This window comes from Wyeomyia smithii, chromosome 1 (genome assembly GCF_029784165.1).
Source record: "Wyeomyia smithii strain HCP4-BCI-WySm-NY-G18 chromosome 1, ASM2978416v1, whole genome shotgun sequence".
NCBI classification, from domain to species: Eukaryota; Metazoa; Arthropoda; class Insecta; order Diptera; family Culicidae; genus Wyeomyia; species Wyeomyia smithii.
Window position 1 is genome coordinate 188,635,658 of NC_073694.1, and position 72,089 is coordinate 188,707,746.

The 72,089-nt window shown below is 38.1% G+C and overlaps 1 protein-coding gene across 1 annotated transcript; it reads left to right on the forward strand.

Annotated features, from left to right (window-relative positions):
- Positions 1–22,949: 22,949 nt before the first annotated feature.
- LOC129719039 (uncharacterized) lies at positions 22,950–41,790 on the forward strand. The gene is made up of 2 exons (XM_055670390.1): positions 22,950–24,021; positions 39,777–41,790. Exons 1-2 carry the CDS (start codon positions 23,176–23,178, stop codon positions 39,999–40,001), a joined length of 1,071 nt encoding a protein of 356 aa, XP_055526365.1. The 5' UTR covers positions 22,950–23,175; the 3' UTR covers positions 40,002–41,790.
- The last annotated feature ends 30,299 nt before the right edge of the window (positions 41,791–72,089 follow it).

Consider the following 72,089-nt stretch of genomic DNA (forward strand, 5'->3'; position numbering starts at 1 on the left):
CGTAAACTGAGGCAAATGTCTTGTGTTTTCCAATAAGCGTAAATAACTCGTTAGTGGAACAAGTTAAACGATTACTGTTCTCAGCAAAGATGCACATAATAGTAAAACGCTTCTTATGACTTTGAGCGTTAGTTCGCGATTTGTCCACAGAGATGGCGCACGAATTTAACTTTTGATAGAAACATCCAAGAGATATGGTTTTTTCAGCAAAGCTATTCAATTCAAACAAAACTACTGAGACGAAACGATTAAGCAAATCTCTATTGTAGAGCTACCAAATGTTGATACAGTTTCCTATGGTCTTGTTTGTAAAAAACTTTTTTTTAACGATGCTTGATCAATTCAATGCAATCATTTATAACATTTTCTGTTCTAGGTTGTATGAACAAACTCACTAAATCGATCTTATTACCTTCCTCGTAAGACATTGCTCGCTTCTTCGTAAAACACTTGAATAAAACTTCATAACTGTAAAACACACATTAAACTTTGTTTCCTCCACATACACAAGCAATCAGACAAACTCACAGGTATGAACCAGAATCAGTCAGCCATAAAAGACATATGAGCCGCATGATTCAAGAGAATAACAATATGTGTGAGATTGCGAGTTTATGCGTAGGAGTAGTTGTGAGATTTACGGTTAACTCAATGGAATTTTGTGTATGAAAAACCTGACTGCAATGTTGGAAAGTTCGACCATGAGAACCTTCATTTGTTTATGATCTTTGCCGACATATCCGGTACACAGCTTCTGCTTCGGCTGTAACTGACGAGTAAATGCCCAAATGCAAGCTCGAATCAATTTTCTAACTCTGGCAGTGATATTTGTGTTTGGTGAGAGAAGTTTGCGTGTGGTGTTTCATGGCCGTGTTTTTATCAAACAAACACTGGGAATTATTTTTGGGATAATCATTCTTTTTTTTATTCGGTTAAGTATGATTTCACATGAGAGACTTAGCGATTAGTCTCTTAGCGATGGTGTAATGGGTTAACAAAATAAATTTCGGAACAAAACTTTGGGTTGATAAAAAAACATAGTTTGAAAATAATAAAGATACACCCGAAAATCAATTTATTGCTAATATTAACCATTTTTTTCCAAACAAAATGAAAAAATTACTTTTTTTACTAATGTGTGTACAACTCAATAATCATACTAATTTTAAGTTTTTCCAGTATATTTCTGGACCTAATTGCTATGACATACGTTGATAAGTCTCCATAAAACTCCAAAAATTACATAAAAAATTAAAAATTTTAAATTATCTTTTTTTACAAAAACGCAAATTTTACTCAAACTTTTAACATATGTTTTAAGCAACGTATATTCTAATAAACCAATTAATCGAATCATTTTACGTTTTTTTAGTGTGTTTTGAGCCAAATTGCTATAATATACGAAAAACTTTGTTGATAGATCACCCAAAAATTCAAAAATTGCAAACAAATGGAAAATTTTCAATCATCTTTTTCTACTAAAACGCAACTTTTCCGCAAACTTTTAACACATATTCTTGAAGGGCACAAGTAGGGCTCTCAGACACACTATCAGGTGCTGTGCTTACACGTGCTTACATTTAATGTTTTTGTTGGTCAAAATGAGGAAAATTAGGCATATTTTCAATGTGGCCTGCGACTGACTCTGTAGGGTTGAAATCCATTACCCATTTTGTTTTAGGAAACTAATTTAATAAGCTTTCAATCATATGTGAACATACCATGATAGTTTTAGTAGTTTTTTATATATTCTAAAATATTCAGAAAAATTATTTTTCTCCGTTTCTGAAATAGGTAACTTTGAAGGCATTTTTCAACATAAACCATTTTTTTAAAATACTACAAAATCATGTGTTCAAAACATCCTGAATATGAAATTCGCATTTTGGTAATTTTGGCCACTCTTTTATATAGGGACCGTCTTATGTGCACTGTGCATTGACGGGTAGTGTAATCAACTACATTACAGAACGTATTTATTTTTATGCGATATTCTCTTTTTATTGCTTAATAATGAATCAGGAATGCTTCAAAATGGTGATCAACTCAACAACAACAGTGATATACTCGTTTTTAGAATTTAGTTTTCCTTCCAGTTAAATTTTTAGCATTTTTCCAGGTTATTTGGAAATATGAGTGGCAACCCTGCATATGGCAGTGAAATATATAACATCCAACTCAGTCAAACACTGAGTGTATTCATCTATGGTTCGACAGGTTACTTGCAGCGGTATCATCTCCCGCGCCTCATTTTTCTCGTCGACACTTTTCGTCTAACCAAAAGTAGCCTAGTAGAATAGCAGTTCGGATAATCTCTCTTTTTCGGAGAGAGACTTGCAGAATTTACAATATTGTTTTATTAATAAATAGACAAATATACTGAAAGCTACCATTTCTTTGGAAGAACAGTCATCACCAATCATCATCATATCAATTTAATTTTCAATCGATAAAACCGTTCGTTTTTCGAATTCCTCCTAGCAGGGCCTCTCACCGCATTTGGTTGCTACATTACGAACATAATTAATAATTTACTACTTGAAAAGTGAAAGTTATTTAAGCACCTATTCTACTCCACCGGTTTCCACACCCGATCCTACCCATCAGCATCAGAATTTGCTGGGTTCGAACGAATCGAACTGATCATACAAATAGATTGAAAGGCTGTCTTTTTGGTACAAATATTGAGACCTTTAGCCGTTCTCCGGCGGCTACAATCGCCTCGTTATCGAATCAGCTCCATTAAAGCACAAGTTTACTTTCAGACTTGCAAAGTAACACAGAGTTTTCCATTCGTTCGCTTTGTCGGTGGCACTCATTCTCTTTCTCTTTCTATACGTGCAGCTAACAGGCCACGGAACATTGACTGTAATTGATGGATTAAATAACTGCCGCCCGGGTCGGCATCACTCGCGTCGTCGGAATACACCAATCGACAGTACGTGCGCCTGTTTCTGGCAACTGGAGCCAAGATAAGCATCTGATGGTTCCAACTCGGAAGGTAAATCATGGAATCCCAACCCGATACCTCGAGTAGCATTTTCCGCATGATATCACGTTCCATCACTAACTTTCGCTGTCCGTGGATGGCAACTCACGGCTGGTCTGTTGGGTTGGCTTTCGGATGATTATTTTTTAGAAATGCTTCCGGATGCAGCTCTTTATGATGAGATTCCCTTTCATCGGCTGGGTATGGTATGCACTGCTTGGCGAAAATGTTACTCCGTCAGAGATGATGTTAGCCGAGGGGAGAGTCGTAATCCGTGACAACCCCTCTGTTCAATTGGTTCCAGCACTTTTATGCTACGATGATTTAACGCGAAGCATGGTATGTTTACATATGTTAATGAAATGAGCATAAATCACGCTGACTGAACGCGGGGTGGAAATGCGAAAAAATTTATGAGCATCACCACTAGGAAATTATTTTTTTCGTGAATGGCAACTAGTTCCCCTTCGCAGAAATCGCGTGGATGTGATCACTAGGTTCAACAAGTTCAACAGATTAATTAAAGTCAGAAAACACAATAAACCAATGAATGAAACAAATAGGTTTTACTTTCAGTTACAGTTAAAAATTTGTGGTTCAAATTTATTCCCTTTTCATAAGATAAAATCGAAACAAAAATGAAGTAACGTGAATTTTGCGAAAAAACACGCAATTAATTACACAATTTAGGTAATCAATTTAAGAGATCTAAATGTTTAGCAAAACATCTACGACAACTTAGGCCGGACGGGAAATTATTTTACAACACATTTCAATCAAGTGTTGAAATAACAATAATATGGAGTACAACGAAAACTATGTCCACCACCTCCGTCGAACCCCATCCCCAAGCCCCAGCCAGGCCAAAAAGATTTTCATTTCCTGTGTATCTAACGTCCTAGAGATAACCCAATTGCTGCGAGACAACTGTGTTCACGCTATCACAAAGATCCTCAACGATGGTTCGTATATCATCATTCCGCTCGTACCGGGTCCAGACCTGCCCCGCACCGGTCTAATCTACAACCCAAGCACTCAGTTCTTACGCGTAGATCCTCGCCGTAAGATAACAGATGACGGGTCGACAAACCATCCTTTCGAAGCCGCCCAGTTACGCTGGAAAGAGAAAGATTGCGGTTTCCGGGTGCGCAAAGGTTGTTAGATGACATCTTAAAATTCATTTCTTTTATATTCGTATCGTTTCGGACCTACAGCGGGAAAAGAGAAGTGCTGCTGATTGGAGCCAAAATGAAGCTGACGAGGAGTACAAGAGGGATATAATACTGGCGGACAGCCGAAAGAAAGAGATGGATGATGATGATGATGATAGTGCAGGGTGTTGGGTCCGTCTGTCCGTCCGTCCGTCCGACTCGCACTTGTTTTCCAGGCGCTGGCGATGATAAAGGACGGAATTTATCGGTATCATAATGATGTTAGAACGAACGTGAATGGCGTGCGGAAGTTGATCGTGACGTTTATTCTATCCAAGTGGAAGACTGGCGAAGAAAAATGGACCATTTAGATGTTTTTTTTTCTCCTATACGGATCTGAACACCTGGTCAAAGTGAAAAATTCACTTCTTATTAAAGGAATAGATTTTTTCCGCTAGGATTTTTCTTCACAGTGTTGCCCTTTCTTGTAGAGCGCTCATTCGTCTAGACATGATGGATTGACTGGAAAAAATTTAAAAACTTTCTATGCTAAAGCTAGAACGATTTAATATCTGGAAGCACTGTTTGGTTTATGTTTCCTTCTTGTTTAGCGCTAAAAGTTTGTCACGATTGTTATGCTTGAGGGAAGTCGCGAACCGAAAATTGATTTCGGGCAAAATTAATTTGCCACTGCGGACAAGAAATCTAGATTTTCGCTACAAACAAGTCTATAGATTTCAAAATGTACAAGGAAGAGTGCCTGAAAACACACAGAATAATCCAGCTAGTTGTTTGAACTGTCTTTTTTCATTTGAGCATTACTGGTCAAAATAGATTAGCAGAAAAAATGCATCCTGACGATTTCTGTAGCATTTGGTTTTTGCTTCAAATAAAGTTTTGGTATATAACCATGTCTTTACAATGTTCTATAGGGGACTACAGAAGACCAAAATGGCATAGTTATATTTTTTGTGTAATTAAGTTTTTCTTTTTAATTTTCTCAACTTAAATTCAAGAGAACTTGAAAAGAGATTCATTCATGTCACGAAAGATAATAATAAGCATTTCGATTCAAAATGACTATTTGAATTATTTAAAATCATTTGAATACAAATAGTTTTAAAAAAGTTGCAATTAAGTTTTTTTTGAACTTAACCTTTCATAAAATATTGTTTTTTATCTCTCCATCCTGGACTTTCTATCGGAATTTCATTATAAATTAAAGTTTCATTGAAAAAAATTGTTTGATTTTCACCTCTTTTGTAAAATTAAAATCATGCGTCAATTTTAAATTTTTTTGTCAAAAAAAAAAAAAAATTCGGTGTACATTATTCTTCAAGGCATTAGTGATTTCTTACAATTCATTTTCATCCAGTTTTCTATCAAATAAAATATGTTCATTAGGAGAGATTTTGCTCATACGGAGAAACTTCATGTTTTCCCGTCGTCGTTGTGTACGTTGCTGTTAATTTTTTAGTTTGCTTGTAAGGTTGTTATATCGTCAGTTGAATTCAATACTGGCACAACTCAAAATTTTGCAGTTTTGAGTTATTGATGGCAAACGATGCCAAATAATATAAAGTTTCATCTTAAAAAGACCCGTTTCAAAATTCACAATATTTCCAGAAAATATAAATAGATGTGCCTTTATTGCACAAATCTAAAATATCTCTAAAAAGACAGAAAAATGAGGTTACAATTATTATAACTTGCTCATTACATGCACATGATAGACCCAAACAAGTTCAATAAAAATGGGAAGTCCTAAAATTAGAATTTTTCACGAAAATGAAAAAAGAAATTTTTGACGCAAATTTTCGAACGCGTTTTTCTCGAAACTATGAATTTTGAGTTGTGCCAGTATTGAATTCAACTGACGATATGTATTTGAGAAACCCTAAAGCTCCTAGATTTTTAGTTTTTTTTTCTATTTTTCCACTAAGTCCCGGTACATTCGTAAGCGAGACATACTTTCTGTATAGTTGTGAATATTATGTATAACTATTTTATTTTTTTTTAAATTCTATTTTCTAATAAAGTTTCTAAAGTTGGCCGAAAGTAAAAAAGTAGGACGAAACGTAAAGAAATAAATTGAAATATTTTCTGCAATCACCGAAAAAATTAATTGAAACCTGCCAAACAAAATCAGTAACAAATATCTACTATTCGATCCTTTTCGGTTCTTCTTTGCAAATATTAATCAATAGAAATGACTTAGATACGCAGGCTACGTAGTATTTAATTTTATTTGTGACAATTGTAGCCGGGAATCTGGCCGGACTCGCACATGTATATGATTAAAAATGGTAGGAGAATAAGCTGTACTTTATCAGACAAAAATTTTAAATCCATTTTTATCTGACACCAAAATTCCTCCAGCGAGTTTTTCTCCTTCACGTTCGTATCTGATGTCAAATCTCTCAGGCATTCATATTCGTCTGATGTCAATGAGGCTGGCTTTGCTGATATGGAGAAAGGCTGCTTCACCCGTGTCGTTTTCCTGTGGAACTCATCGAGGAAGTATTGTTCAAAACCCTTCAAAAAACCCTGTACATTTCGAAATAATTTAATGGGAAGGGTTTTATTTGCTTTGATACCTACTTGCAAGTGCTCGTTCATTTCCTGGAAGTTCTTGGATGATATTTTTTAGTTTGATAAAGTGTTCCGCCGAGCGTTTGATAAAGTGAAGAGCTTGATATCCTACCTAGCTAAAAATGCTATTACTTCTCTAAGTTAAGCATGTCGTATTATAAACTGAAAATCAATTTATCTACCAACACTACTAGTGTACCAGCGTTAGTAAGATCACAGAGAACAGACGTTCATCTCATTTTCAAAGGATGTGTAAAAACTTGCAACCGTAATTTAACAGTAAGTGGTAATGCTCCCGCTACGTGGTGCTCGCGGCACTGGCATTATTGGCACTGATATCGATGAAATATCGATACGGCAATATTTATGCAGTGCGACTGGGGTACCACAAGTCAAGATTTTGATTGGAATTTTTACACACAATTTTCGAATCTTTTCACATGAACATGAATGTTTGTTCTCTGTGGTAAGTTTTCGATCAGAAGTAACGTCTGTAATATGTTGTAGATCCCAACTGCACCTGGAATATTTCCCTTCATTTGTTTGCTTAATCCTGCTGAGTGTATAAATTCGATACGACAGGTTACTAATGGTATAAATCTCACAGATGCATTGCATTGCTACTGTTGACAGAAAAAATTCAGCGTTTAATTCAACATACTCAACTTTGAACAGCTATAACTATTTAGAGGAACATCCTAACTCTTCTGTGTCTCCGGTAAGGTTATCAAGGATCTAAAGTTCTTTACTCTATTGTAATGTAGTGCATTGATAAAGCTTTGCTAAGCCCTCTGGAAAGGAAAATGTAATAAAGAAGGATTTCCCAAACACATTTCAGCAAAATCCCGCTGAGACCGGCCCCCTATTCACATGATGGTATTGAAAACTATTCAAGTTATGTTTTTTTTTGATTTAAGGAGTAAATGTTGTAATGAAGATAGAAAATTAAACTAACTGAAAATATGATTGTAGAAACTACGAAAAATATAGTTCAGCAGGTGGGACTCGAACCCACAACTTCACAACTTTATGTTTTTTAGAAGTCCATGTTAAATAAGTAGAGAAACTGCATTTGGTTGATCAAATTGATGAACCCCTCGGTAACTGGAAATCAATACACTAAAGTCGCTTTTTACGCGGGGGATACGTGCCGCGTAAAAAAACCGCGTAAATTCCGGAATCCGCGTAAAAAAAACCGCGTAAATTCCGAAATCCGCGTAAAAAAACCATCGTTAATTTTGCATTCCGAGTGAAGGGAAACCGACATCCGGGCAAAAAAAATACCGCGTAAATTCCGGAATCCGCGTAAAAAAAACCGCGTAAATTCCGGAATCCACGTAAAAAAAACTGCGTAAATTCCGGAATCCGCGTAAAAAAATCCGCGTACAAAACCCGCGTAAAAAAACCCGCGTAAAAAAAACCGCGCAAAAAGCGATCTAGTGTACTATCAATACAATTCTCAATACTATTTGACCCTTCGTTTTTCGCCAAAAAATGGCTCATCAAAATTGCTCTAGCTCTTGAATCTCTCTATAGCATTAGGGGCCATCCACATACCACGTGGACAGATTTTTAACGATTTTGAAGGTTTTGGTGTTTGGTTTTTCGCTCACTAAAATTGCTGTAACACATATTTTTCATATAGTATTTCTAACCAATCCATCATTAAAAAGGGAATAAAAAGGACACTCTTGTGCATATATACACTAGGGTGGGGATAAGTGATCGGTTTTCCAGAACCAATTTTTTTGGTTCCTTTTGGGGCCCCATACAACCCTAGACTAACCGAGGGTCGATTGGTTTTGTCTCCGCTTGGCGCATTGCATTTCAAATTTGTATGAAAATTTATATGGGAAAACCCACTTCTTTGCATTTACCTTTCTAGAAAGCTCAATAATGCTCTAATATATAACTATTCTATTTTTTTATTTTTTTTTATTCTCGCTTATTTTCCGTCGGTCTAGTTCCGCCACTGTTGTGGCCAATCACCGACGCCCAGAGAGGCGACTCCACACCCAGGACCCTAACTCACGACCCGTTTATTAACGGACCGGCGCCAACGGCTTTACTTCCTCATGCGATGGAAGGCGTGATCCCAGAGATTTTTCGCCTCAGAAAATCTCCCGGTGTCGGCTAGGATTGAATCTAGACCAGTTTGGTTGGTTGTGAGTGGATCACGCCACCTCACAACCATCGACACCTATGTCGGCGGTGGGATTCGAACCCAGGCGTCGAGCGTGGTTGGCGGAGACGTTACCAACCACACTAGGCCCCCGCTCTTAACTATACTATACTTTCATTCCGAGTTGTGCTCTCGTCGTGTTCGGTCGCATTTTCATTTCGATCTCGATAGTGCCGACCAGTTAATCGCCTTCAAGGTCACCGTGCATTGTATTGCGTGTGCACTGCTGCTCGTCGCTGTCGTCTATTGAAGACAAAGGAACGCATCATCGCCTATTGCTACCGTACGCCACAGCAGGACGTTGTGTCGCTACTGCGAGAGATCCAGTACCCGGCGTACTGCTGTTTGGCTGTACTGGTGCTGCTGTGTGGCTGGAGCGGCTGCAGTTTTTGCTACCGGACTCTTGTGTGAAGGACTGGAGATTGGCATCGCCCGTGCGCTAATTGCGGTGGAGAGCGGCTGCAGAAGATAAGTAGTTTTTTTTTCTTGGTTTTTTTCTACAATATTAGTTGTTGATTGGCATTTTGCGTGTGTGGCTTACGCGTCCAACATGGACGACGAACGCGGGGATGAAAACCCGCTCGTTCTACCGCCTAGCCCTCCCGGATACAAAGTTCCAAGGGTTAAGAATGGAACCCCGCAGGAAGCTACCCATCGGCTTAAGCAGTATCCGGAGGGCAAAGCTGGTATTGGGGCTGTATTTTTCCGGCCGAAAGTAAAAGCATTGAACACAATGCAAATATGTAAAGATCTGGCACGGTTTACAGCCGTGACTGAAATTAACAAAGTGCGCCCGAATAAGCTGCGTGTTTTGGTGTCCGACCTCAAGCAAGCAAACGAGATTGTTGCTTGTGAGCTCTTCACGCGGGAGTACCACGTGTACATTCCAGCTCGCGTAGTTGAGATTGACGGTGTGGTCAGCGAATCGAGTCTGACTGTCGAGGACCTGTTGCAGGCTGGAAAAGGCCTTTTCAAGGATTCTAGCCTTGAACCTGCCAAGATACTTGAATGTAAGCAATTACATTCAGTATCGCTCGACAAGGGTGTAAAAACTTACACCCCTTCAGACTCTTTTCGCGTGACTTTCGCCGGGTCTGCTCTGCCGAGCTATGTGCTCGTGGACAAGGTGTGTCTGCCCGTGCGCTTGTTCGTACCGCGGGTAATGAATTGCCTCAAGTGCAAACAGTTGGGCCATACGGCCTCCCACTGTGGCAATAAAGCACGTTGTGGCAAGTGCGGAGAGCAACATGCGGATGACGCCTGTAATAAGGGTGCTGAAAAGAGTCTCTATTGTGGGCAGACTCCGCATGAGCTGTCTGCATGTCCCGCGTACAAACAGCGCCAAGAGAAGATCAAGCGGTCTCTGAAAGGGCACTCTAAGCGCACTTTCGCAGAAATGCTTAAAGAGGCCGCTGCCACCAAACTGGTTTCCCCGAATCTCTTCGAGGTCTTGCCATCCGTTGAGTCTGATTCTGACGATTCAGTTGGGGAATCTTCTTTTGTTGAACCCGGAAATCTAGGAAGAGGAAAAACCTTTCTTCTCCTAGGCTTCCTAGTAAAGAACAGAGAAGGTCTCCATCTGAAGTGACTGATACTAAAAAACAAAAAAGTGCTGTAGAAAATCCGAAGCAAACTCCTCCGGGATTGGCAAAACTGAATTCAAGTAAGGAGTTTCCGGCACTTCCAGGGACATCAAAAAACTCAACTGTTCCTTCTTTTTCGTCCAAGATTCAGCCAGAATCTGGACTGCTGAAGTTTTCAGATATTGTGGACTGGATTTTTGAAAATTTCAACATAACTGATCCTCTTAAAAGTCTTCTGCTGGCATTTCTACCAACAGTTAAAACGTTTTTGAAGCAGTTGACTGCTAAATGGCCCCTCCTTGCAGCGATCGTATCCTTCGATGGCTAATTCATCGGCTGAGATGAAGGATTCTATCTCTATTTTACAGTGGAATTGTAGAAGTATCATCCCCAAAATTGATTCATTTAAAGTTTTGATTAATAAGCATAAATGCGATGCATTTTCCCTCTGTGAAACTTGGCTCACTTCAAATGTAGATCTTAGCTTCCATGATTTTAATATAATTCGCCTCGACCGAGACACCCCTTACGGAGGAGTATTTCTAGGGATTAAGAAGTGCTATTCCTTCTATCGTATTAACCTCCCCACGGTCCCAGGCGTCGAAGCTGTCGCATGTCAAATGACAATACAAGGTAAAGAGCTTTGTATTGCCTCAATATATATTCCTCCCAGAGCACAGGTTGGGCAACGGCTGCTTTGATTTAATAGAACTTCTTCCCTCGCCACGTTTGATTTTGGGAGATTTTAACTCTCATGGCGTGGCTTGGGGTTCCCCTTCTAATGATAACCGTTCCTCTTTGATCTATAACCTCTGCGACGACTTCGACATGACAATATTAAACAACGGTGATATGACACGCGTTCCGAAACCTCCAGCGCGCCCCAGTGCTTTAGATTTATCTTTATGTTCAACATCGCTACGGTTGGATTGCATATGGAAGGTAGTCCTCGATCCCCACGGTAGCGATCATTTGCCTATTCAAATTTCAATTGATAATGGTTCAACTCGCACGCGATCAGTTGATATTCCGTATGACCTCACACGGAATATCGATTGGAAATTTAACGAGGAAATGATATCAGAAGCTGTCGAGTCGATTCAACATCACCCACCACTTGAAGAATACAACCTCCTCGCGGGCTTGATTCTCGACGCCGCGTTGCAAGCCCAAACGAAGAAATATCCCGACGTGACGATCAAAGAACGGCCCCCTACTCCGTGGTGGGACAAAGAGTGCTCCGATGTCTACACGGAAAAATCCGACGCGTTTAAGGCCTTCTTTTGGGTGAAAGGTCAACCCGACGACTTTAAGCGGTATTTGGAGCTTGAGACCAATTTCAAAAGCTTGCTCCGAGCAAAGAAACGTGGATATTGGCGCCGGTTCATAAACGAAACGTCGAGGGAGACATCGATGAGCACTCTTTGGAACACAGCCCGAAGAATGCGAAATCGTATAACGGTCAACGAAAGCGAGGAGTCTTCAAGTCGGTGGATATTTGATTTTGCCAGGAAAGTATTTCCGGACTCTGTTCCTGAGCAAAACATTGTTCGCGATGCGTCTCCGGGCCACGACGCGATAGAGTCACCTTCTACGATGGCAGAATTTTCAGTTGCCCTTCTGTCCTGTAACAATAACGCGCCTGGGTTAGATAGAATCAAATTCAACTTGTTAAGAATCTACCCGGCAATGCCAAGAGGCGCTTGTTGAACTTGTTCAATAAGTTCCTGGAGCAAAACATTGTACCGCAGGATTGGAGGCAAGTGAAGGTGATCGCCATCCAAAAACCAGGGAAACCAGCTTCTGATCACAACTCTTATAGGCCGATTGCAATGCTATCCTGTATCCGGAAATTGATGGAGAAAATGATACTCCGTCGTTTAGACCATTGGGTCGAATCAAATGGTCTACTATCAGATACTCAATTTGGCTTCCGCCGTGCCAAAGGAACGAATGACTGTCTTGCGTTGCTTTCTACAGATGTTCAGCTAGCCTATGCTCGCAAAGAACAAATGGCATCTGTGTTCTTGGACATTAAGGGGGCTTTTGATTCCGTTTCTATTGACATTCTTTCGGGCAAACTTCACCGACAAGGATTTTCACCAATTTTGAACAATTTTTGCATAATTTGCTGTCCGAAAAGCATATGCATTTTACGCATGGCGATTTGGCAACTTTTCGTATTAGCTACATGGGTCTTCCCCAGGGCTCATGCTTAAGCCCCCTTCTTTACAATTTTTATGTGAATGACATCGACGCATGTCTGGCAAATTTATGCACGATAAGACAACTTGCAGACGACAGCGTGGTCTCTGTTACAGGAGCCAAAGCTGCCGATTTGCAAGGACCATTGCAAGATACCTTGGACAATTTGTCTGCTTGGGCTTTACAGCTAGGTATCGAATTCTCTCCGGAGAAAACTGAGACAGTAGTTTTTTCTAGGAAGCGTGAGCCTGCTCAGCTCCACTTACAGTTAATGGGTGAAACGATTTCTCAGGTTTTGGTATCTAAATATCTAAATATCGATTCGAAAGGCACCTGGGGATGTCACGTTCGGTATTTGATGGAAAAATGTCAACAAAGAGTGAACTTTCTCCGGACAATTACTGGATCATGGTGGGGCGCCCACCCAGGAGACCTCATAAGGCTTTACCAATCAACGATATTGTCGGTGCTTGAGTACGGGTGTTTCTGCTTCCGCTCCGCTGCAAACACCCATTTAATCAAGCTGGAACGATTGCAGTATCGTTGTTTGCGTATTGCCTTAGGTTGCATGCATTCGACCCATACGATGAGTTTGGAAGTTTTGGCGGGCGTTCTCCCATTAAAAGACCGGTTTTGGGATCTGACTACTCGTATTCTCATCAAATGTGAGGTTTTGAACCCCTTGGTAATTGAAAATTTCGATAGGCTAGTTGAACTTAATTCTCAAACCCGTTTCATGACTGTGTATTTCAATCACATGTCTCAAAGTATAAATCCTTCCTCATACACCTCCAATCGTGTCAACTTATTAGATACTTCTGTTTCTACTGTATTTTTCGATACATCCATGATGGAAGAAACTCGTGAAATCCCGGATCATTTACGCGTGCAGCAGATCCCTAAAATATTTTATAACAAATATAAAAACATCAACTGCGACAATGCGTTTTATACTGATGGATCACTTCTCAACGGGTCCACTGGCTTTGGTATCTTCAACAATAATTTTACCGCCTCCTACAAGCTCGATAATCCTGCTTCTGTTTACGTCGCAGAATTGGCTGCAATTCAGTATACCTTAGGGATTATTGAAAAAATGCCCACGGACCATTACTTCATCTTTACGGACAGTCTCAGTTCTATTGAGGCTCTCCGACCGATGAAAAATGCAAAGCACTCTCCGTATTTCCTGGGGGAAATACGGGAACATCTGAGTGCTTTATCCGAAAAATCTTCTCAGATTACCTTAGTGTGGGTCCCTTCTCATTGTTCCATTCCGGGCAATGAGAAAGCGGACACTTCGGCTAAGGTGGGCGCAACAAACGGTGATATTTATAACAGACCAATTGCCTACAATGAATTTTTAAAATTTTCACGTCAGAGTACACTTGTCAACTGGCAGGCCTCGTGGGATAAGGGAGAACTGGGGAGGTGGCTACACAGCATCATCCCCAAGGTTTCCACCAAACCTTGGTTTCGGGGGTTGGATGTAGGACGAGATTTCATTCGCATGATGTCTCGGATTATGTCCAACCACTACGGGCTAGATGCACATCTCTTGCGTATTGGGCTGGCGAGCAGTAATCATTGCGTTTGTGGATTGGGGTAGACATTGAACACGTGGTTTGGGTGTGTGCTGAATTCTGCGGCGCCAGATCTCTACTTCTGGATACCCTCAGGGCCCGAGGAATACAGCCCTATGTGCCAGTTCGTGATATTCTCGCTCAGCGAAGCTTGCCATAGATGCTACATGTTTATAGCTACTTGAAGAGCATCAAGGTGCCAATTTAACAGCGAAACAAAAAAAAAAACATGTTAGTTTTAGTATTAGATTTAGTTTCAGCTCGTAGTCCGCAGCGAGGGTAAAGAATTTGCCTTTAGCTTATAAGATATTTTAGACCATAAGGCATTAGACTTAATTGGCTCCGTAAAACATTAATTTGTATTGTGCCGTGTCAAATAAATGCTGTGTGAACAAAAAAAAAACTATACTATACTTTAGCATAATGCACTACATTATGTAAAAGTATAGTATTTTAGATGCCGAACAACTTTGCAGAAGACACTGAAGAGCTAGGATGTCCCTAAAAAGAGCTATAGCTGTTCAAAATTGAGTATGTCGATTTAAATGCAGAAAATCTTGTTTTCCGCCAACATTACCAATGTACCGGCGCTAGTAGGATTCCCGTCAGAAGTAACCTGTCGTAACGAGTTAATAAACTCAATCAATTGTAGGCTTGTCATCTATATACAGAAAGAGACTAGTCCGGTTTGCAGTCAACATTCGAATGAATCGGTTTATTTCTCTATAGATACAATTGGTGTTCGATACGATTTAGGCGAGAGCCTTTGGAAAGAAAATAGAAAGGGAGAGAAGAAATAAAAGGGACCTGGTAACATGTACTTGAATTTTATGACGGTCGGTAACCCGTCGTGTATTGTCGAATTCTGGTAATTTGAGAACGGTCATGGCTGAGTGACGAAGATTGCATCGTTGGCGGTTCGCGCATGGGCAATCGAACTTGGTGTTATTGCTCACGTTGCGAGCCCCAACGATGCAGTTTCGTAGCTGCTATGTCACATCTGTTTCCTATTACCACGGCTTAAACATTATGCGCCACATCTCCCCTTTTTATTTAAAATGATGAGCGTAGTGAAATCATTTTTAAACATAGAATGTTACCAAATTCCTGTTTTTTGTTTGTGTTATATCATGATGGCTGGACATCTCTTTTTTTATAGTTTAATTATGCGGTTTTTATGTACTGTTTTATTTTCTTGGGTGTTACAATCTTTTATTGTAATGTTTGGGTGATCAATTGATGTTACTTCATGTGGACCAGTGTAAACCATATCTAATTTCCTGTTATTTTCAGATCTCAGTAATATCCTATCTCCTAGTGAGATGTCTATTGGGTTTGCTGTATATTGTAGCTTGAATTTTAGTTTTGAGTAGTAGCTTTCGTAATTATAAATAGGGTCTATTTTTCCAGAGTTTGTCAGGCTTTTGGGATAATTTACCATGTTGCCAAAAACTAATTCATATGGAGAGTAAGAATGTTCAGAATGTGGAGTTGTATTGTAGCAAAATGCATAGTATTGAAGCCAAGAATCCCAATCATCTTGTTGCTCATTAATGAATTGACGTAGGTATTCGTTAAGGCATCGATGATTTCGTTGAAGACCTCCAATGGTTTGTGGGTGATATGCTGTAGAGAATTTATGTTTAATTGATAATAGTGTACAAATTTGTTCGAACAATTCGTTCTTATATTCGGTTCCTTAATCGCTTTTGATTGACATTGGGCATCCATAAATGAGAATAAAATGTTCTATGAATGCTTTTGCTACAGTCTGCGTTTGTTTATCTTGTAAGGGTATGACGATAACGTACTTTGTGAGGTCACATTGTATCGTTAGTGCATATCTATTTCCTTTTTGTGTTTTGGTCATCGGTCCTATTGTATCGATTGATATTAGGTTAAACGCTTTATTGGGTGTAGTTGTTCCTATGAAGTTTTCCTTTGAGTTTACAGTATTTTATTCGCAAGTTATTCCAGTAGTAAATACTTCTGAGTTTTTTCACAAGTCGTGTAGTACCAACGTGTCCTCCAATTGGGGATGTGTGGTTTTCGTATATTATCTGATTTATGACATTTTTGTCGTTTACAATTTTCGCTGGTGTGTAGATAACTAGTTCTACTTCGTTTGTTGAGCGATTGTATATAGCTTTAAAATTTTCAATGTTGATTTTCGAAAAAATAACACTGTTTCTTGCAATTGCTAGTTTTTTTATTTTTACTTTTTTGGCCATTTCGTTTATTGTATCGATAACTTCTTCGATATCTTTCATTTTCGTGCACGTATTTCCGGAAAATTGCGCTTGAGCAAAATTCTTTTTCATTTTTTGTCATATATACTTGTTACTAATGTTGGTTTCGTGTTGTTTATTTCCAAAACGAGTTTTGGAAGATTAAACGCGTCGATGTTATTCACTGAATCGTACGCTCTAGGGTGATCAGTCCTGTCACGGTCGCCATGTAGGCTTGTCATCTATATACAGAAAGAGACTAGTCCGGTTTGCAGTCAACATTCGAATGAGCGGTTTATTTCTCTATATATACAATTGGTGTTCGATACGATTTAGGCGAAAGCCTTTGGAAAGAAGATTGCATCGTTGGCGGTTCGCACATGGGCAATCGAACATGGGCAAGAACAAAAAAAAACTTGGTTCTGGCATTCTGCTATCAAATTTCGTTTTTTTTCATATAACAATTTCCCACCCTAATATACACGTACACATATATATATATTTTTTTTTGTCAGTGTGTAATTTTTTTTAATTTTATTTTCATTCTCTTCAAGATTTTAGTAGATATTTGGCCCCCTCAATGTCTTTCTGTGCCAACGGTGCAGGTTGCTTGCACAAGAAACCCACTCGGATGCTTTAACTTCAAGTGACGGAGCCAATTGTAGCTAATTTTTGCTGCAGTTCAGTTGTCACATTCGTCAATTTAGGAAGTTTTATCCATCGGTTATGTTGATGATTTGCAAAGGGGCTGAAGCAAATCCGTTTCCCCTGAGGAAGGCCAAGTCCAGAGGCCGAAACGTTGGACATAAGACATAGTAGCGTTTTGATACACCCTTAAGACTGAAAAAGCCGTTTAAGTTTTAAAATAGTTTATTTGACACGGCACGATACAATTTATGTTTAACTGAGCCAAGTACATTTTTTTAAATTCTAAATTAGCAGGGAAAAGAAGTAGGCACATTTTTTATATCTCGCGGCCGACTACGAGCTAGTGGGGATTTAAGGTGAGAGGAGGGGAGTTACAATTTTGTTTTATAACTATTTTTTTTAGTGTCTCCAGCCTGGTGTATAATTTTCTTTCAGTTTGTGACGGGTATTGTATTCTAACAAATAGATAAAAAAATTAAATTTTAATGCCAGCATTTTTTATAAACCCGTATAGCTGTGTCATGTACTGGAGATCACCGCTTCCCAGAATGTCTCTAACGGGTACGTTCGGTTGTTTTCCTTGGACCCGAAGGGATTCTATAAGCTCGAACCTAACACCACAGAATTCGGCACACGACCAGACAAAGTGCTCGATATCATTGTAGCCATCGCCACAAACGCAGTGATTACTTTCTATAAGCCCTATACGAAAGAGATGCGTGTTTCACGTGTAGTGATTGAAAATAAACCTGGACATCACACGAATGAAGTCCCGACCTACATCCAACCCCTTGAACCATGCTTTCGTCGATACCTTAGGAAAAATGGAATGTAGCCACCGTCCCAGTTCATCTGAGTTCCATGATGATTTCCAACTGTTGAGTGTTCTCTGACGCAAAATGCTATAAAATTCATCATAAGCAATTGGTCTTACATTAATATCGCCATCAATAGCACCCATCTTAGCTAAAGCGTCAGCCTTTTTATTGCCCGGAATGGAACAATGAGAAGGGACGCACGCTAAGGTAACCCGGTAATTTTTTTCTGTTAAAGCACTTAAAACCGCCGTATTTTCCCCAGGAAATACGGAGTGTGCTTCACAGTCTTCATCGATCGCAGAGCCTCAATGGCACTGAGACTGTCTGTGAAGATGAAGTAGTGGTCTAAGGGCAGGATTTCGATGATCCCAAGTGAGAACTGAATACCAGCGAGTTCTGCGCCGTACACGGAAGCAGGAGCATCGAGTTTGTAGTAGGCGGTAAAATTTTCGTAAAAACCGAAGCCAGTGGACTCATCTAGATTCGATCCGTCAGTGTAAAACCTTTTATCACAACTAACACGTTTGAACTTATTGGAAAAAACCTTTGGGAAAAAGGAATAGCACTTTTTGATCCCTAAAAGTACCCCTTCACCGTGTGTGTTTCGGTTTCGACGAATTATATTAAAATCGTGGAAATTGGGTTGGTCATTTGAATTAAGAAAGGTTTCACAGAGCGCAAATGCGTCACAATTGTATGTATTTATCAAATAAGAAAATAAATCGAATTTGGGAATGATACTTCTGCAATTCCACTGTAATACAGTAATAAAATTCCTAACCTCTTTCGCAGTATTAGTCATCGAAAGATATGATAGCTGAAATGAGGGGCCAAGTTGCTGCTAGTTGCTTCAAAAAGGCTGTAGGAAGAAGGGCAAGAAGAATATTTTGTAGGGGATCTGGTATGTTGAATGTTTTAAATATTCAGTCCACAATATCAGAAAATTTTATGAACCGCGTTTCTTTTTTATCTTCTGATCGAGAAATGGGTTCACGAGGGGTTTTTGGTGCCCCAGGAAGCGGTGGGTACTCCTGGTTTGATTTGAAATTAAAGCCGGGGGGTACTTGCTTCGGTTTTTCTTCACCGCTTCCTTTTTGTGTCTTATTGGTCATTCCGCTAGGGGTTATCTTACGACCTTTGCGAGAGGGATTAAGAGAGTTGATCATTCTCCACTTCCTAGATCCTTCTGACATGGCATAAGAACACCCTTCGACGGGATCGCCAGATGTACCCTCATCGGTTGGCAAAAAGGAAAAGATGTTTCCTGTCGAGGGTGGCTCAGCCCTCTCAAGCATTTCTGCAAAAGAGCGCTTTGATCGTTCCTTAAGGGAACGCTTAATTTTTTCCTCTCGCAGTTTGTACGCGGGACATGCCGGAAGGTCATGCCGAGTTCCCTCGCAATAGAGACACTTTTCAGTATCCTCACTGCAAGCGGTCTCACCATAATTGCCTCCGCACTTGCTGCAGCGTGCCTTGTTGCAGCAGTAGGTGGCTGTACTAACTGCTTGCAGTTTTGGCAATGCATGACCCGCGGTACGAACAGGCGTACAGGCAGACGAACCCTGTCCAAAGAGATGTAGTTCGGCAGTGCGGATCCGGCGAATGTTACACGGAAGGAATCCGAAGGAAGGAATTTCTTCTTCCCTTCTTCGATGGATACTGAATGCAATTGCTTGACATCCAGTATCTTCACATCTTGAATCAGGGGGTTTTTGAAGCAGCCAACCCCGTGACGCAAAATGTCATCGACCGTGAAGTTTCCTTCGGTAACCACACCGTCATCGATCTCCACGTCCTTGGCCGGAATGTACACGCGGTACTCTCTCGTGAAGAGCTCGTAACTAGCAATTGCGTTTGCTTACTTCAAGCTACTCACGACAACTCGCAGTTTGTTCGGTCTAACCTTTGTAATTTCGGTTACGTGCGAAAACTGTTTTGCCAGGTCCTTGCCGATTTGGATTATATTTAAAGGCTTTTTATAGGCCTAAAGAAAACTACCAACGGACCTTTCGCGGCATCTGGGTAAGCTTTTACCCGTACTTCCGGTACCCTTGATACAGGTCTAGGTAAGGAAGTGGTACAGGGGAAGGTAGAGGGGAATTGATGGGGGACATCTCAATCTCTTCCCCATTTGTTTCCACATCCAGGATTAGTTGCACCTGCAGGTCGTCCATTTTTTTGTGGGAGCGTTTAGCTCTACCGCACGCAACCAATATATGTGCGTATATGGTGGGAACCAAATAATTGTTGTAAAATGTGAAATTTTTCAAAATAAGGTTTATTAAATAAGAAAAAAGACAACCGAATTGAAAGAAAAATAAATAAATAAAGGAAAAAAAAAACAAATGTGAATACTACATCAGGCTTTTTGTATTTTTGCCTACGTGCCCTCCTGGCTGATAGTTGGATTAATCCAGTAGGTGGCTTGGCAGGAATCGCAATCAGTCTCCTCCACCTGAACCAGCACTAGGGGCTAACCAGCGGTTGGTGGTGCGAGGGATTTCCTTCGACAGCGTCTGCACACAATGTACACTCTCGGAACCCGCTGGAAGATAGCCGGCTCGGTTAAGAACGGAAGAGTATAGAACTTTCTCAGCTTTTTAACTTGAGGTTTTCTGCTATTCACGTCACAAAACCTCAGAGAAACGAGTGTTTTTAGTATGTTTGCATGCATGCTCGAATTTCAACTGCCGTTCAATATTAGCGAATTTCTTTATTCCACCAGCTCACCTTGTTATGACCTAGAGCCAACCTAACTGCTGTCAAAACCCTTCTTCATTTGCTCGATTTCGCCCCAGTATTGACCTGGCATGCTGCCCGAAGCGCACCGTAACATTTGTCAGCTTCAACCCACCACCGAACGTGCTTAGTTCGTGAACAATTATCTGCCATCTCTTTCTTACTTGCGTCGTAAATCGCGATGTCATTTTTTTTATCCCTCGGCAGATTTGCCCTGACGCAGTGGAATAAAGAAATTCGCTATATGTTTTGTTTATAAAAAACCAATTTACCTCTCAGTTGCTGTCAACATTTGGAAAGTTCAAAAGGTTCAAAAGCTATAATTTTTCAATATTAGGTAATTAGGAAAACAATACCTTTTTTTAACTCACCCCGTAAGGGCAAAACATGAAATACAGTTCTCAGATTTTACCACAATAAGAACAAACACACAAAGTTCGAACCATATTGGAGATTTGGTACATCATTGTGGAATTGCCCGACTTTCATTGCACGGTCTTTTTAACACAGATTTTTTTTCACAAGCCTTTTTTGCACGGCTAATCAAAAAAAAGTTTTTTTACGGTTTTTTGAAATAAAACGGTTTCTTTTGTACGGTTTATCAAATTAACACGGTTATATCTTACACGGTTTTTTACACGGGACGCCTTCCCGTGCAAATAGAAAATCGGAATGGATAACTTTTACTAGAAATAAATATTCTCAATCATCTTATTCTTTCCATTAATTTCACTTATCGGATAAGGGATTCAAATTTGACTATGCAGATAGATATTTCCTCTATTCTTGTTCCCAAAATTTTATGTTGGTACGCGTAGAGCAATTCTGGTAGAAAATAAAGCTAAAGACATTACATAAAATCGAATTGTGTTGCAAATTGAAATAGAAAGGCACTACTATAGCTTAATACTTAACCAACAGCGCACTTGTCTCGACGCAATAGCCTAGTTTCTCGATATTCTCGGGCATCATGATTGTATAATTTTTCTGAGTGGAGAATAAATGCTTTGAATAAAATGCTCTATCCGTTCGTGTTACCTAACATCATTTAAATTGTCCCATAAACCATACCTCGCTATAATCAGCTTACTTTACATGGTTGGATATTGTCCTCCACTTTTGCGAAAAGAAGTGTCTCTTATAGTTCATCGGATGGTTTTATTTTTCTAGTTTGATTGAATAGCACTGGACAGGATCGAACGGGAGTACCCATCATTATTCCCAGCAACAGAAAATTGCCATCATTTCCCATAAGCAATGGGATGATAAAATTGCACTTAGATTCTTCTATATCTGACAAAGTATGAGATATTCAAAACCTTACTCAACTTTTAGTCGAATTTAGAGGTTTAATAACATTAACAAGTTAATAAAACACTTAACACAATTTGTCATGTTTGTTACTGTACGACTACATTTTTCCTCACGATACCGGGCTTCGTTCTGCGAAAACTAGAATAAAGCTATAATAGATTAGAATAATAAGCTAGGAATAATAGCTTTGATTAAAGTATACGGAATATGATTTTGAATTATCGTAAGATAGTTTCAATGTTCAAAATAGATATAGTGTGATCAATATCTGGAGAAAATTGAAAAAATGTTTCAAGGTCGAATCTGGAGAAAATTGAAAAAATGTTTCAAGGTCGAATTGCGCATTTCGGTAGCGTAGATAATAGAAATGTTGAAAAAACTATTTTTCGACATCCAGAGTTGGAATAAAAACGTTGTTTCGACATTTTCTACCTCTACAATTACTCCAAAAGAAAACCATGGCTCTAGTATAAAGTACTATGCTAATTAACAGAATGTGTCGACAGATTCTTTTATAGTCACATTAACCTGACTTGATTGATTTATCAACAATCGAGTGCCGGTGTCATTTTTCTAAACAAAACAAATCCAGCAGGAAATACATTGAACGACTTCCTGACCCTTATACTGAGCCGATTTTGTAATGACACGCTCCAATCGAGAGGGGCCACCGCCGGGCGTGATAACAATGCCTCTGCTGCAGCAGTTGGGTATCGTTTTCCATGCCGGATAGTAACTCGATATTTGAGATAGCCTCATTTTCTGCTCCTCCCGGACCGAACCCTGCTGCAGTAAGAAAGCTTTCTTTCCACCCAGGCAGTGCAACAGCGGCAGTGCAGTGCGGCTGGGCTTCGGCCTATCGTTAGTTTGTCTAATTGGCCCATTTGCCTTTCTGTGGTTATTCGCTGCACCTCGTGCCGGTTTGTAACTAATATCTTTCTTTTGCCTCTAATATAAATGTTGTTTTCGATGAAATGCACTAGTTTACTTCATGATTGAACGTCGGTCCGACAACAGGTGCCCAAAGTGTAAAAACAAATACCGTATCGTACAAAGTGATGGCCAATCGCCGCTGAAGACATGTCCGGAACGGAGTAGCGCGTGTTGCAACGGTTGGTGGTAATTGGTGGATTGTTTTGTTTTATGGCAACTTGTTGCGGAAATAATAGTTTACGAGAAGTGTACGGTTACGTTGAGTGCCAATGTGACAAAAAATATAAAACACAAATACGGTCAATTCGTGCAATGTCGGCTAGCACCAATAATATGCCATTCAGTGTTCGTTTGATCAGCTTTGCCCTGTGTATGCTGACCACAATTGCTGATCCCGTTCCGGAGCCAGATCCTGCCAGAGTGCTGGGAAAATACTTAGTAGCTTATCGTCCATCGGATGGAGAATATCAGCTGACGAAACAACCGCTGGATTTATCAAACATCGCTAATAGTGATGACTTCTATCCGGATATGTTAGCCAACCAGGGTGACAGTATGACATCCCCTTCTGGATCCGGCATGACAGGATATATGACCAGATATACAACCTCAACTAAACACGGCAGCAAGGTTGGGAATTTCGCCTCGGAAGTGAGTTATGCCGAGGCCGATAATAAGCACGCATACGGTAGCAGCAGCAATATGGTATACTACAAAAGAAAGCCAATTATTCCGATGTTGCAGTCGTACAGCATTATACATTCCTCGAATCAGAACGTCGTCTCCGAAGGGCATGACAACGATAGTAACGATATCGATGATAATGACGATAATTATTTTCCAACTAGCTTCCAACCCCCGAACGTGATACACACTAAGGCGAAGGTTGTCCCCATAAGCCAGCATATCGAGGTGGAAAGCCCAATGCCTGTGCCGTATGTTAAAAAGATTCACGTCCCCGTCCCGAAGGGGGTGAAGATTCAGATTCCCCATCCAGTGCTGGTTCCCGTGCCACAGCCGTATCCTGTTCACGTTCCCGTGTCGCAGCCAGTGGCGGTAAGCTTACCTCTTCCGTTCCATTGCTTTTATGTTATGTTCTTATGTTATGTTCGTAGTTTTTTCTGTTTAACTAAGATTAACTAAAATCCTGGTTCCATTCATAATGTTATTATTTTATGTTGCTCTTGAAAATTGGGGTTTTTTACCGCTGGAACAGTTGCTCAACGGCGAAAATACGACGCTCAACGTTTCTTGCAGGGCAGAAATTACAGCAGAATTTACACGGGTTTTTTTACGCGGATTCCGGAATTTACCATCCGGAACCATCCACAGCACTTTGTTCACTTGGAGCATTTCCGGTTTTTTAACTCTCGATGTGCTTCAGGCGCCTTTTTTAACAAAATAAGAAAAGTAATAATTTCCGCAAATGACGATTATTACGCACAAAATTAGACATTCTCATATAACTCAGACATGTTGAGAACATATTGAGATACTTTTAAAAATATCAGGTAACATAAGATATTTATCTTTTTTAGTTTTTTTCCCTTGGCTGCAGAGGTACTTTTAAAGTTTTTAAGTTAATTTGATAAATTTATTTTTTATTCCTCGAGGTACTCTCAAATACGCTGTAAAGTTAACTTAAAATCCGTTCAGTCTCATCCATTTATGGAACCACTTATAGCTAAATTAAGAATCAAATTCTGTGTTCTGCTCTTTTGGTATGTTCCTCAGACCTTTTGAGTTGAATTTTTATGAGGTTCTTATGGCTTTTCTTATGCTTTTTGGCTGAATCTGAAATTCTTCTTGTTATTCTTTTGCTAGCATTTTTTATGTTTAATCACTAAGGGGCCGTTTACATACTACGTGGACAACTTTTGCGGGGTAGGAGGTACGCACACAAATTGAGGGGATGATGTCGACGGGGACATGTTTTCCAAAAAAATGGAAATCCAAAAAAAAAAAACATAAGCTCACTTAAAAATTCCCACAGATATTCTGGTTTAGAGTTACTGTCAGCTATATTTGAGATAAATTTTGAGACATTTTATTCGTGGTCTCTTTGTTTTTTCGGAAAGATTCTTCAGACATATTAAGGACTAACTAACTAACTAACAGCTAAATTTGGATTGAATTTCGTTATAAGTCTAATTTATCTATGCTAAATAGCTAAATTCGGAATTAATTTCTGCTGTGGTCTTTTCTTTGATTTAGAAGCGTCCTCCAACCATAAGACTGAGTTAATTTGGACTATTTTTCTGTTTATGATGGTTTCAGTCAGTTCGCTTGTCGACACGTTTTCATGTATTTTGAGTTCAATTTTGGATTTTTGTTATTTATTAAATCTTTTCTAACTTGTGCATTTTTTTGTGTTTCAAGCCTCTAGAGAAACTTTCAGCTATATTGAAACTACTGTCAAAACCTCTTTGTTTTTGATCTTTTATTCGATTTCATCGAGCGATTTACAACTTCATTAGAAAGCGTTTTTGTTCTGGTCATTTCATAATTTCATGAGTTTTATATCGTCTGAAAGGACGATTTATCTCTCCCGTGAAATGTGGATTTGGTTGTTAGTTTTGTAAGTTTGTTCGCTCAATCAGTCCGTGTACAAAAACAAAAACAATTTATTGTTCCTCAATCCGACAGTTGGATTGTTGAGCTGTTTTCTGATTTTCATATAGGGGAGGAGTACCAGTTATGGCAATACCTAAAAAATGTACCAGTTATGGCATGAACCTGTTATGGGCTATGGAGTTTAAATGGAGTATTGCCATAACTGGTACCATTGCGCTTATGCAATATAGCCATAACTTGTGCACTTGCCATAACTGGCTCACCTACCCTATATCAGTTAGAAGGTAATTTCCTGAACAAAACTAGATTCAAAAAACAAAAAAAAAAATATCTGAGTCCTTCAATTTTTAAATGAAGAAAAAAAAATCACTGGAAATTTGTTGAATGAAAGTTTGTACCTGGGCGAACTGTCATACAATAGATTTCGAGCAGTTTTAATTCGTAATTTAAAAACCGAGGGACAACTATATAAAGATAAAAAATCACGTTTGGTTAGAAAACGCAGCTCTTTTCTGAAGCGACATTCATAAATTACGTAACGCAAAAACCGGTATTTACTCCTCCTCTATGTTACAAAACGTAACACCAATTAAGTGACGCAATAAAAAAAATTGCTTATGAAAAATGGTCGCCTCTCCCCTCCCTTATATAACAACCCCTCTCCTTCTCTATAAGCATTACGACTTCATTCAACCTTTTCCAAGTATTCCAAATAGTACAGATTATCGTTTTATTGTTCAGTGTACTGTCGGTTGTCTGGTGTGTATTGCAAATGGAGTCCTTCTTTGGCTATGAGTAAAAAATGATTTCCGTGAATCTGAACTGGATTCTTTCTTAGTTAACTGTACTTGCTGCATATGTGTCAATTTTCGTGTGGTATTTGTATTTGTATTTGAATTCGAATATAGGCTGAAAGCCCGTTACCCATTCTTAATAATAAACTTTACATTACATTCTTAATAATAATTAATTTCACATTACACTTATGCAGGTTAGCTATATACATAGATATAAATATAAGACTGATAAATAACCTAGACTACCCGATCAGTCAAAAATACCAGGATTATAACAAATCTTGATATTTTGTAACGAACTTTTTGAATCAACTTGTGTTCAAAACTTGGTTTCGTTAATAGTTAAAATATCAAAATTCCTATCAAAATTACTTACTAATTATTCGAAATTATAGCAAGTTTTGTATGGTTTTTGGCAGAAAAAGATCAGAATTAGTTAGAATGTACAATATTTTGTTAATTTAATAACAAATTTTGTTATAAATATGCTTTAAAAACACACTTTTGAACATTCAAGTGCATGATGAACTGAATTTGATATAATTGTGTTCTTTTTATCATTCCGGCATAACAAGAATATTACAGGCTTTGTTATTTCTATCAGGTTTAGATATATTTTAGTTACTCGTTTGTTATAATCGTTCGATCGGGTAGTCAAACATTAAAATTAAACACTAATACACTGCCGTAATATGACAAAGTGACGTAAATGCCATTTTTTTGAAAATGATTTTTCATGCGAATTTGTTCATCATTCAAAGATCTATCGTTTGGGGTCTTCCTTTTCGTTTTTAGTTATACGTACGCTGCAAAAAACCCGAGATTCCTAAGCGCAAACTTTAGGTATTATTTCTGGAGAGCTTCGATTCGCTGTATGTGAGTTACGTAGTAAGGCCGCCAAACGACAATTGCGAAATCAAGTTTGCTTCTAACAAGTCCTTTGTAGATTGCTAGTATCGCATGAGGATCATTAAGGTCTCGGCCATACCTTCTGACGAGAGGGAAACGTTTTAGGCTCTCCACGATTACTTTGTCAATGTGTTTTGTGAAAGACAGTGTACAGTCGAAGGTTACGCCTAAATCGCGAACATATCAAGCACGTGGTACAATATTATCTGTATCAGCATAATTGTAAAATACGGGGTGAGCTTTCCTAGTAAATGTCAGTACTGAGCATTTGTTCGCATTCACATGTAGTCCGCAACTAGCACAGAATCTTCCGAAGATTTCTGAGGCGACATCCATAAACTACGTAACGCAAAAAAAAACAATTTTTGGACCCCCACCCCCCATATGTAACGAAACGTAACGCCAACACCTACCCCCTCGTAATCATTCCCCCTCGATCATTTTTGGAGAGTCTCTCCAGAGATTTTTCGTTACGTAATGCTGAACTCACCTCCCCCTCTCCTGTGTAACAAATCGTAATGCTCAAGGATACCCCCCTACCTATGAGCGTTACGTAATTTATGGATGTCGCCTGAATCATTTTGCAATCTTTGACAGTCGTCATGATGTGTGATAGAGAGAAACAATTTCACATCATCTGCGTAAATCAAAACGATTGCATGGCAGATCACATCAGGCAGTTTATTCATCAAAAGCACGAACAGCAATGGGCCTAGATGACTGCATTGTGGTACTCCTGACTGAACAATAAATGAGTTCGATCTACACCTCCGGATCTTAACAAACTGCACTCTATGTTCAAGATACGACTTGAGCCAATTGTAGAGCGAGCCACGAATCCCTGCGTCTGCTAAAGCCCTTAATATGCTATCAATGCTAACAGCGTCGAAGGCTTTGCTCATGTCTGTATATATGGTACACGCTCGTTTAAAGTAACACTGAGACTGGATTGATTTTAATTCAATTTCGAATGTTGAATGGAAATGTCAAAAATTGAGTACCCCATTCTATGATTTTGTGTAAGCTTCACACTATTTAGTAATTCATCTCGAATAATTCATTTTTGAATTTACCACCATTAGGGTGTCAACCAAAATGGTCATTTTGAAACCCTATACAAAATGTTCACCTGCCTGAAAAAACACCTATTGCGTAATTTAAGCTCAATCGGACCTAAAAAGGGGTGGCACAAAGCGATTGAATTTTGGGCTTTAAAATCCAAATTTCAAGGGGGTGGAATACATTAAATTTCGGTTTTCGGTTATATTTTGGTGGCAGATGGCTGAAACGCCGAGATCTGGTATCATCTGAATGAAAAAAAAAAAAAAATGATGATCACCAAATTTTTCGGATTTCTCAAGCTCGAACTTCAGTCGCTTTTGAGTCCAATTGAGCTTAGACTTTACACAGGGTGTTTTTTCGGGCAGGTAAACATTTTGTTTTGTTTTTAAATTTTCTGGTTACTTTTTTCCCATTCAAGTAGTGGTTGGTACTATAAATTCGTCTGTGTGGTCGTGTTTTTGTTTTCGTAATTGGTTAAGTGATTCAAAAAAAAAAATTGCAAATCGTTAAGAAAGTGCACCATGACTCTTCAGAAGGGCTACAAAAAGTACACGAAATCTTTTGATCGCGAGCGGATTGCCTGCGAGCTGTTCAAAAGAGCCAGTTCATCGGAAGAATCAGTTCTTCTTCTGGAAGCGATCAAAAGATTTCGGTCTTCCAAAGAACTGACTCGCTAGCGGATTGCCTACATTTACATAGATTCAAAAGATCAGTGAACCAGTTCTTTCGCTCTTTTTGTTCCACTTTCGTTTACCTTACGTTACCTAGCAGGCTGGAGCCGGGAAGCCATCTCCATTCCACTCGGTTTTGGGCTGTATGAGGCCATGCTCCGTCTTATCACTCGTAGGTCACTTTCAATTTGATCAAGCCGTTGTGTACGATGTGCTGCACTGTTTCTGGTACAAGAGGGGTTACTGAAAAGAATCGTTTTAACCGGGTTGTCGTCCGCCATTCTTGCGACGTGTTCGGCCCATCGCAATCTGTTAACTTTAACCAGATCTGCAATGGGGATCTCTCCTAGCAGCGTGTGCAGCTCATGGCTCATACGCCTACGCCATTCTCCGTCTTCAGTCTGTACTGTAGATGGTTCGCAGCACCTTCCATTCGAAAACTCTTTGGGCGCTGAGGTTCTTTGAGGGCCCATAAAACCCATAGAGGACCACCGCTCTTAATAGTGTTGTGTACAGCTTCAGCTTTCGCACTCGATTGGATCTCAGCGTTTTACGAAGTGCAGAGTAGGCGTCTCTGGATCTCTTAGCTGCTGCTGTTGTCAGCAGTTACCAGCGACCTCAAGTACACGATTCGTCTACCACCTTAAGCTCATTGCCATCTACAATGATTCGAGGAGGCTAACATTGTTCTCCTTGAAACCTCTTTCCCTCATATACTTTGTTATTGACGCATTGATCAGCTGTCCGATGAGCTTAGCTTCCGCTTATAGTAGTCTGGTGTAGGTTTCCCCCACCGTCGCAAGGTTTCGTGCTATGATGTCGAAGTCATCAGTGAAGCCTTCAAGTTGAACTCGCATCGTGGAAATTGTACCACTCGTGTCGATGCCGCTCTTCGTATAACACCTTCGAGGGCGATGTTGAAAAGCAAACAGGAAAGTTTATCACCTTATATCAATCCTCGCATGACACGAAGGAACTCGATAGCTGTACCGTAGGCTGCCTAGAAGTTGATAGAAATGTGATGCGTGGACACGTTGTACTCTCGACATTTTTGCAAAATCTGTCGGATTGAAAATATCTGGTCCGTGGTTGCGCGGGCTCACATTAAACCCGCCTGGTACTGCCCCATGAAGCTTCTAGTTAAAGGTGTTAGACGTTGGAATAAAACTTGTATTTTATACCAGCGTTGATGAGCGTAATGTCACGATAGTTGCAGCAATCCAGCTTGTGGCTCTTTTTATACATGGTCAGACGACTCTCTCCATCTCACTCTTCCCAGATTATGGGAATGACCCAGTTCAGTGCTCTAGTAAGTGTTTCATTACCATGGTTGTAGAGTTCACCCGGCAGGTCGTTTTCGCCGGTGCCTTTGTTGTTTTTATTTCGTGGAGGTCGGGGCTGATATCCGGTCATCTATTGTTGGCACTCCCAGGTCCGTGTCAGTTCTGCTTCTCTTTGTTGCATCGCCATTCAGATGTTCATCGAAGTGCTGCTTCGATTCGCTATCGTTCGTGATGAGATTACCTTCCACATTCTTGCAAAAGTCGGCTCGCGGCACATAACCTTTATGGGATTGGTTAATCTTTTCGTAGAATTTTCGCGTGTCATTAGCAGCCTTCTAGCCTTCTAGCAGCCTTCTAGCTTTTCATCGTCCCTCATCGATCCTCCTGCTGGCGCTTTTTACGTCTCAAGATCGTGGTTATGTCATTACTTGCTCGTCTGTACTTGATTAAGTCCTCTCTTGTCCTTACCCTCAAGTAATTTACCCAGGTCCAGCTTTTCTCTGTGACCGCTGCCTCGCGTTCCACATCATTCCAGATTTTTCTGCCACTCGGCCACTCTGTTTTTAGTGTCGTCGTCGCGGATTCCCTGATGGCCAGCCATTCTCAAGAGTAGCTGCGCCGAACGTCGTCTTCAAGCTGGTGCGTGTAGACTTCGGCAGTGATGTCCAAGAAAAACCGTCCTATGAAGACCATGTGCTCAATTTGGTTTGTTGTTCGTTGGTCAGGTGATTTCCTAGTGGCTTTGTGGATGTCTTGCGAGGGAAGAATGTACTTCGGACTACCAATCCTAGGGAAGCTGCAAAGTTTATGCATCGTTGGCCGTTGTTGTTCGTCTCAGTGTGCAGACTTCCGTGTCCGATTCCGATTTGAGCATTCATATCTCCGATGACGATCTTGATGTTCCTCTCATCGTAGTCGTTGTCCTCCAACTGTACGTAGAAGGCTTCCTTTTTATCATCGGGTCTTTCTCATGCGGGCAGTGCACATTAGAATATGGGTGGAGTAATTGTAGAACCGGCCTTTGATTCCCTTCAATCACATAGGGGGAACTGGATGAAAAAATTGGGTCCAGCTGAACTTTCCTCTGTGGTATAGTGGGGCATCGAAATGTCAATTTTTTTATACCAGCATTAATATTACCGAGAGGCTATACAACGATGCAATAGCATTTTTACTTTTCTAAGTATATACAACATTCAGTGAAAATTTTAGGAAGAACCCAAAGTCGAGCAATTGATGAAAAGGTAAGTATATACTGTTCATACACTTGTTTATACTGTTCATACAGAACAGTCACCTGACTGCTTCTGTTGGATAAAAAACCAAAATCTTTTAGTTTTATTACGAGTGCGGTATAGTATGTATTTATACACGAAATAATAGAATGAAAACAACTTGGAGTTGCATATTCGGGATGACCATGACTAATTGGAAGGAACATTTGCATCTTTTTGAAAAATGAAATAAAAACCTGTCGAAACACTCATTTTTGGGTTAGCATGTGGTAGAAAACAGAAATTCATACTAAATAAAGTAAAAAATACTTTGAGCCCAGTATGTTTTGAAGGTTCTGAATGATACAGCTATGTTTACACATAACACGGTTGTAGACCTTTTCAGCCTTAATGAATTTCACGCGTCAGCCGCAGGAACAACGCCAAAAGCGTGAACATATTCACGCATTAAATACATCTTAGATTTCAATCTCCTAACAATATTTGTGCTCACTAAATTTACTTATCGAAATTAATTTATTGGAGAATTAGAATTTTGGTTTTCAAATAAAATCTCAATTTACAAACATATATAGTTTTTGATGGTACTAGAGTTTCCAAAAACCCTTTATTTCATTTCAACATCATACCACAAGCGGTACAAAAATTTAAAATCAGTATTCTATTTTCGGCAGTATTTTGATGATTAATCAATCAATTTATGGCAATATTTTTCAGCAAAATTATATTATTGAAAAGCGGAAAAAAATTCAATTGTTGCACACCTCAGATGATTGATGCCTTCAAGCACTACTAAAATATTATTCAACTTGCAAGCAGTGCCGCCAGATTCACATAATAACTCATACTTAACCGATAGTTCAAAACCAATAATGATGACTGTCTTTTGTATCAGATGACGTTTACGGATATACGGCTTATAAACTACTCGTAATCGTTTAAGAGGTTAAGCTGAATTAATGTATCCTAATTGGGTGCTTCATAGCTTATAGAACTAGTGTATAAATGTCCAAAAATATGGAGTTAAGAGATAACTTACTAACGTCTAAGTCGAAACAAATCTTGCAAAATCAGAGATTATCCCGCCTAATCACCAGCATATATAATGCACCTCAGTATTGGTTACATATGCCTAATGATAATGGTTACTTGAATTTTAATGAAAAGGCAAAAACAGTACATCACTGTGGACTTACTGTAAAATTAGCTTAGGAACTGTCAAAGATTTTGCATCGGGTGCACCGTTTTATTGGGTTTTATTGATGAATTCTACAAAATGCTAAGTACTTAAGTATATCGTTTTACTTTTGTGCGTGTAGCATACACTATTGCACATTTTGTACAAGAGCCGGTTTGTACAAAGAAGATAACCACCAATACTGCCAGTCGAATATTGTCAACAATAGCTTGTTTTGATTTTCGTTTGGCTGATTCATCGCTTTTAAAGGTGATTATTCATCTTCTACTGTTAGGAACAACCACCGCCGTTCAATGTCAGTTGAAAACTCCATTTTTCGTTAAAAACTGAACAAATGATAAATTTGACAACAGCTTTACTAGAGTGATTCGCAAACACTGGCTATACAGAAAAGTTGTACCCACAAAATAGAAAACGACATTAGTGATGTACTTATGTTTGGAAACATTTCTTGTTGTTGAAATTAAAACTGTAAAGCTCAAACAAAATTCTTAAAGTTTTCAAAAAAATATTATGAGCAACACTGCTCTTGAACGATCAACGTCAAAAGACAAGTATAAGGGCATCTTCAGCGGTGGTGCAAATCGATGTTTTGTTTAATTTTTTTGGAACAAACTCAAATTCACTGAAGCACCGCTATTGCAAATTGTTTTATAGGTACCAGATCGGAACTGGGGTGACATTGCGCATCTCGTTTCGAGTAACTCGTACAAAAATAAATGATCACTGATGAGCGTTCTGTTAGGTTAGAAAATAGAAAAAATCGTTTGAATCGAGCTGCACAATGTCACTCCTGAAAAACTTTGAAACTCGTATACGTTTTAATCTATTTTTGTCACTATTTGATCTAAAATTTAAAATAAATCGTTCTAAAACCCTTTGCACGCTACCACCAATCGCGAGTGGGTGAAATGTCATATTTTTTTGTGTAAGTCAATATGACAAAAAATGAAATTAGTTCGTAAAGTAAAATTAGCACAACGGAGCTCTTCCGTGATACGCCTTCCATGGGAGTTGGCCACCAACTGACGTGTCTCATCGCTTGCGCCGCTGTAGATATAATAAGTCATTATACATAGTGTGCGTAAAGAGACCACTCTCTCAGTTGACAGAAATAAACTTCCACAGGGCAGTGTGTGCAGTTTCATCGCGGTGTGCTGAAATGCGGGAACACAATAGTAGAGGGTGATTCGACATTGGTCTTAGGAAGAGTTTCCCTTACCCAGTAGTTTAATTGGCCAAAACACCTTGCCGGAGACAACGGAGATTGCGGGTTCATTGCCCGCTTTACTAAACTTAAAATGTAAGTCAATATGACAAAAAATGAAATTAGTTCGTAAAGTAATATTTTTTTAGTTATTTCCATATAAGCGTTTTGCGAGTGATGTGGAATAAATAAAACAAAGATTTTTCACATCAATTCACAATTCATTTTTGTGGTTTTTCCTAAGAAGACGACAAACAGCTCACGCCTTGGTTCAACTATTTGGTTTGCCACCATCAGCCACTAGGTAGCCAAATACGTTGGCTATCTAGCCCTCGTTCACGGCCCTAATTGTAGTGGGGCTACCAAGTTCGAAGCCCTATTTGCAGCAGAAATTTTTAGTTGATACTAATCCATTCTGAGAAATGTCACTGATGTTTGGCTTAAACCATCGAATCCATTAAGTCTTGTGGATATAAAATGGCTTGCCAAAGTAATCCCTTAATGTATGTGAACATTATCGAATTTCCGTTTGTTGAATATTGAGTGCTTTTTATAACAAGTTTCATGGGAATCTAATAGCATGGGGTATTGAATCATTCACAGGGTGTCTGCGGTTTAAAACAACAAAATATACAACACCAGTGCGGAGAATGCAAAGTTGGTCTATATTAGTTGGTTTTCTTTAGGTTTAGCTGGTCGTCTTGAACTGTCCTACAGATCAGACGTTTTTTCGGTTGCTTGTGGACTGGTCTTTGGCTGCCTATAGCTTCAAAGTTTGTGTTTTGTCAGTGTGTGTTTTAAAGACTACCTGAAAGTTATTTCCCATCAGTCTTTCTCAAGACTACCTACTTTTGAATTTAACATTTGTTTTAACTTTTTTCGTATCACCTTAAATGGCTGGACGGAAAAAGAAACCTCGCATCGCTGCGGGGAGGAAAAGAGAGGCATCTCTTTCTGACACTTCGAGTGTCTGTAGTGACAATCCTTTTGATATTTTGCCTGAGCAAGAAGCTGGAGAAATGGAAGTTATTAATAATGAAACTATACAAAATATAAAATCTTTAAAAAAAGAGAAAATTCCACCTATTGTGGTAACTATTTCTTCTGAATTTAATATATTCAAAAAGGAACTTTCAACGTTTGTTTCTGACGTTAAAGTTACCTATCAAATTGGCCGTAGAGGTGAATGCCGCTTATTAGCCGACTCAGTAAAGGGTCGTGATCGTCTTGTTCAGTATTTAACTGACAAGATGTACAAATTTTTTACATATGACACCAAGAACGCCAAGCCGTTCAAGGTTGTCTTGAAAGGTCTCACCAACGATCAAACTGTTGATGAGATCAAACTTACTTTAACAGAATTACTTGGCATAGCCAAAAATCACGAGGCGAAAACAGTCAGAGAACTGGAATTTCCCTTGTTAATTATTTAATTCATTTTAACCGCAATGAGGTTAACAACTTAAAATTTTTTGAAAAAGCACATGCTTTGTATAATGTGCGTGTAAAGTGGGAAATTTATAGGAAGTATGGCGGAGGTGAAAAGCATATCACCCAATGCCGTACTTGCCAACGTTATGGCCATGGTTCAAAATTCTGTAACATGGACCAAAAATGTCTTAATTGTGGAGACTCTTCTCACAAAAAGGACACATGTCCTGTGAAAGAGAGTAAACATTTTCGCTGTGCGAATTGTAACGGCAACCATATGTCAAATTTTTATCAATGCCCAGTCCGTTTAGCAATTGTTAAGGCAAGGCAAGGTAAACAAAATTCAATTTCTCAATTAAAACCAACTTCAAAACGAAATTCTCCAAGCGTACCAGTGGCGCTTAGTTTACCTACTCCTTTGCATACCCGTTTAACTTATGCACAGGTTACAGGTAGTTCGAACATTATACCGCCTAGTGTTGGTAGTTCGAAAATGACCGTTAATATGGGTAAGCAAAACACGCTAGAAAATAATTGTACACCTATTACTCCAGCTAATATTGCTGCCGAAAATATTTTTATTACGGCAGGTAAACTTTCTTTTCTGCAACAGGCAATGTTCGATCTTATGAACGCCATGTTGCAGGCAAAATCAATGTTTGAAGCCATTCAAATAGGCACAAATTTTACTATTAAAATTGTTTCTAATTTAAAATTTAGCAATGATTTTAAATAAAACAATTAAAATATTAAATTGGAATGCTCGCTCATTGAAGGCCAATGAGAATGAGCTTTTTAATTTTTTAACAGTAAATAATGTGCATATGGCAATTATTGCTGAAACATTTTTGAAACCTAACATTAAATTAAAATATGATCCCAATTACGTGGTTCATAGATATGATAGGATTCAGGGTTCCGGCGGTGGAGTTGCAATTGTTATTCATCGCCGAATCAAACATCGTGCTCTTCCCCATCTTGAGACGAAAGTTATTGAAACTTTGGGAATTGAAGTTCAAACTGAACTTGGGATTTTATTTATTGCCGCAGCATATTTACCATTTCAATGCACACGCGAGCTCAAAAATTATTTTAAAGGTGATTTACAAAAACTCACTAGAAATCGTTCGAAATTTTTCATAATCGGCGATTTTAACGCTAAACATCGTTCATGGAATAATTCTCAAAGTAATTCCAATGGCAAAATTTTATTCAATGATTGTTCTTCAGGATACTATTCTATTTTGTCTCCGAATAGTCCTACATGCTTTTCTTCTGTAAGAAACCCTTCAACAATTGATTTGGTGCTAACAGATCAAAGTCACGTATGTAGTGATTTGATCACACATGCTGGCTTTGATTCTGACCATCTCCCAATAACTTTTTCTTTATCACATGAATCAGTTTTAAACCCTATGAGCTCTGTTTTTAATTATAACAAGGCTAATTGGGAAAGATACAAAACTCATATTGAGAGAAATTTCAATAATGAGCTTGATTTGCAAAACCAAGTGAATATTGATTCCGCTTTGGAAGCATTAAAATGTACAATTGTTGATGCCAGGAATTATTCTGTTCCAAAGGCTCAAGTGAAATTGGATTCACCAATAATTGACGAAAATCTTCAACTTCTAATTCGTTTGAAAAATGTCCGCAGACGTCAATATCAACGTTCTCGTGACCCTGTTTTTTAAACTATTTATAAAGATTTACAGAAAGAGATTAAACATAGATTTACTCTTTGAGAAATCAAAATTTTGAGACCAAAGTTGAAAAATTGAAACCATATTCAAAACCATTTTGGAAGCTGTCGAAGATTCTTAAGAAACCTTCAAAGCCTATTCCAGTTTTAAAAGATGGTGAACGTTTTCTTGTATCCAATGAACAAAAGGCTCAAAGACTTGCTCAGCAGTTTGAGAGTGTTCATAACTCAAATTTGAATTTTGTGAGTCCAATTGAAAATGAAGTCACACGTCAATTTGATTTAATTTCTTCCCAGAATTTTTTACCTGCAGAAATAATTGAAACTAACTTGAATGAGATTAAATCAATTATTAAAAATTTCAAAAATATGAAAGCACCTGGTGACGATGGAATCTTTAATATACTAATCAAACATCTCCCTGAGAGCACAATGGAATTTTTAGTGAAAATTTTCAATTGCTGCTTCAAAATTGCATATTTTCCCAAATTATGGAAAAATGCAAAAATTACTCCCATTTTAAAACCGGATAAGAACCCAGCTGAAGTTTCAAGTTATCGACCAATCAGTTTGCTTTCTTCAATAAGTAAACTGTTTGAGAGAATTATTCTTAACAGAATGATGTCACACATCAACGAAAATTCAATTTTTGCAAATGAACAGTTTGGATTTCGCCATGGGCATTCCACAACTCATCAATTGCTCAGAGTTACTAATATGATACGAGCTAACAAATCTGAAGGTTATTCCACTGGAGCTGCTTTTTTAGACATAGAAAAAGCATTCGACAGTGTTTGGCATAAAGGTTTGATTGCGAAATTGCAAACTTTTAATTTTCCAATTTTCCTAATAAAAATTTTAAAAAATTATCTTACTGATCGAACTCTGCAGGTTGTCTATCAGAATTCAAAATCTGATAGATTTCCTGTCAGAGCAGGTGTACCTCAAGGTTCAGTCTTGGGTCCAGTCCTGTACAACATATTCACTTCAGATCTTCCTGGTTTGCCTCCAGGATGCACAAAATCATTGTTCTGCGATGACACAAGCATTTCCGTAAAAGGAAAAAGTCTTCGTGTCATATGCAGTCGATTGCAGAAGAGTTTAGATATTTTTTATTCCTACTTGCAAAAGTGGAAAATCTCTCCCAATGCTTCTAAAACTCAAATGATAATTTTTCCGCATAAGCCTAGGGCTTCTTTCCTCAAGCCAAACAATAATCACGTTGTCAAGATGAATGGGGTTATTTTAAGTTGGTCCGACAAGGTTAAGTACTTGGGACTAATTTATGATAAAAAACTCATTTTCAAAGAGCACATTGAGAGTATACAAGCCAAGTGCATCAAATATACGAGATGTTTATATCCTCTCATTAACAGGAATTCTAAACTTTGTTTAAAGAACAAACTTTTGATTTACTAACAAATTTTTAGACCAGCAATGCTTTATGCTGTACCGATCTGGTCAAGTTGCTGTTCAACAAGGAAGAAAACGCTCCAAAGGATTCAGAATAAAATTCTAAAAATGATTTTGAAGCGTCCTCCTTGGTTTGGTACACTCGAATTACATAGACTTACTGGTGTTGAACCATTAGAAGCTATGTCAAATAAAATTATTAACAATTTTCGACAAAAATCGTTGCAATCCTCAATTGCTACGACAAGCTCTCTTTATAGCCAATAAGTTAGCAATTAAGTTAGTTGTAAGTTTACTTCCCCTTTTCTGACAAGTAGGTTTAAATCCCTACGAATGATAAGTCCTAATTGCGAAAGCAAACAAATCCTAACAATTAAAATTACAAATTTCTAACAGTGTTGAGAAGTCACCATTTGTGATTGAACACACATACTCATTATTTACTAATATTTATCATAAATACTTAAGCTACTAACAAATCCCCCCTTAAAAAAAAAAATTAGGTTTAGCTGGTTAAATCTAGTGTCTAAGATTGTTACAAAAATAGACCGCTGAAGATGCTCTAATAGGAATAAGTGCTGCGTGTGAGTTTTTTTTTGTCACAATTCAAATTGACAGATCGGTGCCCTGTTATACTAGTTATACCACTTTCATAGGTTGTAAAAGGGACAAGTTTTTGAATCAATTTTTGTTAGCAGTTCCCCCTATGTGAAAATAGCCAGAAAGAATCACATAATGTACAAAGCTACTTATTAGCTGTTTCGCTCCTACGTCACAATCACAAATACGGTATAATAAAGTGACGTCTATTTTCACTTTTTACAATTTCGAAATAAGATCAATTAGGTCAACACAGGTACTACGTTAAATAGCTATAATCTTTCATTATTTCTGGTTTGAGCTTTTGGAGTGCACTTCTTTCCATTTTGTTGACCAGTGTTATGATTGCTAACAAAATGGCGTCAAACCGATTTTGGCAGAACCTGGACAGTGATGATGTTAGAAGATTTACTTTCGACTTATTACCTAGCATCACGAGCGCTCAGTTAGTACTCGGGCTTCGACATATTTTATGATTCGACAATAAATAATTTAATGAAGAAATTGCAGACCCTGAAATGGTCTGAAATATATCAGCGGCTTTTAATATATCAGAGGTAGTAATTTGTACATTTATTAAAGCTTGGTTTACCTGTTTACCGTGTCGTTAATTCTCTTAATGCAATAATTGAGCTTCAATGTAGAAAAGAAAAATGATATAGCAACAGCGTAGACTGCTAAAAACTGATAAAATATCTAACTTAATACATTTTCGTTTTCCCCTCACAGGTGCCCGTTATCAGGGAAATCACCATACCGATTGAGAAGATCGTCCCCTACCCGGTGGAAAAGAAGGTTCCAGTTCCGATCGAAAAGCCGGTCCCGTACCCGGTGGAGAAACACATCCCAGTGCACATCCCGCAGCCGTACCCGGTCAAAGTACCCGTCGTTAAGACGATCGTCCACAAATTGAAACCTCCCCGTACGATTGGTGTTGGAAGTGTCACTTTTTGAGCTGATAGCAACAAAAGAGAAAAACATAAGAAAAACCGGGGGGACGTTCCACAAAATGCTAATTACATTCTTTTTTATCAAAAGAAATGGTGAATGTTTTATCAGCATTATTCTTGGTGAATTGCTTTTATTTGCGAGTTAGGTTAGGTTTATAGACGCATGAACATTTTTGCTTATGTTCACGGTTATATAATGTTCTGTTGAAAAGCCCGGTGTGGCTAGTAAATGAGTTATCGTTTCATAATTACATGCTTTATTTCTCAACTGCTGGTTTGCGTTTCGTGACTGATGAAAAGGTAAACAAATTGAAACGGTTACCTATTTAAGAGTTCCTTGTTTCCTCGTGCGAACGTTCATTAGTGGTTACTGTCTGTTGAAAAAATTTAAAACTTGCTTTCCTCTGTGCTACATATAAGCGCATATTTATTTGTTTGGAAAGGTTTAAGTACTGCACAGATTATGGTTCGGTTCCTGCAATAGTGTTAGTGTTGTATGATTTTAGACAAGAAAACTGTTGCTAGGTTTGTACGATTTTTTTTATTTAGGTAGTGCTGTACTTACTGGTGATTATTAGAGAGAATTATTTTAACGAGTGCGCTAAATGCATAGTTATATTTTATCCGAAATACTTGCAGTATCGGCTTTAAATAATACGATTTTTCAAGACATGTTACTTGTATTTAGATAATCAGAAAATTATTTTGAGTAACATTAATTCTTATATTGAAAAGCTCTTCTTTTAGTGTGAACTGCTCAATCCGTTTCTTACCCTATTTCATATTCAAATAATTTAGCGCTGTATGAACCTTGTATATATTTCCAATATCACGGAAAAACCAGCTATTTAATTCACGTTAGAAACTGCTTCAACCGTTTGAAATTTCGAAAGGCAAACATTATGCAAATAAATGTCCCAGTGTATATCCTAAGCACAGCAGCGCAAAACAATAATCGGCCTGTTTACGTGCGTGCGAAGAAAATTATAGCGAAAACACAAACTAAATTGAATTCATGTTTGATCAAATCATTGGCCGTTTCTAACACGCTTACCTTCGTTTCCAGCTTCATTCATGCCTTACCAAAACTGCGTGTGTGGAAACGGCGCACACACAAATCAAACTTCATCTCGCTTACGTCCAGTGAAAAAAAGTCACGTACCCGTTACCCGTAGTCGGAATGTAGCCAATTCAATTATAACGCTTCGCCATGTACGCCGTATGACGTTTGTTTTATTGTATAGCTTACCACAGCCCGACCCGGCTCCGTCAATGTGCTTCTCCAGGATCAGCAAAATTGATATAAAACCTCAGTTTCGCCGGGATTTGGTACCACAATAAAATGTTCCCAGCGCCCAGAAAATTGCCAATCGATTAATATTCTCTTTTTTTCCCCTCTCGGCGTGACAGGCGAAAAACACCACTGTCAGAGACGTGCCTTTATTACAATGCGTAGAAATATCAGTACCAGGGAGCGGATTGGATTGGATACTTTTTTTTGCCCCACTAATTTTATTCTGCATGTACATGTACAGGATCGCCAGCGGGGGCCCTGGCTGACGACAAAGAAAACTGTTGCTTTTCATTTAGTCCGGTAATGATAGAAAATTTGCCGTCGCACACAGGACTGGTTGTGAATTCCCAATGAGGCTGGAATTTACAAAAATGCGTTGCTTTCGGGGGGACACCCAATCCTGCCCGGAATAATTCGATTCCTTTCTGTTCTGCTGCTCCAGGAGGACGAGCGCATGTATTTTAGATTTTTTCGCATAATAAATCATCTGTCAGTGGTAACGTGCAATTAATTCGCTCGATTGAAGGTTTTTATTTTTCCCTTCAAAACTTGCATACGAAGTGTTGAAATGGGGCAGTTTTAGTACTTGTTTAGTTGATGAAAATTTTGCGGTTTTTACTGACACAGTTGAACAGATATCGATTATGAATGGTTATGTGCAGATAATGTACCTGAAAATAATAAACCTGTATTGTCATCATGAATCTTGGTAATAACCTTACTTGAAAGGAATCCCCATGCAATGATAGAGTATGTTTATTGATATTAGTGTCGATAACCTGAGACCGACAACCTCATGTTTTTGATCCACAATTTGTATCTGTAGTATCTTTATAGTCACGTTTCACAGTCCTCTTGTTGTTGAAACCACGAAAGACACTTCAACAGCAACGTTTATTTTCCCCCAGGTGAATGTTCTGAAATATTTCAGTGCAACATGGACTTATGCATTCAGCTTTCTATAGACACAGTCTGTAGTCAACTTCATGAATCCCGCCCGCTCTAAAGTTTTGTTCATAGCTCTTTGAACAAGATACTTTTCCACTCGTGATCATTAGCATGCCGTTTGCTGTTTGGTCGTACACAGAAACATATTCAATAATAGAACGCATTTGTAACCAAGAAATAAACGTAATGAAAACAAGTAACATATCATCATGCAGGCCCAAGCGCTGTGGTGGAGATGATATTCTGAGTCCTCGGCAAAATGAAGCGAAGCAGAGAACAAGCACTGTTAAGTTAACTTTGTCCCTGTGCTGGTACATTCGGAGTTCTGTTTTGAATAGGGTATTTGTATCAATTCTCATCTTATACTCTTATACTCAAACGAGAATGAAAAGTTTCTAATTTAATCAGTTTACCAATTTGAGGAATAGATTCCTTTTAGTTTTTTTTTATATAATATTCGGGTTTCGACACTGGAAAATACAATATTGCCTATCAATTCTATCAAGCATAGTTAAAACCTCTCCAAGGAATTATAATTGGTGGTACATGGCAGAAAGGGCGACGCCCGGTATAGTAGCGTAAAAGGGCAGACGCTTACACACAAGCACGGATAATAATATGAGTCTGTCACTTATTGGGGCCTTTTGGCACACTTTTGATCAGGCTACGGCCATACAAACTCACATGAATGATTAAAAAGCAATAATCTTTCATGTTTTTTTTTGACGTAGGACTACGTCTAACCGCACTATATTGAGATACATTCTGAGAAAACTAAAAACCAAGGTGTAACGCCGGAATGAAAGATTTCAAACGGTAATACTTGTGTAACCACATGATGGATTACAATGATCAATATGTCGTTGGATTGATAAAATGATGGACATTTTTGTGATACTTCAGTGATCATTATTACTTAATTGTTCAACAGTGAAAATAAGTGAAAACTTTCAAGATCGAATTTCCCCTACAATGAACCAATCACGTGCGCGCATGCCTGGCACAGACTTCATGAGTAGACACAAACCATGGCGCATGTAAACGTAAAATTGATTCTTGAAATGCCACGTCGTGATTGATTTTTTGTTACGCTTTCGGACATTTTAAACAACTATTCCATTTAAAATACAGCTTCGAAAAAGTATGAATATCCTTGGTTGGATGAAATTGAATTAACTATTCTTATACATTTTTCAAAAGTCTTGAAAAAGACTGTTTCTGAACTGCTTGATAAAGTTGTGTGCTGGGCTTCGGCAGATTCCTTCGCTGTAGCAAATTTGTTTACTACAAGTACTGCCCTTCCAAGCATAGTTGTCCCAGCGTGCATAAGTTTTGTGTAGAACATGGGACTACTATGATTGGAACGGCAGAGTAGCCTTTCGACAGCCCATCACTTTCATCACAACTATTTTTCTCCGTCTCCGGTGTTAGCGCTAGAATCAGTCAAATGATTAGAGTTCGTTGTCTAATCCGAACAGGAACATCCAGCGTTCCACTAGCTCCAAACAGAAATGCTGCGACCGCGACGCGCACAGGTCTAGCTCAAAATGCGAAATGACTGAACGCGCGGACGGTTCTTTTCCTTTATACTCGCACACTGGCAACTGATAAGCTCCGCCCGGTTTAATTTTTCTTTCATTTCCTTAGCTGCATATGTTCCCGCAATCACACGCAATGAGAAATTATCTCAAGCAATCTGCGGCAGGACAAATGAATTCAATTTAAGTTTTGATTTATGACGGCTTGCCACTGCTCGTCAGAACCCCCAGAAACGATTTTAAAACACTAATTGCCATGGAATTCGATTTTGATCTTACATTACAACAGTATTGCTGCCGGTTGAAACAAGCTAGCGCACCGTTTCTGAAGCAAAACGAACCTGTTATTATTCACTGTCCATTCACTGGGCTCGAAATTCCCATCGTTGAGTAAAATTGAATTAACTTTCTTTATAAATCTAATAAAAGTCTTGAAAAAGACTGTTTGTAAACTGCGTGTTAAAGTTGTCCAAACAGGAACATCGGGAGTCCGCTGACTGCAAACAGAAATGCTGCGACCGCGACGCGCACAGGTCTAGCTCAAAATGCGAAATGACTGAACGCGCGGACGGTTCTTTTCCTTTTATACTCGCACACTGGCAACTGATAAGCTCCGCCCGGTTTAATTTTTCTTTCATTTCCTTAGCTGCATATGTTCCCGCAATCACACGCAATGAGAAATTATCTCAAGCAATCTGTGGCGGGACAAATGAATTCAATTTAAGTTTTGATTTATGACGGCTTGCCACTGCTCGTCAGAACCCCCAGAAACGATTTTAAAACACTAATAGCCATGAAATTCGATTTTGATCTTACATTACAACAGTATTGCTGCCGGTTGAAACAAGCTAGCGCACCGTTTCTGAAGCAAAACGAACCTGTTATTATTCACTGTCCATTCACTGGGCTCGAAATTCCCATCGTTGAGTAAAATTTAATTAACTTTCTTTATAAATTTAATAAAAGTCTTGAAAAATCAAAGATGTGGTTATTCTAGTTTTCTTTCCTCTTGCTCACTGTGTTGTGTGTCAATGAACGATTACTCGGAGTAGTCCTACGTCAATAATGCGGTTGTGTGTCAGATATAACCTTCTACTTTTTTTTCAGTTTGACCTCTGGGGCTAAATCTATGTTCACAAGTATTATGCGAGCGTAGAGTACAGACAGACACCCGGGCAGACATGTTTCAAGAAGACAAGCAGTGATACCAGCATGGAAGGGTTGTAAAAATAGTTTATTTCATAAAATATGGGATAAACCTCATTAAGAAACAACTTTTGTATTATTGGTCGATTTTATTTAGTAAGCGTACTTTGTTTATTTTTTTTGATGACTTTGTGGAAACTCGGTTTTTAGTCCGTTTATTTTCCACACCCAGGGCAATAGACGTTTCTGTTCTTTTGGTTTTTAATTTTTGTATTTTCGCTTTTTTTTTCTTAATTTCCATTTATAATATCAATTAAATAACAATTTTGCTTCCTTTTTTACATTTATATGGTTTTCTGTTTTAATTTACTGAATTGAGTTCGCAATATTTCTTTTAATTTGCCAATCCTCATATTTTTTATATCATTTTACCTCTACATGCTTGACATTATTTGATAAATTCTTGATATTTTTGTAATTTTGAATACATTTTTGCCTTGTTCGACATCTTTGACATGACTGGCATTTTGAATATTTTTGAAATTATTTTTATTGATAATTATATGTTTGACGTTCCAAAAATATTACAGGTCGGACACGATGAGCGGCATCCATAAATTACGTAACGCTCATAGGGGGAGCATTACAATTTGTTACGTAGGGGAGGGGGAGGTAAGATCAGACTCTCCAAAAACGAGCATTATTATTAAGCAAATTCTTCTTCAGCGTTACGTAATTTTTATGGAGGGCTGCTAGGTAACCAATTTTGAAAGTAAACAACTATAGCGGATATCTAGGTAACCTACTGGTGTTGACGTTACGTTTTGTTACATATCGGGTGTTTTGCCTTACGTAATTTATGGATGTCACCATTATGTATAAACTCGTTGATGTATAGACTCGATTATATATGATTTGATTAAAAATAATTCTAGACTCGATTAGAGTAGTATTTTTTTTCATTTTCGAATATGATTTATCTAAAGCTGATAGATCGTAAAGGAATATTTATAAAATACGTAACGCTTGATGGGAAGGGAGGGAGGAAGTCTGACAAAGCGTGACAATCCATACGAAAATTTTGAAGATCTATACAGCAGGAGATGTCGAAAATAGTTATTTTTGTGCGAAAAAATGTTCCCAAATCGAATTAATAATTGAAAAAGAAAAAATAAATAAAAAAATAAAAAATTCGAATAATTACAAAAATTTTATAAATACTGAATTTCACAAAATATTAAAAAAATTAAATTAAATAAAAAATGTTATTTTTTCTTTTCAATGGAAAATAAATCCAAAATTTCGAATAATAAAATGGAACGAGTTGACAAATCAATATACACTGATCGAATTTTTTTATGTTTAACTGCAACTTTTGGTGTACCAAAAGAAACTACAAGATATACACGCAAAAGTTGGATGGTACGAAACCAGTACATAATTGTGCGTTTTTAGCGCAATTGTTGATGTAATTCGGAACCAGTACAATGATTGCGTGTTGGGCATAACGCAATTAATGCTCTAGCGTTTCTTTAATGTATTTGGCAGCTCCAAACTACTACACCCAAACAGTTTCAACTGGTATCAAGCAGCATTGCAAAGCGAGCGAGAAGCAAAACCTTTCTCCTCCTTTCTGCTTGAGGACGAGACATATGCTACGCTTTTCAAGTCTTTTGCACACACGCTTTCGAGATACGTTTTCTTCTTCATGCATTCCTCTGAATAGCAGCAAGCACGCGCCGACAGTATGAGTGAGAGACTAACAACACTGGTATCAAGTATGTACAGCACGGATGTCTTGCTCATTTCGTGAAGCAACGAGATATCGCCTTTCGCGTCGCATAGTCTTGTCGCACATACAAGTAAATTCTACGAGCGAGAGAGAAATTTCTCTCGTCGCTTTAGAAAAAAGCGCGTGCAGTCACTAATACACTCGACGTGAGAAATAGAGTGTCGGTGTATGATACATATTCTGATTTCATTTTATGTCAATGTATTCGCAGTACAACTGTTGCGTTATGCGTTTCACACATTTATTGTGCGATTTCTGTGCAACATTTGTGCGAATCGGGAAGACACAATGATTGTACAAGACTTCAACTTTTGCGTGTATATATATATATATATATATATATATATATATATATATATATATATATATATATATATATATATATATATATATATATATATATATATATATATATATATATATATATATATATATATATATATATCTTTTCAGAACCCGAAAATAAAAAAAAAGGAAAAAAGGAAAACCCACCGAAACTCAATCAAAACTCGACAAAAAAAATTATATATTTATTTTGTAAAAATGTGTTTTCTGAATTTTGAGCGGGAATGAGTCAAAAACAACAAAAGTGAATTAAAAATTAAAAAAAAAATGATTCGATTATGTATAAAATTTGATTACATATAGCAAAAAAAAAAATCGAAGACTACACTGCTGTTTACATAGTTGACGTTACAACCAACACCATCATTGCGAGAAAAACGCGTTTTTGTTATTTTAACCCAAATAATTATATTGAGATACAATTTCAACAAAATAGTCTGTCACTTTTATGAAGATTGATGTTTGAATAGAGGCCCCATGGATTATACGAGTCTGCCCATGGTAATTAATCAAGAAAAACCGCTACGCCAGTTTATGCGCATAAACATGCATTTTTCTCGCAGATTGTTCGCATAACTTGGCGTAAAAACTCGACTCCTTCCTGCTCTGCCTCGCAGTTGAATTAGTTTTATCGATCGTGTTCCGGTCAAACGTCAGTTATTGTCCATCGGCAGTTTCAATTAGACAAATACGCACGAACACACACATACAAACCCACACACATACACACACAAACACATGTACAAAAACTTACATTTACGCTAAAATGGGTAATCGTAACACGGAAAAATGCAAACTTGACAGCACAGAGCCAGAACAAACTTTTTTTTTGTTCAATTTTGGCCCCCAGACTATGCTAAACCTGCCGAATATGGATTACTCACTTTTTAATTATTTCATCTGATGCAAATATCCACAGTTACGCCAAAACGTTTTCCCAATATTTCTCAAAAGTTTTAGAACAAAATAGTTTTCTTTTCATTTGTAGTGTATGTATCTTAGGGGAAGGAAGCTGAATCAACGAAAAGGTGCATTTTGGTCATTTTGGCTCTTACGCCAACTAGGTAAACAGGGGCAGTACATAGGGGAACTGCTCCATTATTAATCTCAGCTCATATATTCATTTCATACAACATGAAAACAGGAAAAAACGCATATTTTCTAACTAAACCAATATGCTAAGCCATGCAATGGGTTCTTCTGAGTTCACTTTAGATTTCTCATGAAGTAGAATCCTCAAAAACTCACTTAAAAGTACTAAATTTGATATTATTGTCGGGTATCTGCACTCGGAAACTTATTTAATTCAATCACCTGAATGTATTTTCATCTTTTTTTACTGCGTTGAAGAAAATCAGAAGTTGCCAAATCAGTTTCTGTTAATACGAAAAAATCATACTAAAAATGTTGAATTATTCCGACATAATTGACATAAATCGACAGCACTGCAGTGGTTACCTTGGAAACCAATTTTGAACGTAATTAACTACAGCGGATATCTAGGTAACCTACTACGACGGGCTGCGGCTACGTTCATTCATGATAATGTGATTCATCCATGATTGACAGTGTGATGAATATGGAGGCGTCGTGAGATGAATAATTGAGCAGTGATTCAAGTTTTAAGATGGCCATGGAAGCGTTGTGAAGAATGGTTTCTTTTACAAAATTCAGGATAAATCTAGCTAAGTTTACTAAATATACAATGCTGAACGATTCCATAAAAGCACGTTAGCGTATTTTGTTTATTTGTTCAATGATTTCGTGAAAATTTGGTGTTTAATCCGTGCATTCTTCGTGAATATCGGCTTAATGAGATGACTAATGGAGCAGTTCCCCTATAATCGAGTCCGACCAGTATTAACATTTTTGACATCATTCCGGTTTTTATTAAAATTTTTGATATTATCATTGACTTTTAACCTTTTTGAAATTTTAGACGTTCCTGACATGTTAGCCAAATTTTCAACATTTTTTTACATTTTTGAAAGTTACAACTCATTCTTAACATTCTTGACATGTTCTATGTATTTGACGTATTTCTAAGCTAAGCGTCCACCCGGATGCGGGAAATTGTGATTTTGTGATGCCAACTATTGTACTATTGGAAAATGTAGAGCCTTATTGAACTGACAGAGCAGCAGCTAATTTTAGCGAAGCAGCGTTCCACACGAACCAACCGGCAGACCACAGCACCGTAAAGCATTGCTGAACAGGTCCTGACATATTAGAGAGCTAGAATCAGTCCACCATGTCATAGCTATGAGGCAATCCAAAATCAATCCTTCTCTTCAAGGTTACCTTACCTTACCAACCAGACGAGAGCCGTGATGGCCAGAGTTTCCAATAAAATTTTTATTTAAACTTGAAGAATGCTAGAGAAAAAACTGGATTTCACAAAAATTTAATGAAGTGCATAAACAATGCAAGAGTGCTTCTCTGTGATGGTTACTGAATCCAATGTTAGTCTTGAATACAGAAAAAATCAATCATTTCAATCAGAACTGTTCTGTTCCGGGTTTCCTTTTCTTTTAATTTTATTGTTGCCTCCTTGAACAGCAGCAAAATTTAAAAAAAATTCTTAATAAATTTATCTAAAAATTATAAAAATGAGGTTTTTTTTTCATTTGTTTTAACTTTTAACAAAAGTACTGATGCAACATTTTTTTACGTTATATTCACGAAGAATGCACGGATTAAACACCAAATTTTCACGAAATCATTGAACAAATAAACAGAATACGCTTATGTGCTTTTATGGAATCGTTCAGCATTGTATATTTAGTAAACTTAGCTAGATTTATCCTGAATTTTGTAAAACAAACCATTTTTCATAACGCTTCCATATTCATCTCAAAACTTAAATCACTGCTCAATTATTCATCTCACGACGCCCCCATATTCATCACACTGTCAATCATGGATGAATCACATTATCATGAATGAACGTAGCCGCAGCCCGTCGTGGTAGGTTATCTAGATATCCGCTGTAGTTGTTTACGTGCAAAATTCCCAAGTAACACACGTTGTTATAGAGCAGTTGAGATAACTCCTCTAATACAACCTGCAGTTATAGATTTCAGTTGACATTACCTTTTCCATGACATCTCTATCACCAGAAAAGCGCAAAAATTGGAGGCTACTAGAACAAGTACTGGTGCTATATGAAGTATTATATAACTTCATGGAAGCAAGCCAACTTGTTAGGCCGAAGCTGTAAAATACATCTCGAGTACCAATACAATAGAAATGCGTTGAAAATAGGTTATTTTTAAGTTATGATTGCTAACAAATCAAAACATCATTGACGCAAGCATAAAACTTCAAAATAAAAATATCGCAGAACGACACTAATTTATATCAGGAACAATAATGGAAAAAAAATTAATGATTATGGCGTTTCGAATAATCAAATAAGAAACAATAATAAATCAACCATTTGATGCTTTTAATACAAAGTTTTACGTGCGCGTCAAATTTCATGGTAAAACATTACGTTTTACTTCTGAAAAAATTATGCGCCATTCATTGGATATTGTTTTCTATTTGTAAATCAGTGGAAAATAGATTATGCATTACAGAATGTTCACTGATTTATTTCATTGCGAAGAGTCAATTTACCCCACCACCGCACGGACTTAGTTCGTAAACAACTATCTGGCATCTCTTTCTTACATGCGTAGTAAATCGCAATGTTCTTTTTTTTCCTTGGGTAGATCTGCACTGACCCAGTGCAATGAAGAAATTCGCGCATTCGTGGGTCAGAATTCGCCATAACAAAGCACATGCGCAAATGCGTTGCTATGACAACATTTACCCAGCGTATGCGCAAATGTATTGTTACGCGCAGTGCAACCAGTTCGATAATCGTTTTTGTCAGTGGCACTTTTGATCAATTATAAAGTGATGATGAAAAGCAATGTTCAACCTTTCAAAATTAATTGTTTCTGTCGCTTGAATATTGAAATTGTTTTCGCATAGTTTCTACGTTATCTAGACATAACATAATTTAAAGCTAGAAAACGTTGATAGATATATGGTAACAGAAATAAGAGTGATATTGGTTGCACTGTAAGCGTTTGACCCACCTCGAATAGGTTCATTAGAATCGTTTAAATAATTTTATTTACAATTTGATCAAGTTGGTTTTCGAATACCACTACATAATAGAAAAAGTACTTTACAGGTACGTAGTATTGTTATTAGGTGTATAAAGGTTATAAGGTGCATTGAACGCGCGCGGCTGCCCCGGCTAGGCATTTCATGCACAGTTTTTCTAATACATAGTGAAAACACCTGGAGGACAACTTTAAGATTGGCGCGAATTTAAATCAAATTATTGTTTTTCGCTTAGTTTTCATTTTGCTTGTTGTGTTTTTGTGTCGGTAAAAATGAATCAAATTTGCGAAGTCTGCGCGAAAGACTCCGGTGCCGAAGTGTTCTGGTCGTGTGTTGGAGGGTGTAATCGAAAATTCCATGCCTCCTGTGTGGGAGTATCGTGCCCCCTCCGAAGTAGTTGCTAAAAGCAGAAGTTCTCTGCGTATCGTTAAAAAAGACAAACAAGACAAACAAGATAAACCAGCCGTAGATCCAACTGCATTTCTGCTACCGTGCTGCGATTCCTGCCAACTTTTAGTAACGGCATCGTTTGAATTGAACACGTTGACCAAACAGCAGAACAAGCTGACGAAATTGATTGATGATAATACAGAGGTGATTCATCGACTTGTGACCCAACTCGAACAACCAAGCACAATTCCAGAAACTCTAGAGGGTATCGACAAGTCACTTATACAAATAAACCAAGCGCTAACGTCAAACATCAAAGCCAACAGCGTGGCTGGTGTTATGCCTACACTTAAAAATCACCTGACGCAGCTCGTTAACATTGCTTTTTCGGAATTCAAGAACGAACTTCGGAACGAACTTCGGAACGAACTTCGGAACGAATTAACGGAATCGCTGACCAGCATAAATAACGAACTTTCTCAGTTAGGACAGCTGTTTGTAGAAACAGCAACCAGCTGTTCAATACAAACCAATCCGTTTGAGATAAACATTGTAGATGAGCTTAAAACTCTGGCATCCTGCATCGAAGAACTAAGATCTAAGTCAGCGAGTGTTGCCGCTCCCCCAATAGCTTCACCTGTTTCACTTCCAAGTTTGGCAACAGAACTTAATTTGGATAATGCCAATAATTCAGGTTGGCGGTTTCTAGGTCCAAAAAAAGTTTGGAAAGCGGATTGGACAGATTATGATGAACGTAAAAGGCGTCGTTTGGTACAGTTGAAGAATGCAGATGCAGCCAGAAGAAGGAGGAATCGACGACAACAGGCTTACAACAACAATACTAACAACGTCAACCGCAATGGTAACAATTACAACAACCGCAACAATAACAACCACCTGAACAACAATGACAATTACAATCGCAACAATAACATCTACAGCCACCGCAGCAATAACAACCACCAGAACCGCAACAATAACAACTACAATTACAACAATAACATCTACAACAACCGCAGCAACAACAACCACCAGAACCGCAACAATAATAACTTCAATCGCAATAATAACATCTACAACAACCGCAACATTAACAACTCCAACAACAACAATAACAGCATCAATAATAACAACAATCAAATCCCGAATCGTTACCTCAATTTTAACAGGAATCTTAACAACAGCTACTACAACCAACTACCACCAGACCGTGTGCTTCTTGCTGCAGCGAAGGATAAATTTTCTCGACCCCCACCTAATCTCCAGCATATCTCTTTTCAACGAGGCGGAATACTTAATCCGTACCCAGCGAATAATGAGTCACAATCATCTTTCATGCCTACCGTTTCAACGAGCCCGCTCAACTTAACGACTCCCGCGACCTCTTCAGCTGTATGGTGTCCTTACCATTTGGCTGGCAGCCACAACTATAACAATAACAATAATTTTAGATCAGCAAGTTTCCCGTGTGATGGATGTTATTGTAAGCATTCGTGTTCTCAAAATCAGTGACGCTCAGAGAAAGAAAAAACAACGCCAGTAGTCAATGAAGTTTTGATTTATGCTCAGAATTTCAACAGGATGCGCAGTGCACTCAAAATTAATCACATTAATAACAGAATAAGTGGATGTTCATACTCAATTATCTTAGCAACGGAAACGAACTGGAACGAAGATATTAAAAGTGAAGAAGTTTTCAACAGTTCCTTTAATGTGTTCAGGAGCGATCGTGATTTATCACTATCTGATAAGAAATCAGGTGGAGGAGTGCTTGTGGCTGTTGGGGTTCAGCATGATTCTGAGCAAATCATAACCAAGAAACATGCCGAATTTGAAGATGTCTGGGTTAAAGTTCTGTTGAAGGGTGAAATCCATATTTTCGTATCTGTTTACTTTCCACCCCACTTTGCCAAAAAGCAATCATATGAAAAATTTTTAAGAACGGTAGAATTAGTGAATGATGAGTCCCACACTAACTCAAAAATTCATATATATGGAGATTTCAATCAAAATGATGCTGATTTTATTGTAAACGATGATAATGAATCGCTTTTACTTCCTGTAGTAGGAGAAAACGAAACTCTGCAATTTATTTTTGACGGTTTTAGTCAACTTGGATTAAATCAGGTAAACTCAATCCGGAATGAGCAAAACTGTTTTTTAGACTTTTTATTCACCAATTGCACGGAAGATTTTAGTGTTGACAAAGCAGAATATCCCCTATGGAAAAATGAAAAATTTCATACTGCAATTGAGTACTCGCTAATGATTGATACCGAGAGATCACGACCTTCTGATCATGAGCCTGAGTATAAATATGACTTCACTAAAGCAAACTTTGAACTAATCAATCGTAAATTAACTGACATCGACTGGCAATCACTTCTAAAAAATGAAATAGATATGAACAAAGCGGTTGATAATTTTTTATCATCACTGTATAGTGTTTTAGACTCAACTGTACCAAAATCAAAAAAGAAAACGGTTAGCTCAAAAGATCCCATTTGGTTCACCAGAGAAATCAAAAATTTAAAGAATAGGAAACAAAAAGCTCATAAAACTCACAAAAAACTTAAAGACCAAAGAAATTTGGACAAATATTTGAACATTTGTGATGAACTGAATACTAAAATATCTATTGCGTATGAGAACTACAACACAAGGGTGGAAAATAACATTAAATCAGACCCAAAACAGTTTTTTAAATTTGCAAACGATAAAATGAAGTCTAATAACTTCCCATCTCGCATGCAATATGAAGACTTTGCCAGTACTGACTCAAAGCAAATCTGCAACAAGTTTGCGAGTTTTTTTCAAACCGTTTATAAAAATAGCGACGAAGTCAGGGACTTTGAGTATTTCTCGCACTTGCATGAACAAATAAATAACGTATCTATTAAGCAAATAACTGTTCAAGAAATCCTCGCAACACTAAAAGAACTGGACGCTTCAAAAGGTCCAGGTCCAGATGGAATTCCACCCTCACTCATGAAAAATCTTGCTCCTGCCTTCGTAAAACCTTTGTTTTGGCTTTTCAACTTATCCCTTACGTCCGGACAGTTTCCATCAGTCTGGAAAAAATCTTTTCTTATACCGATTTTCAAGTCAGGTAAGAGATCTGACATCAAAAATTATCGTGGCATTGCAATAATATCATGTATTCCTAAACTTTTTGAAGCTATCGTAAACCAAAAAATATTTAATCAGGTAAAGAATCGCATAACGTGTAACCAACATGGTTTTTACAAAGGGAGGTCTACGGCTACCAACTTACTTGAATTTGTTGATTTCTCTCTTGCGTCTATGGACAGAGGCAACTTCGTGGAAACTCTATACACGGATTTTAGTAAAGCTTTTGACAGAGTAGATATTTCCATGCTTATGTTCAAATTAAAAAAACTGGGATTTGAGTCAGGCCTACTTAAATGGATTGAATCTTATTTGACGAACAGGACACAAACGGTTAGGTTTAAGGGACACCTTTCTGTACCAGTAAAAGTGACATCTGGAGTTCCACAAGGCTCCCATTTAGGCCCTTTGCTCTTCATTTTATTTGTTAATGACGTTACCCTTGTGTTGAATCGTCTCAAAGTATTGATATATGCCGATGACATGAAACTGTACATGGAAATAAAACACAAATCAGACATCCAACAATTCCAACAAGAGGTTGACATTTTCTACATTTGGTGTAAAAAAAGTCTTCTTGATCTCAACGTAAAAAAATATTATATCCTACACAAGGAAAAGAAATCCTGAACATGCCAGTTGCACTCTTGCACATCAAGTTGTAGAAAGGTGTTATCAAATTAGAGATTTAGGAGTAATTCTGGATTCTAAGTTAACATTCATTGATCACTACAATACGATCATCAATAGAGCCAACAGTATGCTAAGTTTTATAAAAAGGTTCAGTTATCATTTCGTAGACCCGTACACTATAAAAACTCTCTTTGTTACATATGTTAGATCTATTTTAGAATACTGTAGTGTTGTTTGGTCGCCTTATCAAGACGTCCATTCCAATAGAATCGAATCCGTACAAAAACAGTTTTTGTTATATGCACTAAGAAAACTAGGTTGGAATTCATTTCCTCTCCCTTGTTATGAATCGCGTTGCATGCTTATTAATATAGAAACGCTTGAAAAAAGAAGAGAAATTGCTTCGGTAACTCTTGTCAACGATTTAGTTTCACAACGCATAAGTTCGGAAAATTTGCTTGGAAAACTCAACTTGTATGCTCCTACACGCTCATTAAGAACGCGAAAAATTTTCGTATTAAATTCTTATAGAACAGAATATGCCATGGCCGGGCCAGTTAATAGTATGATGAGTCTTTACAATAAATATTGTGAAGTTATTGATTTAACGATGTCACGAAATGCTCTTAGAAAAATAATAACTATATTTGTGATGTTAGCAATAGTTTTTAAGATGTAGTCTACTATGATTGACGAAATAAATAAATAAATAAATAAATTTGTTTAACTCATGTTATTGAAAAACATCTCCAAAACCAGGAGAAAATGAGTTTGTGTTCGAAATGTGGTTGAATTATTGATGAAAAACATCTTCTCACAAATGTTGTATGTTAAGTTGCTTTCTGTACTGTTTTTTAAACATCATAAACACAAGTTACCGATAAGCAGCAGCAGTTTATATTCGATAATATATTAAATACACTTATGCTATGAAATAACATCTCGAGAACAATTATATAGCAATACAAGTTTCGAATTGCGCTTATAGTATTCTTATATGACTACTGTCATTGTGAATTATTTTCTAACACGTTTTGTGTGTTACTTGGGTTGGTAACCTAGGTAACCACTGCAGTGCTGTCCATTTATGCCAATTATATCGGAATAGTTCAACATTTTCAGTATAATTTTTTCGTATTAACAGAAACTGATTTGGCAACTTTTGATTATCTTCAACGCGGTGAAAACAGATGAAAATACAGTTGAAATTTAGGAATTGTAGAAATTAATCTCATATATTTCAGTTAATCCAAGCTTTTTTTAGGAAATTTGAGGTGAATTTTAGGTGATTAAAAAAAAGTGGTTCGCTAGTGATGAAAACATAAAAAAAATGATAATACTGGGAAATATACAAAAACTGGAAGATGCTTGGATTAAACTGTATGACTGGCTCACTCAAGAAAAAACAAAAAACTGGAAGAATCCAGTTTAAAGTGGAACATTGGCAACTCTGGTGGTGGCTCGTAATGTATCAAAAAGTTGTCGTCATTTTGCTCGGTTTTGGGCTGTGTTTCGCCAGTTCCCCAGGCGTGTCATCACTCGCAAGTCTCCTTCGATCTGGTCGATCCATCGTGCACGCTGCGCCCCTCTATTTCTGGTGCCGGCAGGGTTGTCATCCGGGAGCCTTACGACGTGACCGGCCCACCGTAAGCTATTGACTTTCGCCAGGTGTGCAATGGGGTTCTCTTCAAGTAGCGCGTGCAGCTCGTGGTTCATGCCATTCTCCGTCGTCCGTCTGTACTCCACCGTAGATAGTCCGCAGCACATTCCGTTCGAAAACTCCTAGAGTGTTAAGGTTCTCCGTGAGAAGCGTTGTTGTCTCGATTCCGTAGAGGACCACCAGGGTTTTTTACAATGTCAACTCCGTGCGTCGTCGCACTCGACTCGATCGAAGTGTCTTCCTAAGTTAAAAGCAGGCACGATTTCCAGCCTGTATGCGTCTCTGGATCTCTTTGCTGTTGTTGTCGGTGGCCACCAGTGACCCCAAACACACAAACTTGTCGACCGCCTCAAGCTCATCACTGTCTACAGAGACTTGAGTTGGGAGGCGGATGTTGTTCTTTTTGAAGCCTCTCGTTTCCATGTATTTCGTTTTCGACGCATTTCTTCGCAGTCCGATTCGTCCAACTTCGGCTATCAGTTGGACGTAAGTTTCCTCCGCCGTCGCAAAGTTACGTGTTATGATGTCAAAGTCATCCGCGAAGCCCAGAAGCTGAACAGACTTTGTGAAAATAGTGCGATACTAAAGTTTTTGTTCAATATATTCTGTTTTGGTGGTTAGTACTGAAGTCTGTTTTCCTTGTATCGTGAATTTTTAGGATTCTCATTTCTCCATTCAGAGATTTTTTGATTGATTGAACCTGCAATTTTTAAATGTTTTCAAAATTCAATATATCAAACCAAAAACCAAACTACTGCACCACAAAACCTCAGACAAACACGACACAACTAAAACTTTCCTTGAAAAGGGTCAGCAAAAAGGCCGAAACTTCGGGCGATTGAACTAGGTTGTTGTGTATTTCGTTCAAAAAAAAAACTGAGAAAGTAACAGAACAACTGTTACTTGTTTTGGTTTTGAATTTTGTTTTCTGCAAATTTTTGACATTCATGATATTTTTTACATATTAAACACTATTGACAATTTTGGAATTTTTTGTAATAGAATTGAAATATTTGAATCTGCATTAAAAATCATATATTTGAAGTTGAATATTTTGCCTTCTTGGCCTCTTCATTTTTTTCTTTTTGTTTGGCGTTTTTCGGCATTTTGAATATGTTTAACATATTTTACATTTGATATTATTATGTTTTACCTTTCTGTCATATTCGGTATATATAGGAGAGTAAGATTGGAGAACTCTTTTGCTACCCATTATTCTCTCTTATTTTTTTCTTCCCACTTTTTCATTTTGTATTTTTTTTTCCTGTTGGGTACATTTTCCACTGCGACTTATTTGATCTATTGTGGTGGGCCCCGGTTGTTGTAAGCCTCATCAGATACCCTACCACGTTTAGATTGAGTGGGTTCCACTTGCTGATTACAGGTATCGTCCCAATTAGGTATTATTGAACGAATAAAGTTCACTGCCTTATTGGCACGAGTATCTAGTTTTTCTTTTTTTTTTTGAATTTATATGATTTTCTCAAGTTTTATATTTTAAGATCTTTTTAAATAATTTAATTTTTCATTTTCGATTTTTATTATTATTTTCAACATTTTTAAATTTTTGGCACATTGGTAGTTTGAGCTCAGATTTGAAAAAAAAGTTAAGGTGTTTTTGCAATTTTAAAATATCTCACTTGGTTATTTTATCATTCGTGACATTTCTATTCGTTCGGTTTATTGATTTTTATTAATTGATTTTCTAATGTTATTCGTTTTAAGTTTTTTTTTTGCATTTATGCATTCCATTTTCGTATTGTACTTATAGATTTTTTTTTTTCGTTCCCGAACTGTAATTAAAAAAAAATTGGCAATGACAGTTTTGATAGTTGTTACATTGCTGTTATATTTTCTATATTTTTATTCCCTTAATTATTCATTTTGTGCTTTCTTAAGTGGATATACTATGAGCTTTTTAAACATTTTGAATTGTATGCTGTATTATGCTAATTATTTACTGTTTTTTTTTAAATAATATGATTATCTGATTATCGATTTCTTCATTTTAAGATTTTATAATTGAGTTTTCATTTATTCGTAATTTTAGTCACCCGATTTACTGTGGTAGCTTTGATGTTCTGCTTCTCAATTCATGAAAAAGTTTCTGTTTATGTTGTTTTTTTTGTTGTAACCGTTTCATAGAGTTTTTGACGTAGAGCTACGTCTCTCAGGAAGTTCGGCTACATAGGGGGTGTAAAATGAAAACCTAAAAACGGAAAAGGGACAAATACACTAAGGTAGCTTTTAACGCGGTTTTTTACGCGGTTTTTTACGCAGATTCCGGAGTTTTCGCGGTTTTGTTTTGCGCGGATTCCGGAATTTACGCGACTTTTTTACGTGGATTCCGGAATTTAGGCGGTTTTTTTATGCGGCACGTATCCCCCGTGTAAAAAGCGACTTTAGTGTATGTCCAGTTTCGAATGCAAATAAAATGGATGAATGAACGTTAAGAAAAGCAACCCGTGTATAGAAAACCATGTAAAGCAGACCTTATTGTATATCTAGTAGACCTGGATGCACTCGTTTGGCTATGCAAGAACCTGTTTTCGCTCAAACCTGTTTACTAGTGATGGCGACTAGGATGGTTCTAACTCAACAGCAGCGGGTAGCAGCAGTAGCGTCAGCGGTAGGCACAGCCGCACTACTTTTTTTTCTAGTAAAAAGCTGCCTTTGCGCGGTAGTGGCAACATTAGCGTTAGGTGCATTGGCCAGCATTTTCTTCAGTGAAAATCTCACACAGACGGGAATGTTGGCAATAAAAATTTGTCGGTTGTAAAATTTTCAGTGTAAAAACAGCTTTCCATTGTGTTATCAGAAAAGTGAGGACAAATTTAATGCGGTGTCAAACGCCTTCGGTTTCGGTATTCTTCGGCAGCATTTCTGTTGCAGTCTTATGCGAAAGCCTGCTGAAGAAAACCACTGCTGCAGACGTTCGATACCCTACCTAATTTGAAAAGTTAATATTTTTTGGCACCGACAGAATTTACCGATCGGTTTTCGGCTCAAATCATTTAATTATGTTCGCTGTTCTTTCATTTTCATTTTCGAATCAATTTTACTAACGAAATTCAATTGGATTGGGAAGAATATTCTGTTTCGGGTTGGTTTCAAATAAATCAAACTATTAGTATTCCGTATTCCGGGTTTCGAGCCCTTTGAACTTGGTCCGATATCGATCACTAATACTGTAATTTTAATTTTGTTCTATTTTGAGAGTTTTTAAAACATACTTGATAATCCAAACTAGAATCGAATTGTGTTAGTATTAAAGCACACTAACAGAGCAACCAGATATGCGGACATTCGAAACAGAACAAGTAACTGGACAGCGTTTTTTTACAACGTTAGTTTTTGATCAACTCTTTTGATCTATAAGCAGCGAATTTGAGAGCCTGGTTGAAGTTGTAAGTAATGGTATAAATTAAGCAAACAGCCAACTTAAACACTGTTCGGTTATGTACCGTCTTTTGATAACGCTGGAAAAATTATGAGGTAAATATTTGCTGTGAAAATTGTATGCTAATTATCATCAAGCATGTTTTCCCGGCGCTGTGCTTACCGAGAACGGAAGCTACGGCGGCGTTACAAACCTTTGGTGCGTAATAAAACGTGTAAGTTTTTCTGAGCGATAGTTTAATGCTCACGCCGTTTGCTTTTCTGCCAATCGCTCGATCTTCAATATTTAAACAGGAAAGTTTTTCCACAATTTCCAGGTCCAATTTGAATATCACCGTAATTTGTTGGAAACATTACGCTCGCAGTCGTACTTTTCCAAACTGTCGGCGTTTTCTCATTGACAGAGCAATGGACATTGCGGCCACCGGTGACCAATGCTTTCCTCAGTGGCAACCACACATCCAGATTTCGTATCCAAAGCTATCATTTCACCGTTGTCCCAATCTAGAAAAAAAATCTTTTTAAGCTTACACAGTGCATTATACCTCAATTGTCAACGTGTTTGATTGTACGTACACGCAAAAATTGGATGGTGCGAGACCATACACATTTTTAGTAGGTAACCTGGAAAAAGAATATGTCTTAGCAAAATGTTTTTATCACAAAAACTGCAACAGTAAAAAAAAAAGATTTCTCAAACCTAACAATTAGAAAAACGCAATAAAAAATTCAGAATCCGAATTTTAGCGTGCAGGCAAAACCTCTCATATAGCGGGGTGGAGCGAACTTCTAGTCCGTAATGGCAAATCCTTTCGTAAATGTGTATCTGCAACACGAAGCCGCTGACAGTTGGAGCTGGTTTTTGCTTCGAAAATGAAACGGGTATTTTTTCGTCAGTAGAGTACCTCGAGCTGGTAGAACGGAAGGAAAGGAGAATTGGCCTCGTGATGGTAGCAGTGCAGACGGGACAGTGAGACGGTTTTACGCCGCGCGGAGCCCCGTAGTATAATACCGGAACAGGATAGAAAAAAAAAAGACACCGGAAGGGACGCATATGTTTGGCACTTTTGGAAATCTTATGTAATAGGATTAAGTGGTTCACTGCAAAAAAATACGAGCGTGTGCCAACGAGTAATCACTTAGATTTTAGGGAAAAGCATTATTTGGGTTTAAGCATCATCGCATTGTTATCTGCATTGTGCTGTAAATTACAGAAAAGGGTTAGGGAATAGAATAAAATATTGCTAATGCGATGGATTAGTGTATTGTCTTCTGGAAAAAGTCAACACATTGTTTGTTTTGAGCTTCTCCATGCCATGGGCTATCGATCTACATATCCCGAGTGGCTCCGTTTTGAACGAATCTTTGCATTGAGGTACATTCTGTAGAAACTATGGGAAGTATGTAATTTTTGAGAGAAAAAATCCAACCAGTAAGAGCTTTCACGCGGCTTCACGGAATGTACAAGAATTTCATGATACGATAATTGTAAGCACTAAATATCAAGGTCAAATATCTCCATAATTTTTCCATGCTATTGGTTCACGAAAGTGAGTTAAAAAAAACCGCAGTTACTTGCAGGTTGTGTTTCGCAAACAAATCTTTACATCTAACATTCCTAGTTTTAACATTAAAATGGATAGGGTGTAATCTATCGACTCAAGTAAAATTAAAGTTAGTTTTTTATGGTTAATGATCTCCAAGAAGCGCTTCAGGACCTTTTTTTACAAACGAAAAACGGAATTATAGCTATCACTAATCGGTAGATAGGAATTTTACTACATAAAGTATTAAGTGGAATGATTGAATCACAAATAGTTAAATCAAAATCAATGAATATGTGAAGAAAAAGAAAACAAAATCAATGGTGAACCTGCGATATGTATCAAAAAGATGCCGAACAGATGTCACCCAATGAATACATTTCAGACCAATGAGCATACAAAAAAAAAAAAAAAACTGTGGAGGAAACTCTCTAATATATGTACGCCACCCAGGTGTGAGTTTCCGAAACAGATTGTGTCAAATGTCCTTGCTTATTAGTGCTTACGTTTTAGTTCGCTTAGGCTATCCCTAACGATGCGCTACTATTGAAGTTGTTTCGTTGACTTTGCACAGGGCGGATGTTTTGCTCACTTACCCGTTTCTATACCGGTCGCACAGTGGTAGAGAACGGTCAAAAATATTGTTTTCTCATGTTTTGAGTTCGGTGAGTCGTTACAACTTTTTCTATACTAGGTATTATGCTTTTTTAAGAGACATACCTTGTTCGTTGCTAGGAATTTCAAAAGTGTGAACATTCAAAAGAACTGTGTTTCTCGATGTGTATTCGAAAATTTAGGAAGTAACAGAATAAATAAACAAAATAATATAATTTATAAAATGTCATGAAAAGTGATGAAATATAAATCCTTTTGTGTTTTGAACGAGGCTACAATCATTGAAACTCCATTATCACAACAAATGGCTTAACATTCCTTGTTTTTGGATTTACATACAAAAAAAAAACGTTGAAATAATAAAATTCATTGAAAAGGGGTGAAATAGCACTTAACTTGATCACAGGCATTCTACAACTGTTCAAAAGTGAAAACTACGCTCACTTCCAAGCCCCACAGTTAACAATCCTTTCGTAAAACAATAACAATTGATGCCATTGTTAGCTTCAGGCTACGGCGGATGCTTCGAGGTGAAAAACGTTGTGTGCGGAGATTTGGAAATCACTTAAGGGACCATCCATTAATGATCTCACGAAGAATTTGGAAAAAATTAACTCCCCCCTCCCCTTGTCACAAACGGTCACAACCTACTTGACCCCCCCTTAATTACGTCACGTTATTATACCCCCCTTCCACCTTCTTTCGTAATGATTAATGGAAAATTGTAAAACTTGTTTAAAATGCATTTTGTCTATATTAGAGCAATTCTCGCTGAAACCGTCCCACTGGTGACATGAGGTCTTTAAAAATGGATATTTTTGTGTTTAAATGATTGAAAATAGTGAAAAAATGAGAAAACCGCTTTGCTTAGTTCATATTGATGGACCCCTCGAGTACAAATCGGTTAAACGGTTTCTACAAAAATTGATTTTTGAGCAATTCTTGATCTTTTAATTGATTCAATTATCTGGAATTTGTCATTGAACTCCCTGCAACCAACACATCGTTTTCAAGAGGAAGAGCTTTCATTTGAAGTAGAAAAATATTGGCCGCCATCTTGGATTTCATCAGAAAAACGTGTTTTTGAGCAAGTTCGCAACCACCGATTTTAAATTTGACATCACCATTGGAAAGCTGAGAAAAAATGCTTTAAGATACATTCGAAACATTAGGTGAGCATTGAAGTTAGCTTGTCATTCTGGTCACTTTTCAAAATCGAGCTTCAAACAGTTCAACGCATGACGCGCGTGATTTGATATTATCAACGCAATATACTGAGTCTGTGGTGTGCGTATGATGAGGAGAGTCAGTATTTCTAGTCGACATGTAGTAAGTGCACCCACGCACCGTAATTTTTGAATAGCCTTTAATCAATTGGCTGAATATCGTTAGGTAGCAAACGTACCCTTTTCGTCTATAAGAATTAGCTAGGGATCAAAAAAGTGATGATTTTACTTTTAATTTATTTACGCTAGAATACTCAAATCTTCTCCAGATTACTGATTCATTCTATACCTTAGTATACCATACCTAAGTTTGTTGATAGTAGTTTAATGCATGAAAACACTAGTATATAACAGAAGCAAAAACAACATCTAACATTAATTTGTTTAATTACTAAACACGCGAAAACTATTCTCCGTACAGGGAACTAAACTTTGTTCTAGCAAAATAAACGTAGAGAAGCTTGATCACAAATTACGTTACACAAAGGGAGGAGCGAGGGAGTGAAGAAATAAACAATGTGAATGCAGTGAAAAGGGGTCAATAATACGATTTTTTGCTTTACGTAATTTGTGAACAGACCCAAAGTCACACAGGCAATGAGCCATCCACATTCTACGTGGACAACTTTTGGGGAGGGGGAGGGGTGTGATGTATACGGCCCATACAAAATTTTGAGAATTTATCTGAGCAGTTGTGGGGGAGGGGAAGGGGGGGGGGCTAACAAAATCCTTAAAAATCCGTCCACGTGAAACATGGCTGGCCCCTAATATACACTACACACAGACACACACCACAGGCTATCAGATATTGCGTTGATTTGATATTGGCCGCGCGTCATGCGTTGAACTGCTTGAAGCTCGATTTTGAAAAGTGACCAGAATGACAAGCTAACCTCAATGCTCACCTAATGTTTCGAATGTATCTTAAAGCATTTTTTCTCAGCTTTCCAATGGTGATGTCAAATTTAAAATCGGTGGTTCCGAGCTTGCTCAAAAACATGTTTTTCTGATGAAATCCAAGATGGCGGCGAGATCCAAGATGGCGACCAATTTTTTTCTACTTCAAATGAAAGCTCTTCCTCTTGAAAACGATGTGTTGGTTGCAGTGAGTTCAATGACAAATTCCAGAGAAATTAATCAATAAAAAGATCAAGAATTGCTCAAAAATCAATTTTTGCAAAAACCGTTTAACCGATTTGTTTTACTGTAAGAAAATCTGAAACTAAAAGGAAAAGAAGATTATAGAAGATAACTAGAAAAGGCGTTTAATCCTTAGTCCAAGGATGCTGATGATGGAGTCGCATATCGACGACATAGAAAGCCGAGGCAGTAACTGAAGCATCATTGCTGATTTTTGAAAGACCATCCATATTTAGTTCCCCTTTATGAATCAATTCGCAATCCAAATCTTCTCCACATGCTACAGGAGCCAAGCATTCATGTTTACGTTTTGTAGTTGAACTCCGTGGTTAGGTATGTGACTTTTTTATTTACAGGTATGTTCCGTTTTTGGCAACACGCTCTTCGATTTTCAGTTGCCAAAAATGGAACAGTGCCAAAAACGGAACATTTTTTTTCTGAGCATATTTTTGCTTTTTTATCATTTTGAATATTGGTAAATAACATTTAAATATTAGTAAGACATTATATTCACCCTAAAGTGTCTTTAATTTTGTCTCACGAGTGAAAATTCAACTGCTCACTCAAGGCGCAACGAAGGATTAGTCCCATATATTCTTCTTCTTCTTGTCCTATTGCTGAAGAGTCATTGGGTATTATTGAGTGAAGTGCTCAATTACGGTTGAGAGAGGTAGCATTGTGAAAAATTTTTTGTTATCATTCAATCTCCTCAAGTAATTTATAACCAAATGAATTGAACAGAATGTTCCACGGAACAGCGTCCAAAATATGTAGAAAGATAACAACGTGGGAAAACAGTGCTGTTTGTTCTTGTAGCATTTTTATCTTCAAAAAATTAAAATCGCTCAAAAGGCCATCATTGATAATTTGTTATAAAATTTTGAGTAAAGCTAGTCGATTATCTTTATCTTAAGAAATATTATTCACCAAATAAAATGTGAAGAAATACTTTTTTGAATTTTCGTGATTCAATGTTCGCAATGTTTCGCATCAATGTTTTTTTTTTTTTTTATTCTCGCTTATTTTCCGTCGGTCTAGTTCCGCCACTGTTGTTGTGCCAATCACCGACGCCCAGGAAGGCGACTCCACCCAGGACCCTAACTCACGACCCGTTTATTAACGGACCGGCGCCAACGGCTTTACTTCCTCATGCGATGGAAGGCGTGATCCCAGAGATTTTTCGCCTCAGAAAATCTCCCGGTGTCGGCTAGGATTGAATCTAGACCAGTTGGGTTGGTTGTGAGTGGATCACGCCACCTCACAACCATCGACACCTATGTCGGCGGTGGGATTCGAACCCAGGCGTCGAGCGTGGTTGGCGTTGTTTTTTTTCGAAATTGATGAAATTTGGTGGTAATAAATATTTTATAGCTTACTTTTTTATTGATTTTTTTTTCGAAAAACAGTTCTTTCTTTGTCTTGTTCTACATTTTGTTGAGTAATTTATGTTTCTGAAGTTGGAGACAAAACTTTCACTATTCATGAAAACAAGAAGAAAACATGGGAATTATCTTTTATTTACAAAAAATTGCTTGCGTTTTTTAAACATTTTTCACACTCTTGAATTGTTTATCTAAAAAACTAGTGTCTAAAATAATCTGAGATGACCTTTTTTTTCAAATCATTTTTTGGTTTTTCATTATTTAGATATATCTATATATGGAAAAGAGGTTCAAACTTCAGACCTTTCCGAATTATAGTCTGTGTGAATTTTCAATAAAAAGGTACGTTAAGTTTTCTAGTGTAGTAAGGCCTACACACTCACAAATGTTCATTAAATTCTAAAAGAACATTGCCAGCCTCTGAGTCGATTTGTCAAAAATGTGTCATATATTGTATGTATTTACACTAGTGGAGAACTATGAGGATAAGTTTTGAGCCGCTAATCAGTAAAAGATTAGAAAGAATTAGAAAAAAATTGTGTTGCCAAAAACGGAACCAAAAGTTGCCAAAATCGGAACGTGCAAAAAACGGAACTTACCTGTATTTATTTTTTCAGTTGAAATGTGATGTCACACTCAAGCTAACAAACCCCCCCCCCTCCCTCCCCCATATGTCACAAAATGTCAAAATAAAGAAACCCTCTCATCCCTAAACGCGTGACATCAATCATGGATGGTCCCTATAATATTGATCTTGTAATAATATATCTCAACATAAATTGACACCTGTTCTTTGTGTGAGAGGCGACAGTTGTTCTACATTTACGAGCGGCATACTGCGATGCACATTGAGGAAGCAAAATCAAATGAAAGTGTAGACCGTTTACAAGCCTGGTTGTGGTTTTCTCACAAGCAGGACGTCTTCAAAATCAAAGTTCTTGCTCGCTCACAGCTAGAGATTGTCGACTCACTTGGACTCATAGGACCCGTGTTCGTGAGCGCCAAAATGTTCATCCAATCTCTCTGGACAGCACATGTATCGTAAAACCATTCCGCTGCTTGGAAGAGGTACTGTGCAGACTTATTCCGCTGCAGGCTATGGTCCTGTGGAACAAGGATACGGAACGCCAGTACTCAGTACACTGCTTCTGTGAAGCCTGTACAACAGAACCATCTTAAGTGCTTTCTATGAGTTAGCGTACTTCTTTCGGTTTCGGAACAACTGCAAGCTCTCAAGAAGTGAACACGTGCTGCCCCCGCTATCGTCTTAAAAAGTGGACTACGCGCTGAAATCATTGGCTCGCACTTCACGGTGGACCGTCGTTGATGCGTGCTACCATTCGTGAACGATTCTGGCCACTCCGGGGCCGTAACTTGACTCGTAAGATCTTCCGCAGATGCGTCACCAGTAAGACGTCTTCAAAATCCGTCATTTCGCCATAGACTAGGTCTCGTTTTAAGGTGGTAATGTGCACCACGTGGTCGACTACTAATTTTCAGCGTAACTAGACTCGGGAAAAGTTAATGCGTTATTTATGAAAACACTATTATATGTTTTTATCACCATAACAAACATGATGATGTGTTTTCACAAGTGATGCATTTGAAAATTCGAGGTTGACCACGTGGTGGATTGACGTCGGCCATTTATGGCTTCGACGCACTTCCATCTTAAGTTCTCGAGGAGGGATTACCCAGGGGCCATTTCTTGTTTGCCCGTTTATTGAGAAAGGTTCATCCGTAAAGGTGTACGTCGGGTTGTTCGTCTGCATGGTGGTGAAGAGCGTGCATCTCGAGGTCGTCGCTGACCATCGCCAAACGCGGTTAGGTTCAAAACAAAAATTGATTGCACTATGCTCTTTCTTGGATATTGTAGGTGCTTTCGTTAACACGACCTACTCTTCTATAGCGAATGCGATGAATAAAAGGATGTTTAACACATACATAGTCAACTGGATTCATAGTATGCTTGCAACAAAAATCATCTCTTCGGAGCTAGGGGGATCATCTATAACTGTAAGAGCTACGAAAGGATGTTCTCAAGGCGGAGTAATTTCACCACTGCTGTGGTCTTTTGTTGTGGATGGCCTCTCAGAAGTTTAGAAGATAAAGGGTTTGAAGTTGTAGGCTTCGCAGGCGACATTATCTTTATGGTAAGAGGAAAGTACGACAATGTAGTCTCGGAAAAAATGCAACTGGCTTGAAACGTAACCCATCTCTAGTGTAAAAAAGAGAGTCTGAACATCAACCCGGCAAAAGGTACAGTAGTGCCTTTCACTAAAAGGAGAAAACTCAACGTAATGCATCTTAAGCTTGAGGGAAGTTCTATCTAGTTTAGCATAATGGTTAAATTTCTAGGATTAACTCTAGATGTGAAACTTAACCGGAACGTCCACCTAGACGGTGCAATAATCAAAGCGGAGAGTGCGTTCTGGTTATGTTCCAAAACAGTTTGGTACAAAATGGGTCCTAAAACCAAAAATGGTTAGTGTGGTGGCCTAAAACAAAAAAAGTTAGCAAAGCCATAGAAGCTTACGTGTGTTTCCATAACTGGAGCAATCCGCAGCACTCCATCAAAAGCGTTGGATGCAATCCTTTATTTGCTACCTCTGCATGAATTTCCGCAATTAGAAGCGGAAAGGAGTGCCCAGCCGCTCAAACGTCTTACCTGGTGATCTTGTTGATCATTTGAGTATTCTGCAATACTTAAAAAGAGGGCCAGTTTTGAGTATGTGCGGAGACAGGATGAAACCTTTGGACAACTACAACATTCCCCACAAGGTGCGAAAAACATCGCGCCCCGACTGGGAGTGCGGAGTCAATATGGTTCGTCAGGGGTTAACGGTATTCTTCAAGGACGGCTCAAAAATCGGTTTGAAAACTGGTGCGGGAATCTTCGGTCCTGGTGTACAAAATCAGTGGCAATGGGCCACTGGTCTACAATATTCCAAGCAGAGATTTACGCTATAATCGAATGTGTCAATGCTTGCCCGAAGAGAAATTATAAACATGCGAATAGTAGTGATAGTCAAGCGGCACTGTGCTCACAAATGTACGTCAAGGATTGTCTGGAAGTGTGTTTCCCTCTCATTGCCAACACTGTGTCGTATGAACTCTGTCAAATTGTTTTGAGTTCCAGGGCACTAAAGCATAGATGGCAATGAAAAAGCTGACGAATTGACCAAACAAGGTTTCTATTCGCATTTTTTTTTTGATCCGTAACCCTTTTACGATACCTCAAATTGCACAATTAAAATGAAACTTAAATATTGGGAAGAACAACGAGTGAAAGCCAACTGGACAGCTGTCAGAGGATGTCTCCAGTCGAAAAGGGTCATAACGCCGAACGCAAAAAAAATACTAAAAAGCTCCTAAAGCACAACAAGTCGGCTCTTTGTACTTTCACAGGAATAATACCTAGGCACTGCCCTAGTAAGTATCAATTGAAGAACATTAATCCAGTTCAGGAGGACACTTATCGCTTCTGTAACATGGGAAGTGAAACCTCGGAACATCTGCTATGCAGCTGTGGTGTATTATACATGAGCAGAATCAAATTTCTTAGCAAGGGGTGCCTTCAACCGAGTGCGATTTGGACTGCTAATCCTGGAAAGGTAGTTGGCTTTCTAGAGCACATTATACCTGAATGGGAGTGTGCCGACGCTCGATCAATAGTGAGTGACTGGTTATCCTACATGGTAAGTAATGAGGATATACGACAATCTTCAATTCAATAAAGTAATTCTTTTACACTACAACGCTCGGTCACATGTTGCTAACATTGTCAGAACCTCAAAACGAGGTAGTGTCCATAACCTGCAATTATGAAAACAGGCGATTCCAATTTGCACACCTGATAACTGGAAGTTATGGGTGTTCTTGTTTAACCCGCTCCCTGCGAGAAGAAATCAGTTTTACCTCGGAATATGACCTTCAAATCCAATCAATCTGTTCTCAAATCGTATCATCAGTATCATCGATTAAAATTTCAATGACAGCTATTAAACGTATTTAAAGTTTAGATGTAAGGTGTCACCCGCCGGGAATGTGTTAATACTTTTTATTTAAGAATATGATGATGCAATTGTTGTAGTAGATTGGATATTCTCCATTCCGTACCCTGGTGCAGATGGAGGAGGCAAGATTGACTGAATGAGCTGTAAGTTCTTGCCTTCGGAATATAAATAGTACTCTCATATTACCCTATCTGCACTACGGAGGCATCATATACCAGATAAATATGAATATTTCGATGTAGCTAATAGGACAGATTTCGTAATTACTGGATCAGGCTTTCCACCCAGGAAGGCAAACACTAGTTTCAAATTCACTTTCCGAAAATCGTATTTGCATGATAAAGGGGATAGAAACTACCAACTATACCAATTTGTAAATCACCGGCTACATCATCGTATGCACACAATATCCAAAACCTACCACCAGCGAAGACTGACAAATTGCAAATGGAAAAAGTTTCACTATTGAGATGACGCAGTTATGCGGGGGGGGATTTGCCACAGACACAGAGTGTTTCATTTGCTAACCTTAGCGAACCCGGGAGTGTTGTTTGTTGCGAATGTTATGGTTTAATTGAATTGAGTTGTTTGGCTGCTAACGTATGATGCATTAAACTGGCTTGTTAGGCCAGCATCATAGCTCGAGATCAGCTGGGAGAACTAGTTCTAGGAAACTTGACAATGATTTCTCTGTTTCAATACTTCTCGTGTAATTACCGAATCATTTTTTTATTAATTTGGGAAATATGAACAGAGAAGTTTTATTTATCATCACTATTAACCTAATTAATGAACGTAATACGTCTAAAAATATACGCTCAATGTGAAACTGTCAATAAATGCACGTATCAGCTTAATCCTTTTCGTTGGGAAACCATGTCCAAGCATACACTACCATAAGCCGTTGCGTTTCACTGAATGGTACGCCGCATTGAAATCTTTAAACTGAGTGAGCTCGAGAACTGCACTGGTATTCACCAAAAGGCTTCCTGCAACGGCTTCAGTCTATGGAACAGGATGCGTGATAGAATTTTATATGAAAAAGTCTATGCCTCGAGAGTCCAATCATATAGATAGGACATATGAGTCTTTTAACCAGTCCGTAGGAAGTTTCTCCTCAGACCTTACCTTCCGGTTATACTGGTGAATTGCACTATACAGTTGCTCGCGCCAGAACTTTAAAAGTTCAGTTACAGCTCTTTTTAAACTTTTTCAACCTCATTCAAAATTGACGGATGCACCGCTTGTCCATCATCTTGAATGACTCTTTAGTTCTCCTCGATGTATATTCTGCATTCCCCAGCGTTCAACACCACTTCGAAGTGTTGTTTCCAACGCCTGGCCACCGGGGAGTTATTGGTAATCAGGTGCCCATTTCGTCAGTCACTCCATAGAGGAAATTTTCCCTGAGGACATGATCATGATGTGAATGTTGTTACGGTGGTGAAGTCTATTAAGGGCCTGCCCAGCTTCCTGATGTTTCTCCCGTATCTGAAGTGTAGCACAGTTTGCTGCTATTACGTTGTGGATGTGGTTCCACTACTCATTCAGGTCCACTCCAACTGGTTGGAGACGTATTCTGGGTTTGGCAATGAGTCGTTTACGATCGGTCGCCATAAAACTAAGTATACAAATGTGAAAATGTGATTTGAACAAAATTAGTATCAAACTAATGGACTGCCTTTCAAACTAATAAAATCTGCAAAACATAATTTCGTGGCAAACCAAAACATGCAAATTTTCATTTGACTTTGACCACCTCTACAAACCTATAAG

Bases quoted from the DNA above. Each gene is read 5' to 3' on its own strand.
- LOC129719039 (XM_055670390.1), top strand. From the start codon at position 23,176: ATGGCAACTTGTTGCGGAAATAATAGTTTACGAGAAGTGTACGGTTAC. The intron at 24,022-39,776 runs GTAAGCTTACCT...TTCCCCTCACAG, and splicing joins CCGTGTCGCAGCCAGTGGCG to GTGCCCGTTATCAGGGAAAT.